The sequence below is a fragment of the Pagrus pagrus genome (assembly GCF_965226575.1).
Source record: "Pagrus pagrus genome assembly, chromosome: 8".
In the NCBI taxonomy this organism is placed as follows: Eukaryota; Metazoa; Chordata; class Actinopteri; order Spariformes; family Sparidae; genus Pagrus; species Pagrus pagrus.
In genome coordinates, this window is record NC_140192.1 from 25,242,821 (window position 1) to 25,299,617 (window position 56,797).

Genomic DNA, 56,797 nt, shown 5'->3' on the forward strand with positions numbered 1-56,797 from the left:
CAGTGTTTGCAGTGTGTCAGGGCACATTGTCCTGCTGGGGGGGCACTGCCATCAGATAGCGTTGTCGTGATGAGGGGGTGTACTTGGTCCACAACAGTGTTTGGATGGGTGGTGCGTCTCAAGTGGCATTCACATGAATGCCAGCACCCAAGGTTTCCCAGTAGAACATCGCATTGTGATGAGATGATCAATGTTATTCACGTCACCTGTCAGTGGTTTTAATGTTGTGGCTGATCGGTGTATACTGTACACATATTTGCATTTGAAGGATTCAGTATAAATACCTGCATGCTGAAACTACGCTGCTGGTCAACTCCATACTTTGTTAAATTAATAAACCAGTATCTCAAAAGACTTTTCAAAAAAAGCACATGAACACAAGGCTACTCAGTATCACTCTGTAATGTTTAATAGCTTTTTTTAAAAATTGCGTACCATACACGAGATACATTGTTTTTATAAGCAAATATATATTATACTTTCAATTTGATAAAAGGTTACAGTCTGTACAATCATCTGTGGCTTCTAATATGATTCTTTTTTACAGTAAAATCATGAATATATCATATATCAAATAAAACTGCAAAATGACTTCATGATGGGGATTTCTAATTCGGCTTAGAAACGCCACATTTGTCAAAGGTTGCATTAAACATACAGCGAGTGGTTCTGGGAATACTGTCAAAGTGTGAGTGTTAGCCCCATAAGCAGAGAAGACATTATTTAAAAGAGAAATGTTATAAAAAGGTTAGATTTGGCACATATAGCATTACTTCAAAAACATTAAAGGATCATTCCACGATTTGCTGTGAGGGAATTCCCAAAAATTTAACTTTTACAGCACAGAACAGAACATGATCACTTCACCAACTTTGGCATCCAACTCCATGGCTTAAGAGGGACAAATGTTATTTAAAAAAAGCCAAATATTCTCTAAAGATCAACTTACATGCAATAATCAGAATTGCTCTCCTGCATAGCGTAGTAAAAGTGCTGTAAACCTGACATGTTTACTTTAAGCACATATCTACAGCTGTTCATGTTGTTTCCTCAAACTTGCCCAGGGTGTTTTCAGAGATCTGTAAGATAATCTGAGGAAGACATGCGAAGGAAACATTAATGCCAGAAAAATGTGCTACCCTCATTAAAAAACTCTCTGCAGTGGTTTGTGATGGCACCGTGGTCACAAAAAGCTGAATGCAGCATCATACTGTATCAGCGCCTCAGAAGGAACTGTTCAGCTGCTCAGAGGGAAGGAATGCAAATTTCCTGCAGCTGCGAATAGCTGTGGAACAAAACAGCCCATTCTCCGCATCTGAAACAGTATCATCAGCATTCATTCTTTCCTCTCAAGTGGCGTGTGTGAAAACACTCCGCACGTCTCAGTGGAACACACACATGCACTCATGCAGGGAGGTGAGGTGAGAAACCACTCAGTGTCCCTGCCTTCACCTCTGTTCTGGGAAACATGCAGGTCTGACTCGACCAGATGAAGGAGTGTGGAGGGTAAATGGGAAAATAATCTCTGGTGTGTCAGAGTGGGATCTGTTGGAAGGAGTGATTGGTGGAGTCCAGGTGGACGTGGGCAAGCAGGAAGTGGGGAGGTCAAACTGGTGCCACGTAATTCCCAGGAAAAGTCCCAAAAGCACGAGTCCGCTCTGACGTACCTACAGAGAACAGAGCACACGCCGTGGTCACACAACAGACACTAAGACATGGATGAGTCTAAAACTAAAACAATTCATTGAGCAAAAACATATGCAATGTTTCATGATGCCCACTAGAGGGGGTGCTGACACTGCAGAATGTTCTGATATTGGTCACTGATGTGTTTTACAATCTTAATGACACTTTGTTTAATAGTTTGTGTTTTTTATTAATACTGTAAACCAGTGATAATTAATGGCCCACTGGCCAAATCTGGTCTGCAGTATGGTGTCAGCCACTTTCTTATTCACAATGAAATTATTTGTTTATTTGTTAATTTTGTTGTTGTTGTTTAAATCAATAAGTAAGTGTTCAATAATGTCCCTTGGCTGATCATTCTGACCTCATAAATGTATATGTCACACTAACAGAGCTAATGAGTCATTCCAACATCTGAGTGATTGCATGATGGAAGAGGTTCTGGCTATTTCTAAAGTAACCAGAACATTTACAACTAAAATGTAATAGCAGCTTTTAAATCAAATACACTGATCAGAGGTGGAAGAAGCACTTGGAACCTGTACTTACATTAATGTGTTCATCACTTTAATGTTGAAGCTGCTGAAGGTTACCTACTTTATACAGTCTTTATATGGGCAGCTTGTAAATGTTTCCTTTGGGTGCTCAATAAAGATGTATCCTAATCTGTAATATTATACAGAAGCCCTAAAGGGCCATGCATTCATATATCTTATTTCTTCTGTTTTCCCGAGATAACGAGTGAATTTCATTTATTTTCTCGAGATCTCGAGTTATTATCTCGAAATAACAACTGCCGTTTTCCAAAGATAACGGGATAATTTTCTCGAGATCTCGAAATAACGAAACTTTGTTTTCCCGAGATAACGATATAATTAATTTGAGATCTCAAGATAATGACTGTGATATGACAGGCCTGAGATTATGGAGATGCCTGGGACCTCGTATCTGGTCAGCTATGTAGTTAACCACGACATCAGGCTCACTTAGATTGCGCCGCCGATATAACTGAAGCCTAGCTAACCTATTTTTAGATTACGCACACTAATGTGTATACTATCTGTAATAGCAAGGCATAATGCTATTTCAGCCTGTGTCAGACACAGAGTGATCGATATGCTCCTGCTCCTCTGACATTGCTACACTGAATGATGTTTCCTGCAATGATTTAATATACTACACTATCGTTTTGCTTTCTCAAGATCGTTATCTTGGGAAAGCAAAGTTGTTATTTCGAGATAATAACTCGAGATCTCGAGAAAACAAATGAAATTAACTTGTTATCATGGTAAAACGGAGGAAATAAAATGTATGAATGCATATTATTATTATATATAATTCCGTAATATTACGTATTTTATAATATATTTCTTTATTATATTTCGCATTATTAAACTAAAACTGCAAAGTAACTAGTAACTAAAGTTGTCAAACAGATGCAGTTGAGTAAAAGTACAGTACTCAGAGCTTTAGATGTCACATCTTAATGAGCAAATATCTTTTTAAACTAATTTTTGAAATAGCATTTTCTTTCCAGTGATAACATACATTGAAGATTTTATTCTTCCTGTCTTACCTACAAACCAGCCGTCGTCACATTTCTCCATCACTTGTACGATGTCTCCTTCTCTGAGCTCCAACTCATCTGAATTCTGTGGTTTGTAGTTGTAAACAGCTTTGTATCTTAAATAGAAAAAACAAATGGTCTGAGCCACACATTTATCATAGCTGCAACACTTGGTCTGTGCTGCAACAATGTCAATAACAAATCTGGATACTTACGGTTGGTGTTGCGCCACAGCAGAACCGGGGTTGTTTTGCACTTGCCTGTGTGGCAGGGAGTTAACATGTGGATTAGGTGGAGCAGCCTGGTTTGGTATTGCACCCTGGAAGAAATAAAAAATCTTGCATCAGACATTATGAACTGAGGACTGATAAACAACACTAACAGCAACACCAGGGCTGGAGGACATGCAGTGACTATCTCAGGGAGGCAGTGAGAGCAGACCTGTGAGGGGTCAGTGTATCTGGGAGTGTTCGCTGTGGTGGCTCCTGCTCTGTGTGCAGACGCTGACGACTGAGTGGACGGTGAAACAGCTCTAACAACGGAGCTCTGGTTAGCTGAGTTTGTCCCAGCCCAGTGGCTGTTCTGGTTGGTGGGTGAAAGGGTTTTGGAGGTGCTCTGGGGCCACCGATTGGTCGTTTCTTTGGGTGTCTGTGTGGGGGAGCGTGACTGTGAAGCTGGGCTGCCGTAAGGTACAGGTGAGGACGGCTTCAGGGGGGAGTGCTCAGGTTTGGGGCTGAGGGAAGTGGGGGTGAAAGGGGATAGCGGTGATCGCGGGCAGGGGGAGTGAAGTGGACGTCCTGGACTCTGAGGTCCAGGAGAGACGGGAGACATGGGGCCAGGTGAGTAGTCATCCGTGGAGTATTTGGTGCGGGGCATCTTGTTGACCTGGACATAATTGGCTGGGAAGATGCCGCTCCGGCTGGTCCCTGAGATCCTCCCCTCTAACCACTTATCGTCAACACGCCGGGTTATATCGATCACCTCACCCTGAGGAAAAAAACACATTGGAATGTTTGATGTTACACAGAGATAAACGTAACATCCAATGACATTCAAATACTAACATTTGTTTCAAGGTAGGGCTGCAACTATTAGTCGACTGAAAGACTGACAACTATTTTGATAAGTGATTAATAATTTCAGTCATTTTTCAAGCAAAGATGTAAAACATCAAATGTGATGATTTGCTGCTTTTTTTTAATCCATTTATAACAGTGAATGTGGAGTCTTTGGGTTTTGGACTATTGGTATGACACAAGAAGCAATGAAGAAGTCACTGGGAAATTGTGATGAGCTTTTGTCACAATTTTAAAGGCAAAACAATGAATTGATTTATTGAATAAAAAAATGAACCGGCAGATTATTAAATAATATTTTTTAAATGTATTATTCTTTTATCATTTTATTTTATTATTTAGTTGTTGTTTTTTTATTTATCCATTTTATTTTTAGTTTTATTATTATTTTTTAAAATCTTTTTACTTTTATTTATTTATTTATTTTATCATTTTTTACCATACCCATTAACATCAGGGGAAGGGACTACTAATGAAAACTAGCCCTTCAGCTAGCTTGAGTGCATCTACATTTGTTTGTTGATTAGTCTACACTGTCCCTTTTCAAAATAATGCATTAAATTAAATAATTAACAGCAGCATCTTATCTTGTTTTATCTGCACTAAGAATCTTTTCTTCTTTTTGGCTGCCAGAAGAAAACTTTTTTTGCTGACATGTTGAAGAACTTCATTTCTCAGGTTTCACACAATATATGAGCGTTAAATCAAAACCAATCAAATGTATTTACAGTGAAGTGTTTTATTTCCCAGGATGGAAAAGGCATCACCCACCTTACTCTGTCTGTGACTGATTTACCCTGATATTCTTACCCTAACCCTGACCAGTCTCGCTCCTCATGCCTAAACCTAACCAAGCCAGCCAATGAAGGCAATGTGTACCAGCCAATGAGAGGCAGAGAAGGCGGGTCATGCCTTTGCCATCCTGAAAAAAGTTAGCAATTACTATTACCAGCAGATGGTTAGCTTAACTTAGCATACAGACTAGAAACACTCAGGCTCAACACGTCATTTTTCCACTTCAGTTTTTGTGCAGATCAAGCAACAACGTAAGACATTTCAAATAGCGTTCTTTACATTATCTGCTTAGTTTGCTTTGTTACAGAGGCAGGCTAGCTGTTTCCACAGTTGCCAGTCTTGATGCTAAGATAATCTAAGCAGCTGTTTTTAGCTTCCCATTTAGTATACCAACATGCCAGTGATATCAAACTTTCCATTTCACTCAGAAAGAATAACAAAATGTACTAAGGTACCTATAATATTTTCAGCCAGAAACTGACTTGTGTGCTCCAGTACAAACAGCTACAGTGGCTCAATGTGGAGCGAGAGCAGCTCCGCCTCAACACTCACCTTACGGAAAGAAAGTTCAACAGGTAGGTCAGCGTTGAAGTTGAACAGAGCCACAGCTTCCCCGTAGTCCAACACCTGCAGAGTGGGAGGCTTTATAGGAGTCGGCTTCTCCGAAGGAGGCAGAATCTATGAAGGACAGCAAAAACAGATTTGTGTCAGAGGAGATTAGACAACGAGCACAAAGATACAGTGGCGAGAAATGACATGAAGAAATTCACCTCCACATAAGTTGTGGGGAAAATGCCAGCTCTCCCGTGATGTTCTCCTTCAAACCAGTTGGCGTCTACCTGCCTGTGGATGTAAACAATGTCGCCTTTCTGCAGCGTGAGCTCCCTGAAGGAAGGAAGGCGTAAAGATCATGAGACACACTGAAGAAAATTCCATTGAATTATAGAATCAAGACGAGTTCAGACATCTAAGAGTGTTTGAAATTAAGAGAGTTTTAGATTTGATCCAGAGCTTTACATCTGATAATGCTATAATGTCATGTTTTCTTTTAGAAATATAAATGACCCTGCACAGGAGGAAATGGCCTTTTTATCATATCAGCTCACACTGTAACTCACTTGGGTGACTGAGCCTGGAAATTGAACTTGGCACGCGCTGCTTTCATCTGGAAAAACAAACAAATCCTTCAGTGCTCTGGGACAATTTGTACGAATGCAGTTATTATGTGAACAATTCAGAATGAGCTCAGATAACAAACACAAAACAACACAACTTAAAACCACATAACAAAGTGGATTTAGGAGACATTTTCCTTGCATTTTAGTTGGCAAAGAAGTCACAGGAATGTACCTTTTTCTCCTCTTTCTTAGGTGGGCGCTCCATGGTCTCATTGGCAGGGGAAAGACGTTCTACTGTAGAACAAAGTCAAGTCACAACAGTGTGAGTGGAGCCTGAAACGTGCACTCCGTCCTTCATTAAGTGTTGTTTTGGAAGGTGTTGCTACGAAAAAGCAATCACAGCTTCCACAACCATAAGCTCAAGAAGGGCTCTGCTCTCATATCCAGGAAGAACAATTGAATAAAGCTAATCTTTAATCAGGACTTCCGAATCCCACTTCCTATTTTTGTTGGCTTCCTCCCCACCCATCTACAGGTCCTTCTGATTCTGCAGGAAGAAACTGCAAAAGCGTTTCATGCTCACACCAGCCTCGTCTGAAATGCCTAACGCCAGAGCAGAATCAGCCGTGGCAATGAAGGAGAGTCATGAGACCTTCGAAATATATTAGATTACGAAACGCTTTCATCAAATACATGCAGCCTGATTGGATGAGCCACCCTCTAGCTTAGAGGGCATGACATTTGGTCGGTTTCAAGTAGAAGAAGAAGAGCAGAGAACGATTAGTTTGTGGACGGCGCTGCTAGAAATATAAACTGCTGCGGTTCTTATCAAAAGTTCATGGGAAAATCCCAATGTGCATGTGTGCTGCTGAGCCAGAAAGGGAAGAAAAAACTCCAAGTTTACCATATGTGGGAGCAGAGGTCGATGATGTTCCAACCGGGCGATGGACAGGCTGCTTTGCTGCTGATGAATTGCTGAAAAAATGAAGAAAATATAAAAATGTTGTGTTTATAATTCTGTCACTGTGTCTCCCGATCAGGGGGGAGGATTTCTGATGACACTGAAGGCCAGTGAAGCACACACACACACACACACACACACGGTCCACGAAACAGTGTGTGGGAGGATTTCCTGCATATAAGTGTACAACACATCTGGTTGCAGCTGCTGGTTTTTCATACACTGGACGGAGATGACACAGATGATCAGACTAGCTAGAAGGGCGTGCAGATGAAACTGTGTGAGTCATGAAGTTTGAAGCTTAAAGGGACAGTCCATCCTCAAATTTAAAATACACAATTTTCCTCTTACCTGTCGCACTATTTATCCATCTGGATTGTTTTGGTGCGAGTTGCCAAGTTTTGGAGATATCAGACACAGAGATGTCACTTTCATTCTGCTGAACTGCACCTGACAACCGCACCACAGCGCAAAAGGAAGCGTGCATCATGATCGAAACAAGCTAAAGTTACAGCTCACCTCAGAAGGACGTCATGTCATCTATTATCCTTCTTCATTTGGAGTTATATAGGTTCTTGTGCATGAAAAAGGTCTTTAAGGTTAAAAAGCCCAAAGTCTGCGCCAACAGAAACTCCTCTCTCCCACAGAAAACACTGCTCCTGAAACGCCTCATCAGTAGTCCCGCCTTTAATTCCATGACTTCTTGACATTAGAAGATGAAAATGAGCATAATATGTCTCCTTTAATGACTACATCCGCCGATCTCACGAGCAAGACCCTTGTCTACGATTGTTTCCATGGGTAAATAGCACTATAGATAAGAGGGAAACTATGTATTTTAGATTCTGGGATGAACTTTACAGCCCTGAAACTCACGATCAAATCCATGAGTCTGGTCGTTTCTGGGCTCAGAATTGATCCAAAAACCCAACGCTTCCAGCCTGGTTTCCTCTGAACTCATTTGCATATTTCCAGACACTGTTGTTTTGTGTTCCAGTATTTGCAGCTGGATGAACACAGCGAAACGACTTGAAAACAGTTTAAACCATGCAATTTCTTGATGCTGTATGGTTTGGTTTCACACGTCCTTGGCAGCAGGCTCTTTAAAAATAAAGGCCCCCTTATCCCACTAAGCCAGAAAAGGTCAAACCCCGTGAACTCAACTTAGCAAACAACAGCGAGAATCCTCCCAGAAAGCATGACACACATGGTGAGAAATGTGGAATGCTGCCTGCTGTTTGAAGTAACAAATACTGTACTTGTGCAGCTTGTTAAAGTTCAACAGCTTCCTAACAGAATCCAGCACAGAGAGTCACCTGATCGACTAACAGAGCAGGTACCCCACGAAGAATTAATGATTGTGCCGTCCAATCACAGTGCTGGGTTGCTTAAAACAGCAGGAAGCGGCAGGCAGTTACTCCCACTCGATGAAGCAATATCAAAGTGGATTAAGGAGGTCTGTTGCGTGTGGATTGACCCAGACATCTCCATAAGCCTGCCCTGTATGAATACAGTCCACACAGGAAAAATAACATCACTATCAACAGCTTTATTTACATTCAGTTATCTTCTCTCAGTGGCATGACACACAGTATTACAGCTTTGTAAAAAGTTTTAAAGAAGTGCCAGAAAAACAGTGAAGGAATGTAACGAAGTACATTTACTCAAGTACTGTACTTGAGTATTTCCATTTTATGCTACTTTATGCTTCCACTCCAATGCAGTTTGGAGGTCAATATTGTACTCTTTACTCCCCTACTAGTTACTTTGCAGACTATGCATCAGATCCAAATATGAAAATATATTTATTTATTTATTAGCAATCAGATTAACAAACACTGATTCCACTAATCAGAAAAATGCTGAACATGATATACTCAATATATGTACTATTTACTTTTAGTAGTACTTTTGATACTTAAGTACATTTAATATTTGATATTTTTAAGACTTTTCCTCAAGTAATACTTGTTTCACTTTTGCCACTGTAATTTTGAGGTACCTGTACTTCAAAGTGAGTATTTCCATTTTCTGCCACAAGATTTATTTCATAACTTTAGTGACTTTGCAGTTTGCACGCTGCAGAAGAGCCAAAGTAGCACATTTTTAAATCAATCCATCTGCAAATGTAAATAACATGTACGTATAGTTTACTTTTACAGGTACTTTTGATGCTTAAGGTCAGATACTTAAAGTCTTTTACTCGAGTATCATTCATATGGGTGAGTTTCACTTTTACCAAAGTCATATTTAACACAATAATTTACTTTTACTCAAGAATGACTTTTGGGTACAACACTGGTCAGAAGCCTTGAATCTACTTTGTCATGTAATGCAACATAGGTTTAAATCAGTAATGTTGTCACTGACCTGTAGTTTGTGGTCCCGGTGTGTGGAGCAGTCACTGGATCCCGGCCTCTGGCCTCCTGAAAGCAGAGTGAACATTAAACACAGTTTGTTCCCTGCAGCCTCTCAGCTCAGAGGAAATCTCACAACAACTCAGACAAAGTAGAGGTGCTGACCACTCCCAGAGGAGCAAGAAATCCCCTGGGTCCTATCCTCCTCAGGCTGAGAAAACAACACCGCTCATGATGTGTCTGAGCTGTCTGTGATTTCAGCCAAATCAGAAGCAGATTAAATCACACAGGAATCGGGGACAGCATGACAATCAATGATCATTTTTGGCAGGCTTACATCCAAGTTTCTCTCTAAAACAAGCACTGTGGGATTGCAGAGGGAAGGTCTAAACAACATGATCAAAAAATGTGATTTAAAAGGAAACTTGATTGCAAAAGTTCTTCGATTTACGGCAGCCAAATTATGAGGACTTGCAGGCAGGTGATTGACAGAGCAGATCAATCCAAGTGCAAGGCAGGCAGGCGATTCAGGAGCTCTCATCCAGGTCACAGAGGAAAAACAACAGACGTGGTCAAAGCTAGCAAGCAGGGAGGGTCTGGCTGCCTTCACTGAGGGGAGGGGGAGTAAGGGTGGGGGTGAGGGTGAGGATTCTGCTAGATTGTGGGGGAGGAGGGATGCTTCAACAGAGAGAGTCAGGAGGGGGGCTCAGTACCTCACCCCGGCCTCGATGCTGCTTCTTCTGGGAAAGTCTCCTCTCCAGGCCCTGGATCTCCGAGTCCAGCTCAGCCTCAAAACGACTCAGCTCAGAGACCAGGCTGGCCTGATCGAGCCGAGCAATGATGGAGTTGGAAGGGCAAAATTAAAACACTAATACAGTCTGCTGAAACAATGTGACTTTTGGGGCTAACGGTGACCCTTGTCAATGATTAATAAGATGAAACCTGGACAGAGTGGATCGCAGAAAAGGCAGAAATCTAAATTCTGTCAAAGCAGCTCACCTCAATAGAAGGAGACTTTGGTTTCTCCAGCTGTTTCTTCGGAGCTAAATGAGCCTGAAGAAAAAGTAGAGAAAGAAACATCATTGAAAACATAACTTGTGAAAAATGTGTTTTCTGACCATAATTATTTTTAGTTTAGTTGTGCTCAAGTAGTGCATCTTCCTAACTGAAGTTGTTTTTATTGAACTGTCTCAAAGTACTTGACACAGAAATCCTGAGGCCAGAAAAAACATTATTCTAAAACAGCTTTAGCTAAGACGGATGGACGCTAGTTCGACGAGAGGGACAACGGTGCCAAGGTGACTTATGGCGGCTCCAACCAGGACAGGAGCGTCAGGAAGTTTTAGAGACGCAAGAGAGAGGTTGTCGGCACCGGTGAGGAAAAACAGCGTCAAGAAATAAGTTAGCAATTAGCATTTAAGTCTGTCTTAGTTTGGTAGAAGAAAGAAACTTGAATTTGGTAGGTGTACGCTTGTATATTTCTCTTTAGTAAGGAAAATAGGTGTAAAAATATTTCCTTTTTTGACATTTAGTGAGTTTATTTTGTTTTCCTATCAGACTAAAAAAGCCAATAGAGTTGGTTAGCAGGCTAACTTCAGTAGACATCTTTGACATGATGCCAATATTTGTATTTTCTTGACATTCTGTTGATACTTTCTTTAATTCTGGAAGGTTTTCAACAAAACTTCTTTCAGAAATATTACATACTTTAACAGTTTGTTGACAGTGTGTTAAGGAATTAAGAGGGATTGTGGAACGACAGTCTTCTGCAAAAAGATTTTCACCAGTTTGTTGGAGGGTTTGGACATGTATCTCTTTGTGGAAACAAATACAAATACATACAGAAATAAAAAACAAGAACTGGATGGTAATCTGGTCAGATCCAATGCGGTGGATGGACAGGTACTTTCAAGTACAGATATTGAAGCAATTAAAAGCTGCAGGTCTTAAAAACATTAATCATCCTGTAACTGAACAGTATTGAAAATGGAGAGAAGCCAATACACTAATAACAGGTTGTCAAACCACATTTGGATACAAGCTGGATGTCAAGATGCCAGCGGACGTATAATGAAACACCCACATATTTCTTTTGTTCACACTGATTTAACGAGCAGCCCAGTACAACTTTCACCTTTTCTTTACAAAGACTTAACACGAAGAGAGCAGCAGATTATATCAAGCATTACTTTAAAAGGCTCTGCTGGCGAGAACTACAGACCCTCTGCTCCATTTTCAGTTTTTTTTTCCTGAAACCTTGGCTGAATGTGTCTCTCTGAACGCCAAGGACTTCCCCTCAGTCGGGAATCATCCTCACTACAATCACAGACTGTAATGTCACTGTGAAGCAGCACAACACCTGATATGGTCTGCGTGCTGGTTTTTCTAACCGCTGTCCAGGGGATAGAACATAGGCCGCTGTCATAAAGAGGAAATTAAATAAGTCTCCATGCTGTGAGCCATTATACACCACAAGAGGTTAACACCATTTAATACGGATCACAAGACACCTCGGCTCTCGTGGGGGAGTGGAAACAAAGATTCCTTTTCTTTACGAGTGCAGACACAAGGGCACAATATGCACCAGATCTGGGACATTGTTGCAAGAGCTCTGGGGTTTAAGCTCATAGACACATACAAACGCCTGCATGTTCAATTACAAAGGCTGCTGGACAGTGCAGATTACACTACACAATAAATGACACCCCCAGAGGTTAATAAAAGTGAGTCAAAGTGTCAGTGACTTTCAGCACAATAGCTGAGAGAAACATCAAAATAAATACTAAGATCATGTCCTTTCTTGTCTGAAAAGCTAAATGAATGAAAGCTGGAGGCCTGTTGGATCCTCTGAATAAAAGAAGAAGTGAGCACATCTGGCGGTTAGCAGCAGGTACACTCTGGAGTGACCACACTAACAAGTTACCTCGCGTGAGAAGATGAAATACGAGGATTAAGGCTATAATCCTTAAAGAAAAGGCGCCCTTCCTCAAACCTGTTCCTGAGCCCCACACAGGGAAAACAGTGCTCGTCTACACAAAGAACTGCAGTGATTACAGCCAACAACAATGCTGGTTAAAATCTACAGGTTAAAGATCTATACAGAAACATTTCTGTGATGCAATCAGAGTGATATCACATCCTATTTCTGCTCTATGACTGCATGTGAGGTCGTACCTGGCTGCGGCTCTCTGAGGCGGCGCTCTTTCCAGGCTCAAAGTCGAATATGCTCTTCGGCTGAGGGTGCTGCTTTCCCGGGTCTGACAGCTTATCTACATCCTCACTCCTGAAACATAACACCGCAACACACACACAGACGCAGACACACACACACCATGGACAGCAACTTAATCATGGCTTCATTGTGAGAGCCTGTAGCAACAAATCCAAACTTGTCTGTCCCACACGTTTCCCTCCACTGCTCTTGGCCTGAGATTTGGTTGGAATTCACACAAGACGTCAGCTGTGTGTTTATCTGATGTCAGGGATAAATTCATATCGGTGTAGTTGAGAAAACCAGTACATACATAAACATCAGTATACTATTAAATCTCCTATGACAAACACATTTAAACATTGTGATGCATGGAAAGGGAACTTTTGTTCCCTAAACCAAATGAAGTGCAGCAGAAATGAGCCCTAAAATGGAAATAAGTTAGCATTTCTGCACTTCCTGTTCCCACGTGCCAAGTCAGGTTGTCTTGAATAAGTTTGGTGGTTAACACGAGCTTTAGAGATTTTCAGGTTTTGTTCTACGACATAAAAAAACCCATCAGTAATTACCCGACTTGTGAATTTTAAAGTGTTTATGCGCCTTAAAAAAGTATTTTTGTTAAGCTAAGCTAACAGGCTGATGGCTACAGTTACATATTTGTTTTACATTTTTAGAGGACAGAGGCAGGAGTGATATCAATCTGCTATCTTCTGGCAAGAAAGTCAGTAAGCATATTTTCCATAAGATCAAGTGTGATACCTGCCTCTGGGCCTTGCTGTGTGCATGTGAAGACCCCGAGGTTAATTATGTTACCTCAGTGGGAAAGATGCAGCTGAGGTTGACTCAAGATTTTATTAAATTGCCCAGTGGTGCGAAAGTGAGTGATTGATAGTCTGTTTATATGTGACGTGATTGACTGGAAGTTTGCCTACTTGCGATTGTCTGTTTTTCCAGTGTGTGTTGCGTGCTATGTTCAGTTACATCGAACCAGTATAAACTCACCAGTCTGGCAGAGCTCCATAAGGTGTTAGTCTGAAGAGATTCTTGTCTGCTTCATTACTTTCTTCGGTGTTGGCAGATAACTGGAGCCCTGCAGATCAGTGGATCAGAGCAGATCAGTCTTAGGTAAAACTGGTTATGTAACTGCACAGGACAGCAACGTGGACTTTGGTGGATTCACTTACGTTCGGCTGACCACCGCTCTGAATCCTCCAGCTCAGGTTCTGACAAACAAGAGCGAAAGAAAGGATTAATTTATACTTAAAACACTGGAGTACTTTATATAGATATATCAAGCAAAATGTGACACTTTTACATTTACAGTGCGACCTAATTGGACATTTTTATTGCACCACTCAAAAGCACTTTACCTCTTCACACACACACTCTGGTGGCAGAGGTTACCGTGCGAGGTGCCGACAATAACAAACAGCCATCATGAGCAATTTGAGGGTCAGTGTCTTGCACGAGGACACTTCAACATGTAGACCTTCTGATTAGTGGTGGACTGCTTTACCTTCTCAACCTCAGGCACCCCACTACCCAGAAAGAGAATTTTAGGTCTGTATTATTTTGGGGAACGATTTACCTAAAGTATAACAGAAAATACTCATTGTACAGACTGTCATGGCTGCATGGCTGCAAGGTTTTAGTGGTTTTATGTAACTGAATGTTATTTCACACTATAACATTTTTGACACATTTTTCGTGACTTTGGCTTTTTATTAGCCTTTACTGTCTTTACTCTCAGAATCAGAATCAGAAATACTTTATTGATCCCCGAGGGGAAATTGCTTGCGTTACAGCTGCTCCCATCCAAAGTCCCAGAAATATGCAGAAAAATAAAAACTATATATAAACAAGCAATAAAAATACAAGAAATGTACATTCTACTAGAATATATCCATATATACAGTGTAACAAATAATGCTATAGTTGAAAAATGGTTTATTGCGTATTGTTTGTCTTAATCATCGCACATTAGAGAGAAACAAAGTGTCCAGAGTGTCTGACACTCAGAGCGAGGAGTTGAACAGTTTGATGGCCACAGGCAGGAATGATTTCCTGTGGCGCTCTGTGGTGTGTCTTGGTGGGATCAGTCTAGTACTGAATGTACTCCTGTGGCTGACCACCATGTCATGGAGTGGATGAGAGCCATTGTCCAAGATGACATGTAACTTGGACAGCATCCTCCTCTCTGACACCCCGTCAGAGAGTCCAGCTCCAATCCCACAACATCACTGGCCTCGCGGATCAGTCTGTTCAGTCTTTTGGCGTCTGCTACCCTTTGTCAGTATTTCTCCTTGTTGTTGTTTTTACTTTACATTGTTTTTTGTCACAGTATAAATTATCTCTTGTTTATAAATAGAGGTTGATTGATTGATTGAGTGTTGTATTATCTTATATAATTTGATTTTTTTCACTGATGTGTTAATTAGAGCCTGACCGATACATTGGTTGGCCAATATTGTCGGCTGATATTAGCTGATATTATGTTGCTGATACGTGTTGGATATGTGCAGATATGAACACTTTTTTTTAGATATTACAAAGCAGAAAATAATGCTTGGGGTAATTTACAATCATATGCAGTTTATTGTTTTAGTGGAATATTGGACAATTAAGTTTATTGTTGAACTGTATGATAACCGTATTTGCAGGATCATTGCAAAAAGTGTGTGTTTCTGTATACATTTTATGTTTACGCGAATATCAGCCGGCATATCGATATCAGATTTTTTTTATTTACTCCCTAATATCGGTATCAACATTGGCCCCTAAAATCCAGTATTGGTCAGGCACTAGTAGTAATGTATGAGTAGTGTTGCAGTTGGACATGGTGGAGCAAATTTTAACTACTTTAGATAGAGTTGGAACGTTTAAAATACATAAAGTCGTCATACTTTATAGGCAAATCATGTGTACATTTAAACTTAATCAGCAAAGTAACTTCAGCTGTCAAATGAATGTAATGAAAAAAATGTGTCTCAGAAATGTAGATTTCCCGTGTTTGCACCAACAGAGATCATCAGTAGCACCTCAGAGAGCTGCATTGTAACAGTGCCCCTCTAGAACAATCTCCTGCAGAGAGTTGAAAATAGTCCTCTGAAACGAAACTGATCCGAAGCAATCCAGTGAAACCACCACAGCACTGCGACGGTGCCATTACCCACACAAATAACAGGGAATGTGATTCTATTACGCAACATGTAATAGAGACAAATGAACAGCTAGGTTTAGGAGGGGCTGAGATAAGAAGCTGGATTGTTGTCAGAGCTAACAAGCAGAAATGACATAAGACTTTAGGGCTCTTTCATCATGTCTTATTTTGCCTCAGCAGCAATCTGTTTGCTGGATCGGCTGTGGAGTACCTGACACTGACAGAGAGGAATTCTCTCTGGTGTGTGTGTGTGTGAGAAGAAGAGGAGGAGGAGTGAACAGTACTTACCCTCTGGCTTCTTGTGGATCTGTCTGAACATGCTCTTGTACCAGTCTCTGGGCTTGTTCACACTCTGGTATAAGAGAAGAAGGGAGGGGGCAAAAGATAAACAACTCTTGGGAATTAGACTATGAGAAGTACGGCACATAGAAAGTACATAAACATGTCAGCTACAGTTGAGTTTGCAGGTGTGGAAATTCTTATCTACACGTGAAATAAATCCACATGTGAAAACATTTCCTTGTGATATTTTTGTAAGGTGTGCATAAAAAAAAGATAAATCAGTACAATTTTGAAAACTACATTCAGTGTTTCGGTCTTACTGATCTGGAGGCGATGGGCATGCCCGTTTCATCCACTGGACCGATTCCTGAGAACTTGATGAGCCTCTCCTCCCTGGTGGGAGTCCAGCTGCGTGGTAAGGTGGAGCAGCTCTGGACGCCATTGGACAGTCCGCCTGAGTTACAGCCGCCACAATAATATTTCAGCGATTATTTTGTTTCGATTAATTATCGATTTCAGGGGAAGCATACAGCCTTTGAACTCCTCACATGAAACCTACTGCAGAGAAGTCCGAACTACTGTGTGCACTGACGCTTCAGCTGACTTTTCAACTGCATTTACCGTTTACGCTTCAACTGCTTCAACAACTCATCTCTTATTCTACAAACTACAGTTGAAACTTGTTTGATTGGTTACATGCAATCTGATATTTTGGCCCCATTCATCTCTTTTAAACTCCTGTCAGTGCTAACACTTCAACTCACACTTCCAATCCTTTCAGAAAACTTGTTTAGCTCTTCTTATTGTTCATACCCAACTTACTGAAACTGCTTTCAGTGCCAACACATCAACGGACACCGTCTTCTTCAGGTGTACGATATTACCAGTGAGCAGTATTGTCCAGTAAAAGCTATAAAATGAAATATTTATGAACATTTATGCCGATATGAACAGCAGATAAGATGACGGTTTACTACTTTTGCCCAGTTAATTTGTACATTTAGAAAAGCACTGCATGTCTGCATCTGACAATGGGCTATCATAAGAATACAGACATAGACATATCTTGATTTGACAACAGGAGAGAATATTTTGGTATCAGTATCATCATCTGCAATTGGCCAAAATAAGTAGCCAAATATGCAAAAATCCATTATTGTGCATTCCTTCTTGATTTCTTTTCTGGACATCCACTTCAACTGATACTTCCAACTCAATTCATCACTTAGAGCTCGAGGGATATTTTTCCTCCTCTCAGCACTTTCAATGCGACTGATGCTGCAGTTTCTCAGCCCTTAAACTTAAATTAACACTTCAGTTTCATTCAGCTTGCACTTAAACTTATACTTTTTCAGCACTTTTGTTCTATTGATTTGTTTTTTGACTGCCACTTCACCTAAAACTTTCAAATATTGCAGCAATTATTTGTTTTTTTCACTTTCACATAAAAAAGAACTTTACACAGCTGTGCTCCTAAACGTCTTCACTTATTTCAACTTCCCCTAAATCAATATTCACTTCTTGAAAACTTATTTTGACTTGTACAGTAAGGCACACGTGTGACACACAGACTCGAAAATAATGACCTTACCATGCGTTTGTGACGGGCCATAATAAGATCCAAAGCTGAGGGATGTCGGGCCACCTCCATTCACTTCTGACACCTTGAGAGAGGCAAAGCTATTGTCAGTAACTGACATCTGCAACAGTGATGGTTTCAAAACATGACCCTGGCTGAATGTATAGCCTGTGATGCATCATTTTTCCACAGGGAGGAGCACTTGTTTACTGAATTCCTCATTGTTATTAACACAGCCTCCAGGACATCACTGTGCATACCTTGAACTCTCCATATGGCTGCCTTGTGGAGCGAAACGGGCTCAGAGGAGGTGTGGGAAGGCCAGGGGAGATGACAACCTCATGGGTCAGCTCTGGAGATGTTAGGATCTGCTGACCTGAGGAACCATCAGGCTCCCCGGAGAAGACGATCCGGGAGCCATTCTGATCCCCGACCACGTCCGCACGTTGCTTTGCACAGAGGAAATGAAAAATATGGATGAACATAACAATGTGTGAACTTTGCTCCTGTCATGTCCTCCTGTTGGCTCTGGGTAAACACCGCTCTCTATGGGAGGTCATGTGAACTTGTTAGTGGCAGAGCTATTCTCCAGAGAATAACTGGCCTCTGTGGGGGAGCCTGTGATGAAAAGGCCCCTAATTTATTTAAAGCAGGACCAGTGGGAAGTGGTGTTCCACCCACTTCATCATCTCTCTTGCCACGACTGCAGAAAGGCCTCATTCAAGGTGCAGAGTGGGGGCACTGAAACAGGAGAGGACCATTATGAGCCCATTAACTCCCTATTCACCCAGCCTTTCTATTCTCCAGCCAGGGGGGAGGAGCCGGGGCCAGAGAGGTTGGGAAGGGGCCGTCGATGTCAACCTCAAAGTCCAGCAGGGCCAGCACCGGTCTTGTGGTCTCCATAGTGATCTCTTTACTCCCCCCCAATAACAACCAGTTTAGCTCTTCTATTGGAGCACTATGTATGTGAGTCAGGTGCTTTGGTCCTCTCTGTGTGGCTGCTGGGGGTCATGGGAAAGCCCCTGTGCCTCGTGGTAACGATAGAACTGTTATCTGCACCAAAGGCATGTTGTCGTGACACTGGACTGACTTGTGAGACACTCATGAGTGTCTCCTGGACTTTTTTTTCTGGATTAAATGTTCTTATTCAGCATAATTAGAAAATGACTTTACCTGAGACTGCATGTGATCTGTTTTGGTCCTTGTGTGACAGATATCAAATTGCGCCCAGCATCAAAAAATATCTGCAAAGACACAAACATGCATTTTTAGATGAAATCACACCTTTTTCACTTCCATTATGTTATTATCCAGATTTGCAAGATCATGAATATAAACTAAGCTGTGCAGCACCTTCATGATAGAGCAAGACAGACCTAGATGTTAATGTTTTATTTATGTTTCAGGCACATTTTTGTGTCTCAACTCATTTCTATTGTTTATTTAATTAAATGTACAATAGAGTCAGATATACATGTCATATTGCTCTACCTCGAGGATATTAGATTATACAACACAAGATTATATGACGAAATTATAGTGGTAGTCCTTCTTTGCCATACTCACACAAGTTATATAAATGAGTGAATAAATAAATTATTAAATTAAAACTATTTTCCTGAAAAGTCTCACAGCATGAGGGAATAAACTGCTCTGTAGTCTGCTGCTCTGGCCGTAGATGCATCTGTATCTCTTGCCAAACAGCAGCAGGGTGAAATCAAAGGCATGAAAGTTTGTTGTATATCTTAAAGGGGCTTTATGTAAATATTTAGAATATGAATTTGTATTAATCACTTTTTTATTGGACATATTTAGGCTGATTTTAACATGACGTAAAAAGTGAGACCATCCCCGTCTCTTCTGGTTGCCCATACAAGCCTGTGGACGATTTGTTTAAGTTTTTTCTATCTAAAATTGAATATTCACGATAAACACATTTTTAATGTATTTAGTTTTAAACACATATTCCCCAGTCATCACATTTTGACTCAAATGCTGCTAAACCCTGATTGTTGTGCCAAAATATGACAACACCTTTTTTTACCTTCCTTAAGGAGAAAAATGTGAGTTTATTAGGACTTTGTTGCTCAAAGTCCAAACTGTGTAAGAACATTCTTTCAGGGCGTAAAAGTTAATAAAATATTTCATTTTTTTTTTAAATTTGACATATCTAATCAATGTTTGTGAACATAATCTGCAGTTTGTATCTCTTTTACTATCAGTCTTGCAGTGTGCCCTTTTTAACCCTTTGAGTCATTTGTTGTCGAAGCCTCTCTGTCATAAATCACATTTTACACACAGGCAGCTTTGACAGCTGTTCCATTAAACCATCCCACTAGTATCCCAAAGAGGGAAAGTTAGCGTCACTGCTTTTCCATGTTACTTAGGAAAATCCCACCCAAAACAATGAAAGTGACTCACATGCCCGCCTCATTTTTCCCAGTCATATAATGCTGTAACAAGCTGGGCTTGGGGGGCTGGATGATGGAAAGGTCGGCTACTGAAAGCAGAGACCGGCTCCTAATCAATTGCACCTCAGAAAAACAGATTAGGCCCGCTGCTGTTTGGACATCAAAGACGGGGGGGAAATGAGGGGGAGGCCGTTTCCGATCCTGCATGAGGCAGGCACCTCTCATCTACAGGGGCTAAATGGCCCATAATAACAGTGTTGGTATAGAAAACAGAGCCACCACACCGGTCCACGTGCAAGTCATCGTGCGGAGAAAACCATCCGATAGCAGTTGTAGAAGTAAACAATAGGGTTAATATAAGGATTGGGCTATTTCGTCTGTTGTGGTGCAAACTATGGCTTTGTAGCTTGGCAAGAAAGTGACCAAGTGAGGGTCAGGCTACTACAGGCTGAGAGCTGCCCAATTCAATTTGCACTGATGAGTTTTCCATGTGGCATTTGCAGCTGAGCATTAGAGTCTATAATCATTGTGGTCAAGACCAAGAAAACTAAACGCACTCTGTGTCTCTGTGCACAAGGTTAGGAGGCTGCAGCAGAGATAGAATCAATGCTCCAGTCTCCAGACGATGTCACTCTATCTGAGTCATCATCTCCCAATAAACCGCGTTACATAACGGGAAAAATATGGGAACCGGAGGATTGTGTCTGCAACAATACCATTACTGCTCAGGCATAACAGATGACCTATCATCGCCCAAAGCAATCACAGCCAGCTGATTATCAGTCTAACAACAGGAAACACTGCAAACAAGCCACATGTACAAATAATGGCTTAACGTAATCCAATTTACAATGTGTTCGACATGCTGGTACTCATTTTCACCAGACCTTTCCTCAGCAGACTGCCATTCAGTTTAAAGGGCACATCACAGTGATGAACAAATAAATAGATGAGTAATTTATTGGCATTTTCAACAAGAACCGTTTCCACAAAGGCTTGTATGATACAGAAATTCTGAAGAGGAAACAATGGAGCTTCTTTTTCACATCCACACTGCTGCCATTCAAGCATCAACAGCCGCTGCTGCAGTTCAACATCACTGTCTTGTGTTTCCATACCCATGTATCTAATCATGGCTGTGGTTACGTAAAATATATGAACAAATTTAAAGGGCACTCCACTGATTAAGCACACTTACATAATGTTGACGGACTCACAAGGCACAGGTTAAAAAAAACCAGAAAGGTTAGAATCAAAGCAGCAGGTGATATCCTCACTTTTAGTCTCGAGTATGAAACAAGAAAACACTGGGATCCTACATTTCCCAGTGCAATATGATGGCACTTCTTAAACCTCCCTCCTAAATATTCACTTCTTTCGAAATTCCTACCGTTTGTATCATATTTAATAGATATTTAACCAGCAGGGGGCCCCTTTAAAAGTGTAATATTCTTTAGTGGCCAGTATTCAAAGGCAGCTCCAGAAATGTATAGTAACCAACAACTGCCCTGCTTGAATGTAGCTACTCTGGCTTACCGAATGTAGGCTGTTGGTATAAAGTATGTCACTGGGTGCCCTATTCACCCCTTCCTTCTGCTATCTGCATGTACTCTTTTCAAAAACCTCCATCGCTACATGAAACAGCATCAACCACCTCCAACTGGCTACATACTCTAACACTAAATGCCAGCAGCCAGAGGGTTTTTCCGTCCTATACCAGAATGAGAACTGGTGCTGACACAGTGCTGTGGATTAAGGTCTGGCTATGAGAGACAAGGCTGTGGTTAGCTACCGTCAGCTAATTAGCTATGTTTGCCCTTAGCCATGGAGCTAGTATCCCTCGAGTTTGCCTGGACCAAGACCGAGGATCACATGGAATTCTCCTGAGCCAACAGGGCTCAGCTAAGCCGAGCTCAGCCCAGTGAACACGGCTGGACAGCAGACTGGGGCTAAATACAGCCTGACCAAAAAAGGTCAGTTTGATGACCGGGGACACAGTATGGAGGCGATTTACAGCGGCTCTGTTCACATCTTCAGGGTGAATTGAGGATTTATTTTGACCAAACCAGAGGTGACCGTGGAAAGACAATCCAAGATGGTTGTGGTGAGTTTTATTTCCTTTATGTCGAGTTTGAATGAAGTATGTTTTACGTCGACGGAACAGTTCAAGTTTATCATAGCATTTGTAAGCACAATTAAATTTGTTTATCAATTAAGACATGATAAGTGTATTAAAAGATAATAATCTTAGATTTTGTGATGTGTAGCCACAACACATTTTGTGTTTCCACCTCTAACAGAAAAACATCTGCAAATCTTTTCCTTAACACCCTATAGCTGTTAGACAGTGATTTAATGCTGTTCATTAAATAGGGACACAAGCAGTGTAACCCTAACCCTAACAAGACCCTGACCCCTATTTTTCCTTGTGGGACAGAAGTGTTGTTCTCATGTAAACATAAACTAAAACAAATCTAATATGATTTATATTATCATTGTTTTCACTACATTAATATTGAGCTGACATTAAAACTGCTTCCACTCAGAGAGGCTCATAAACTGAAAAACTCTGCTTCATCAATGCAGCATCCTGATGAGTAAGCTCATGTCATAACACTGTCTCTGTGTCTCATTTCTTTGGGGAGGATAATCCAACGGAGAAATCCTCCAGCATCGCAAGCATTCCCCCTTTGAGAGCACCAAACACAATCCTACCTAATAAGGAAAAATCAGGGTCGATATCTAGCAAGAAAATCCCTGTCCAGAAGTCTGGCTCTCTCTGGGTTTGCTCTGAACGCCCAGAGCATTCTTATATAATTACTGAGACTCAACAGCGGAGGAAGCGTTAAGTTTAACATGGAGACGGGGATTTTAGAGCTGGTGGTGTGTGAAGGCCTTGATGCTATCTTTCTGAAATACAGTAAATAAACTTTATAGCCCACGTATCTACAATTTAAACCCCTGCTATGTGAGGGTTTCATTATCACCACTAGATCAGTTTCAGGATGGAAGGAAAAACATTGCCGTAAAAGGCCCATTCTTATCATAGCTGAGGATGAGATGATCCGCTTTAGACCTTCAAAACACGCAGCATCTTTTAATGCCTTACTCAAAGCTGGAAGTGTGTCCTACAGGTATGTTGCATTCTACCCATGTTTTACACTTAGTCCATCACAGGGTAACTGAGGACATCGAAAATGAGAATCAGGGGATTTTAGTATGGAAATCTCTGCCTCTGTCCCCAGGAAACTCATCCGGCCTCTCGACCACTGAGCCAGATGTTAAACTCTGGAAACTGATCCATGGAACAGAAGTCTAACAACTCCATCATCACTATCAAATTAAAGGGACAGGTCACCCCAAAATTAAAAATACTTGCTTTTTCTCTTACTTGCAGTGGTATTTATCCATCAAGATTGTCTTGGTGTGAGTTGCCAAGTTTTGGAGATATTGACCATAAGAGGTCTGCCTTTTTTTCCAATCATAATGGATCTAGATTGCGTATGCTGCTCAAAAGCGCCAAAAATACATTTAAGAAAATATCACAGCAATGTCTCTTTCCCAAAATCATGACGAATAACCATAATAATCCACAGAACTTGTTTCACGGGAACTATTTTCTTTCTACCGAACTACACCCACCAACCGCATCACTGCGCAGAAGGAAGAGTGTATCTATAGAACCTTTAAACTCTCCTTTTTGGCAGCTAACATAGCTAAACGCTATCTTTAGCTACCACTCTAATGATGCTATTAGGATCATTGCTAATGTTCGCTTAAACTTTAAGTAAGTTTACACTTTAATGTGTAAACTTATCAGCCATCACGCCAAGTTAATGTTCATTTAAACCATTTTGTCTGTTTTATTGTTGTTTTATAAGAGTTAGTTCCCAGTACAGAGAGAGACAGTTGGCTTAGCTTCCTCAGAGGACAAAGTGCAGAGTGCATGACAATCTAGATGCATAACTAGCAAGACAGGTAAGAGGAAAAAAGTGTATATTTTAAAAGTATCCGGGGTGAACTGTCCCTTTAAATATCTGTTACATTGGTAAAAATAAGGGATTTTCTCTTCTTCTTTTTCACCCATTAGGAGCGGATGAGGAACCAGACTTTTATCTGAAGTTGCTGAGCCCGAGCAGACCTACTCAGCAGCTACAAGGTCAGTGAACTTCACCACACCCCTGTGATTCCTGTGAATCACAATGGGAGGTTTCCACAACCAGGAATAGCAACATAGTCACGCAAAAAGTAACCCATTATTGTCAAACCTTAAAAATGTCTGAAGAGATAAAACCATTCACCCTCCAGTCCTCATTCATACACAGAAGGTCCACTGATGACAAAACTGGCTATGAGTCTGATTCGTCAACACTCATTAGTCATCACATTTCCCTCTTCCATAGAAGGATGCAACCAGGTTTCTCTGAACAGACCCTGACCCACGCTGACCTCCTTCTTCACAGCATGCAGAGCTTCTTGCATTGTTCTCGCTGAGAACAAGGCTGTCAAGGTGACCACACATAACCCTAATGAATAACCGTCAAAGTGTTGACCCATGAACTTCTGTGATCTGTTAGCGCACCGTCAGGAAAGTAAAGATTTGTGGCCGGAGGGAGAATCTTCATCAATAAATCATCTATACAAGAGAGTGACGGCGGAGAATGTGTCGGTAATGAGCAGCGACTGAAGGTCCTGAGACTTAAATAAAACAAATAAAACTGTCACTTGTGAACAGATCGCCATTCATTAGCACAAGTGTTGTTCTCTGCTTCTGTGTGCAGGGTGGTGAGTTAATCATTGACTCCATAAGGTGGAAACTAAACTACTGCTCACAGTCCAGTGAAGGGATCTAAGTCCTTGACACATACATGAAGGAAACTGGACAGAAAATGAGCTCAACATTTGCTTCATTTTGTTTGGGTAAACACTGACCTGCATTACATTTGACCTTAAATACTCTTAGTTACATTGTACAACTGTTATAGGAACTGTTCATATGTAGACTGAATATTTTCACATGTTGACTAAAATGTGTATTTTGACACATCAACTAGAATTTTAAGATAAAATGATGACCTGGACATTTTCAGGAGAGATTAGCTTTTTTCACATATGAATGAAAATGTCAACATAATAAATTTACATTTTCACGTGTGACTTCGTATGTGATTGGCTCTTCATCACATGTTGATAAGAGATTCAACACGTGGAAACACACAGATTCAGTCTGATGAAGTGCGCATTTCCTGGATATTAGCTGACACAACAGACAGAAGGGTAAAGTCTTATCACCAGTTTGCACGTACATGATGTTACTGCCACTCAACAAGTTACATAACGCGGTCGTAAAACCGGAGGAATCCTGCCTTAACAAAGTAGTGAGAGGGTAATTACAAGCACATTTGGTGAATAAATAAAAGGGGCATTTATTTCTAAACACATTGAATGAGTCACTCTGCAGCTATGTGAGAGACGTTAGAGGTCCTGTGAGGTTGATCACACAACCACGCTGCCCTTCTGCAACTTAGCAGATGTGCACATGCAGCCCATACAAGGTCCTGCAGTGGGAAGTTTATGATATGCAGTTATTGGGGGATACACACATTTATCAGGAGGGAAGTATTTCACCTCCTTGTATGGTGCTCCTCCAGTCTGAGCAACAGGAGGAGTCGGCATGCGTGTTTCTTGTCAATGGAGATGTGTTCCCAGGAGGAGCAGCAGGGTCATAAATCAGAGCCTCTCTTTTCAAGAAGAGCTGGATTGCTGTGCAGTTTTATCAGATTTGTTCTTATAACAAACACACTTTACATCATTTAAGATTTGTAGACGTTGAACTGTAATACGATGTGTCAGGCAAAGCATGAGAAAATGCACACTGAGATCACAGGAACTACAGACACATCACACGAATCCTCATGCCTGTCATTTTGCATCTCCAAAGCTGAGTGTAGCCTGTGGATATGAGGACTGGCAGCTCAGACCCTCAGTAATATCACAAAGGGAATCAGAGCCGGCTGTAGAAATCACCCTGACAGTAAAGGGGAGCCACCGGTGATGACTGCACCGTCCTGATTTCAGGTCATTACCGCCTGGAATCTGCAGCAAAAGGATGGGAAAGCTCTCTGACAGAACACCTGATTTCCTCTGACTCTCTGCAGCTCTGTTGTTAGTGCACACATGGCAGCTGGGCAGAGCAATGAAGGATGACATGTTAGGAAACACTGCCTACTGTACCCCTTCTCTGTCTCTCTCTCTCTCTCTCCAGCTGTAGCTCACAGCTGCTCCTGCCTACACTTGCCCAAAAGCGCAACAGGTCTGTTACAACATCCAAACTGCACCTATCAAATGGGTGAACCTGTTTAAAAACATCCCACCTTTAACACAATGCAAGTCTGCAGCACTAATCCTGTGGAGCAGGCGGACAGGTTGCTCCACCTTAGAGAGAAGTCGAGCAGGCACAAGTTTCTACAGTTACAAAGTTAAGATCACTCCCTGTGCTTTTAATCCCATGGGAAAGAGTGTACTCACCTTAACAGAGGCAGCAACAAGGGAACTCACACCTCCTCCCGTCTGCCTGCACGTAACCACGCTGCACTCGACCCTGCTCTTTCTCTCAAACTAACCAGGACACACAATCTCTCTGTCTCCCTCCCTCCCTCTCTCTCTCTCTCTCTCTCTCTCTCTTTCCCAGCCCTCGCTCTGCCTGCCTCCGCGGACAACTTCCCGGTTGACAGGCATCGCCATAGCAACCCCACTTCGGCCCCCTGCTCTTGGCCTGTCAGTTCAGGGCACCTCCTTCAGTGGAGCAGCCCTATTGTTGTGATAAGGTGATATTTCACAGCGCAGGGTTAACCAAAGGGGAATGCAAATAGTTCATCACCTCCACCTCCTCAGACAGTGCCCAGTGACTCCATGACACCCCCTCCTAACTTTATCTCTCCCATGCCTCCCTCTGCTTTTGTGTGTGTGTGTGTGTGTGTGTGTGTGTGTGTATGTGTGTGTTATGTTCGAGTGCAAAGGCCTGCAAAGGATCTTTCTGTTCCAGTAGCTCTGGAAGTGTTTCAGAGTCATTACTCGACACCCTACAGGACAAGCCCTGCTGATGTTTCTGATGTATTTAAGTATAAAAATTACAAGTACAAGTGTAATATAAATAAATATACTAAGATTATATTTAATTTTTTTTTTTATTATCAGAAACCATGTTTATCTGATTGCCAATAACAAAACATTATTTTAAAATGCACGTCTGGCTCTGATGCAGAGTGTAATCTGCAAAGTAACTAGTAATCTTAGTTATCAAATAAATGTAGTGAAGTAAAAAATGCCTTCAAAATGTAGCAGAGCGGAAGGATATAGTAGCAGGAAATGGAAATACTCATGTACCTAAAATTGTATTTAAGTATAGTATTTGAGTAAATGTACTTAGTTACATTCCATCACTTCACACACACACACACACCAACCTTAACCCAAGTCCTTACCCTAAAATTTACAGGGTCAGCATTTTGGTCCCCACACAGTTGTCGGACCCCACAATGTGAGTTGCCAGTCCCCACTAATATATAAAAACAAGACACACACAGACACAGACGCACACACACACCAATACTGCTGGATGACAAGGCTGTGACTGGATGATGGTCAAATTATTCAAACTAGGAGATGTGGTATGAGCACAGATAAGTCGGTCAACATTCAAATTCTGGTCGGATGACTCTTCAAACCACAGAGTTGAAAACATTCAAAGAGGAATGAGGCACAATTCTTAAATCCCACCGCTGCTCTTGCATACAAAACTCGCCCAAATAAAACCAGGATTTCCTGTTTGCCTGCGGTTCTCGCCAGCGATGACAAACAACGCACAACCTGAAATCTAACGTGCTGACATGCTTGTTTTGGCACTGAAGTGTGCAGCAGGTAGGCCAGTTACAAGGTGGGAGATCCAGTCACCTGTAGCCATGCATGTGTACTGTTGGTTGTCGCAGTCAACAGAAGACAGGACAAATAATAACATCTAACAGTCAATGATTTAAACGTGTGTGCGTTAGCGTGTGTGTGTTGGCCACTTCCAACATGAAATTGAAGGACTCAGCTCTTTTTTTTAATAATTTAGTGGTCTGGCTTGGTGAAGCGTAACTCGGGGTAGATATCCATTTACTGAGCCTGTACTCCTAACAGGCTTGTTTTTGCCAAACAGTTGAGCCGCTGAACCTGAGGGGCATGCTGGGCAGTGCAGCTTCAGGCTTCAGGCTTCAGGCGGAGGCTCCTCTCATAATAATCTGTGTCCCGCTGGAGCAGACTGTCACCCCGCTGTGACCACATCTGACACCCCGTCACTCTGCAACAAAATGAGGTAATCACGCAAGAGGCGATTGCAGCTTTGGCCCGGGACCTGACACCTCTCGCTCACACTGGATCCTTGTTCACTTTGTCCCAGCTAAACAAACACTAGGCTTCACCAACTCCAGCTCCCTTTTTTTTTTTATTACAGTGAAACATTGTCAGAGGAGGAGGAAAGACACATGATGTTTTACCTCAGTCCCTCAGACCTTTACCACGCTGTTAACTGTCCTTTCACACTGAGTGGTATGTGCCAGTTCGTCACTACAGAGGCTCATTAAAACAAAGCCTGACAGCCAAAGATTCCAGCCAGCGCATAAACTATGACATAAATCTGTTACATAATCAACAACTACATTACATGATGACTTTTTTTTTTTTTTTATAACCAAGCTGGTGATTATCTCGAATGAAACAAGAGACAGCAAGTCTGCAAAAATCACAAGGTAAAGAGGATATAACTGAAGAGTTACAGGCAGGTAAAGCATAACAAGGAGCTCAGTGCAGTGTGTGTCATTCAGACCACAGGTTGTACTCTGACGGAGCACATGTGGAATTTCTCCGGGAACACACACAAAAGCATCTGGGTTTATTTTAGCGGTAAACAACATTTTTCTCAGCTGCGAGTGTCCCAGGATGAGAGGATGAGAAATACAGTAAATCCTCGTGGGACATTCCGCTCTGAGGATGCTTATTTAAAAAAAACAAACAAACAAATGATTGAGTGCTCTTCTGACAGCGAAACATTCACACGATTAAATGTTTTACACCAAAACAACAACTAGAGACACAACAGGAGGCAGCTTTTGGGACAAAGGTCTGATGATAACCATCTTCTGAAGCACAGACAGTAAAAGATTGGCATCTACTGTAGCAAAGTCCTCCTCATATCCGCCCTTTTCCATATAACTGTTGCTCAATGGCTCTCTGAGAGAAAAATGAGGAAAAATGACAACAGTGACAGATCTGGTTTGTCTGCGTGGTTTTCAGTGATAAACCGGTTGATGAAGGAAAACAACGTGATGCTCGAACTTGTGTTTCCTTTCAAATAAAAGCAGGAATCACTAAGTCAAGCTCATTAAAGTGACAGAAAACTCTGAAACTTGAACTGTCAGTATCTACTTCTATACCTTCTCTAGTTATGGTGTAAAGTGGCAGCAGTGTACAGTACTTACAGGCAGTGTGAGTTCAGGCTGAGCAGTGAGGTCTCCTCAGTGCAGACGGACAGAGAGGAAGTGAATGAAAAGGAAGGAGGGAACCACGACTGCTCTTCTCTCCCTCTCCCTCCCTCTTTCTCTTTCTCTTTCTCAGGCCAACAGGGTGTCTTTTATCTTTGGTGAATGATTCAGCGAGGGTCTGGATGTTTGACCGAGCGTCCGTAGGCGTGTGAATGCATGTGTGTGTGTGTGTGAGCGCGCGCTCTACAGCTCATCAGGGAGAAGGCACTCAGTAATAGTTTCCATCCACAGCTGGAAATAATAGAGATTCTCATACAGGCAGAGGCTCAGTGGCACCGCCCTCCAGTGTTTTACGTGGAAGGGAGGAGGAGGCGATTTTCATCTCCATCCCAATAAATAGTGACACACATATTATAATAGCGTGGTCTGTTCACTGTGTGATGCAGTCTGGAGCCCTTCCTATGATTTCTATGCTGTTTTGCTCACCTGTTAGTTCATCCTCACTCAGTCTTTCATTCAGAAGAGTTCCTTTAAATGAATTTCTAAAGCATGCACACAGTAACAGTTGAGTGCCTCAGGCAAGTGTCAGTATTTCCATGTTGTGTTCCAGCACCAGGCCTCACTTTACTCACCCAGTATGAGGAAACCCTTGCAGCAAAGCCAACAGAGTTCCACATCGGATCAGCTGTACTCCTGTAACTACAGACTCTGTTCAGCTTCTGTTAAGCTTCCCAAGAGGTTTATCTGTCTGTTCCCACTCCCATGCTTCCTCATCATGACACATTAGTCTGCAGACGCCCGCTGGATTCCTGCACTCTGTGTCCAGAAGCGGCTCTCAGCTCCCCCATCCAAGATAAATATTTAACAGGTTGGCTGTGAGATCAGCAACCAAAGGTCACGTCTCTCTGTTTCTTTGGAGTCCGTCCTCTTGTTAGACAGCAGGGGACGACGACCAGCAGCTCCACAGTGACACCGTGAGTCGGAGGAACCACAGTCCAGAGGAGAAACCAGCTCCAGCACATGTTTAAAGAAACATCAGGTCATGACACTTCAGCTTCATGTCTGGACAAACAGCAGTTGTTATTTTTGTTCCATCTCTGTCTGTAATGTTAATAAATGGCAGTGATGGAATGTTACTAAGTACATTTACTCAAATACTGTACTTAAGTACATTTTTGAGATATTTAAAATTTTACTGGAGTATTTCCATTTTCTGCTAATTCATACTTCTACTTAACTACATACTGGAGGCGAATATTGTAGTTTTTACGCCACTACACTTATTTGATAACTTTAGTTACTAGTTACTTTGCAGATTACATGCCGTATGTATATGACTTCATGCCAGAATAGCATATTTTGAAATGTATTAATTCGCAATTGCATTAAAAATCACAAATTCTGATCATCAGGCAAATATAAATGTAAACATGTAAATATATTCATAATTTTTTACTTGTAAGTCCATTTAATATCAGATACTTGTAGACTTTTACTCAAGTACTTTTTCTATGTGTAACTTCCAGTTACATATACCCAGGTACTATACTTAAATACAACTTTCCACTCCACTACATTACTGAGGCAAATATTGGATTTTTTACTCTCCTACATTTAGATTACTTTAGTTACTAGTTACTTTGCAGATTACATGCTGCATCAGAGCCACAGTAGCACATTTTAAAATTATTTTATTCGCAATCGGATAAAAACACTGATTTTGATAATCAGAAAAATAGAGAATACTGGATCCAATAATCAGTTGATCGATAGCATACAGTGTATACATACATGTAAATATAGGTATGACTTACTTTTACTTGTACTTTTGATACTTGAATACATTTAATATCAGTTACTTTGAGACTTTTACTCAAGTTGTATTCGTATTCATGACTTTTAATGTATAACATTTAACAGCATGAGTTGTCACTGTAGGGGCATTTTTTACAACAGAATTTGCAATCTATAAAGCACCATTTGCCTAAAATGATGACACATTTTATGACATAAGTTTTTTTTTCAAGAGTTTATAATTCACATATTAGACGTGAATGTAATGCATTTCAAATTAGTTATTATGTCTCCTGTAATAAGTCACATATCTAGCTATTTCATTTGTACATATTGAGTCATCATGATAGAAAAACGTTGCAATAAATGACATCCTTTAATTTGAACGTATGTAATAGAATTAGATGAAGTGTATAGCCTTTTTCCAAAAATCAGGGAACAAGATGTACTTTGCCAAAAACATCTCATCCTCTTGTCTCACTTTGACAGACTTTGTTCTGCAGTGGTTTGTCACATGATAAGCTGTAGCACACTGCCTCTTAGTGGCCCTGAGGAGAACTGTGTGGGATAAATGTTTTACCATGAATAATACAGACAGATGTCGCCAGAGTCACAAACAGGCCACCATCAGTGTGCAGAAATAGTTTCAAACACATATTCATTCATACATCATTTTTCTCTTATTCAACTTTAACATTGATGTGTAACTGAGGTTTATCATACACACTGTCAATGCATTTAATAATACATACATACATACATATTTACACACAACAGTGTAAGACATTGTTATAGTGGCTGAAATGAGAAGAAGCAGAAGAAGAAGAAGAAGAAGAAGAAGAAGAAGAAGAAGAAGAAGAAAGAGCCTCTACATGATACAGGAAATTAACCTCTTTACCTAAACATATGCTGTAAACAAGTCCTGTCTGTGCATGGATATTGTCGAAGCTCTGCCCACTCAGGACAGAAACTTAAAATAGTCCACAAAACATTTCTGGAGCTTCACAGCAAAACAGTGCTGCAGCATTCTCTTAAACAACTGAAGTAGATGGAGACTTGTTTTAAAATGTAAAAGAAAAAAAACTGTGGGGAAAAAAACATTAATTGGTTGCATGCAGCCAGTAGCAGCATAATCCAAGGGTTCGGGAGCCCGAGATCCCAAATTGATTTGATAAGACGTTATTTCCACAATTTTAATGAGGAGAATTATTGATTATTTTTATTCTGCCTCACTGCATTGAATTGTTAGTGTCTTGTGTCTGCAGTCACCCTGCAGCCCTCTGCCTGGATTTTCTTTCTCAGTTTGTTGCTGCTCAGGACGCTTTACCAACCAAAATGTTGCTATTTGACGTCCTGGGACTGAGACTCAACAATCATCTATCTTTCTGGTGCTTTTAAGAAACAGCTCAAACAAATCCTACTGATTCTACCTTTAAGTTTAATAGTCTTTGAATTATATTAATATGACATGAGCTTCAGTTAGCTTTACACAGAAACAGCTGATAGAAATGTCCTTCAGTGGGATACTTTTGACTTTTATACTCTGAGTACATTTCAGAGACTGTACTTTATTACTTTTACTTGAGTAAAGAAGTTGAATCAGAACTTCTACTTTTATCAGTCCTTCTTTTCTTTCTTTTTTTACACAAGTACCAGTACTTTGAGATGTTTTTCCAGTCGTACAGTATCGGGAAGATTAAATCTGAGAAACAATCTGCATGTCAACATCAGTGTCTTGTAACCTATATATGAAGCAAATCAAGCTACTTTCTGGATTAAAAAAAAGTAGTGAAAATGTGAATAAGTGATTAACACATTTGGTGCTGATGATGCTAATTTCTTGCACTATCAGCCACATTTGATCACAAACAATGATCAATCTTATAAGTCATTGATTTTCTTCACCAAAGTAATTTGTTAGCCTTCATCCTAAAGCGAGAGTCACAGTGAAAGTGCAATTTTTTAAAGCAGCAAAGATTCACACATTCTTTTACATGATCAGAAAACAATCCAGCTCAGTATCTTCAATCAGCTCATTGTCTTAAAATCTTACTGTACATGTGCTGTACAGCCACTGACTGGCCATCAATCAGAACACTGTGGTGACGCTGCAAACATTGAGCCGGTGCTACACGTGGTGTTTTTTGTTGTTTGTTTCAGACACTGAGAGGCTTGGAGCAGCCCGGCGGAGAGACGCCTCCCCTCCACTGATGGCGCTCTGATCTCACATCGACATAGCGGACAACTGCCGAACTGCTGGATGAATCTGGAGCCGCAGGGACGACACAGACACCGGTGGCCACAAGGCAGAGTGACTCTGGCCTCTCTTCCCATGCACAACACACAGTCCATTGTACTGCCTCTATCTGTGGTCAAAACAGAGAAGACACAGTTAGAAGATAATCCAACACAAACTGATTCCTCTGATTACAAATGTGCACATCAGATAGTATTTGGTTGGACGGACTCTTTCTTACCTGCTGGGACTTCCATGTCAAGACAGGACATGCTGTCATCACCGTCTCCATCAGGAATCAGCCTGTAGCTGTAGTCAACATCAGGTGAGGTGAGGCCTTCAGGTGCAGGACACGAGTGTCTGGTGTATAAAAACTCCTTTTTCTCAGAGCCTGCAGGAAAGAGTAGAAGAATTTAATCATTTCATCTTTCATAATCGTCATTCCAACAATAACTTGGCAGCGTCAGTGGATGTGAAACGTCCTGCCCACAAACCAAGGAGAAGAAAAACAGGCAGCGTTTTTCAACATCGCTGCTGTTGACAAGAAAACTAACCAAGGAGGGAGATGGAGCACGTCTGTCCATAGATGTCTATCATGGCCCACAGCGGCTGGCTCAGATCCACACCTGTTAGCAGCTTGTGCTGGCCGGTGTTTGTACTTGTGATGTAGTATATGCTGCCACTATAAGACACCCAGAACTCCAGCTCTGTGCCGGCTTGGCAGCAGGATTTATGCACAGGAGCAGCCCAGTGCCCAGGTGTGTCAGTGAGGTTTGGGATGGCCATGGTGGGCAGAGGCCGAGATCTGGCTGAGGGCGAGACGTTGGTGAAGCCCACACGCAGAGCTCCATGCCAGTTAGACACATCTTTCTCCACCCTCAGACGCATCCTCTCCTGGATCTTCAGCGGGCGGCTGCTGAACACCAGGCCGTTCTTGAACGTGGGGCCCGTCCTCTCTGCCAGTCGATCCCCCCGGCTCAGCCTGACCTTGTCTCCCACGGCCTGACAGTGGAACGTCAGAGGGCCGAGGCAGGACAGGCTGCACCTGTGTGTCTCCTCTGACTCAGCAACTGCAACAGAACAAAATCACAACTATGAATCTTGATTACAGACAACAACAACAAGCTGGGAGGTTTTGCCTCTACTTCCTGAATGAAGCGTAGTAACCAACCACATCAGCTGAACATTTCTGCAGAATTGTGCTGAATTTTGACAATAAGAAGTGAATCATTTTTAAAATGATGATATTTAAATGATATGAAATCACTGATAACTAATTTTAATAATAAGATCAAGGATTCAAAACAATCTAGTCAGCACACATTTCTCCTCAAGGTCACAAAGTCTTATTCAAACCGGATGATAGTTAATCTTTTGCTTTACTACGGTGATAAAGTTGACTCTAACTGATCTTTTATAAGAATAAAAGCAGATATGATTGTAAAACATAATAATGAAAGTGGTACACCTGTGCTTTCACTTCTGAGCGACAGGTGAAGGTGTGTCAGTCATGCAAAAGATGAATAATTAAAGTGAACAGCACATCCAACTATAATGTGTGTTGCAAATAGATAAACTGTGACTCACATTACATGGCTGCTCTGATATATTTAAGAGAATTTGCAAACCATGTATGGATTATATTAAAGTTCAACTTTAAATTCCCACTTTACTGAATCTAACTCCACATGAAGTTAGTCACACTCATTTATAGTCTTTGATTTTTTTGCAGCCTGTTTCTTTAAAGTCTCTGTATGTGTTCACATGTTGTCTTTTTTCTTTCCTGCTTTTTCTCTTTCATTGTTTTCTTTCTGTATTGCTGTGTGTCCATTTCAAATGTTCTTTAAAAGCTAATAACAATACAATGTAAAAAACAAAAAGAAAAGTGGCAGTGAATGATGATAACCCACCTGGTGGCCTGCGAACACAAACATTTATCTTCCAGGTTTGACTCTGACACATGTCTTCTGGTTTATCTTAACCAGCTTCACTAAAAATGTGCTTTTCTGCAACGATCATGTTTTATTACATTCAAGCTATAAATAACCTTTATAGCTGTCAACAAGTCATAATGAAATTAAAAGTAAATGTTGCACATTTGACAAACCTGCTACATAATACACGCAAATATTAATAATAACAACCACTGTATTTATGTTTATTATAGGGAACAGTGCTGTTGTTGATTAATTTACACATATTTCAATCTTTGTTAAGGCTCCTGCTGCAATGATTAAAGACTGCAGATTCATGGGCTATCTGCTGTGTGTCTATGGCCTGTGCTTCTGTATGACAGATTTAGGATTTCTGCCATGTGCTGGCATGGATGGACTCTTTCTTACCTGCTGGGACTTCCATGTAAAGACAGGTCATGCAGTCATCACTGTCTCCATCAGGAATCAGCCTGTTGCTGTAGTCAACATCAGGTGAGGTGAGGCGTTCAGGTGCAAGACACGAGCGTTTGGTGTATAAAAGCTCCTTTTTCACAGAGCCTGCAGGAAAGAGTAGAATAATTTAATAATTCCATGTTTTATAATCATCATTCCATCGTCAACTTGGCAGCCCATATTGCCTATATGAGCAACCACCACTAGTTGAAATATAGAAATATAGAGTGACGGACAACTGCCCTGCTTGGCTGTAGCTACTATGATGTACCAAATGTAGGCTGTTGGTATAAAGTATGTCACTGGGTGCCCTATTCACCCCTTCCTTCTGGTATCTGCATGTACTCTTTTCAAAAAACCCCATTGCTACATGAAACAGAATGAGAATTGGTGCTGACACAGTGCTGTGGATTAAGGTCTGGCTATGAGAGACAAGGCTGTGGTTAGCTACCGTCAGCTAATTAGCTATGTTTGCTCTTAGCCATGGAGCTAGTATCCCTCGAGTTTGCCTGGACCAAGACCTAGGATCACACAGGAATTCTCTGAGGCCAACAGGGCTCAGCTAAGCCGAGCTCAGCCCAGTGAACACGGCTGGACAGCAGACTGGGGATGAATACAGCCTGACCAAAAAAGGTCAGTTTGACGATAGGGGACACTGTATGGAGGCGATTTACAGCGGCTCTGTTCACATCTTCAGGGTGAATTGAGGATTTATTTTGACCAAACCAGAGGTGACCATGGAAAGACAATTCACGATGGTTTGGGTGAGTTTTATTTCCTTTATGTCGACTTTGAATAAAGTGTGTTTTACGTCGAGTTAAGAGGACATTTGAGCTCATCTTGACATCAGAACTTGACATTTTACGCCAAAACAATCTAGATGGATAACTAGCAAGACAGGTAAGCAGAAAAAAGAGCATATTTAAAAGTTATTCTGGGGTGAACTGTCCCTTTAAATATTTGTTACATTGGTAAAAAATATTATAATCAAATATAAATCCTTTTTCAGGATGAGGAACCAGACTTTTATCTGAAGTTGCTGAGCCCGAGCAGACCTACTCGGCAGCTACAAGGTCAGTGAACTTCACCACACCCCTGTGATTCCTGTGAATCACAATGGGAGGTTTCCACAACCAGGAATAGCAACATAGTCACGCAAAAAGTAACCCATTATTGTCAAACCTTAAAAATATATTAAGAGATAAAACCATTCACCCTCCAGTTCTCATTCATACACAGAACGTCAACTGATGACAAAACTGGCTATGAATCTCAACACTCATTAGTCATCACATTTCCCTCTTCTATAGAAGGATGCAACCAGGTTTCTCTGAACAGACCCTGACCCATGCTGACCTCCGTCTTCACAGCATGCAGAGATTCTTGCATTGTGTGAGAGTGTTGACCCATGAACTTCTGCGCACCGTCAGGAAAGTAAAGATTTGTGGCCGGAGGGAGAATCTTCATCAATAAATCATCTATACAAGAGAGTGACGGCGGAGAATGTGTCGGTAATGAGCAGCGACTGAAGGTCCTGAGACTTAAATAAAACAAATAAAACTGTCACTTGTGAACAGATCGCCTTTCATTAGCACAAGTGTTGTTCTCTGCTTCTGTGTGCAGGGTGGTGAGTTAATCATTGACTCCATAAGGTGGAAACTAAACTACTGCTCACAGTCCAGTGAAGGGATCTAAGTCCTTGCAACATACATGAAGGAAACTGGACAGAATATGAGCTCAACATTTGCTTAAGGCGGTCATTTTGTTTGGGTAAACAACTTAAACACTCTTAGTTACATTGTACAACTGTTATAGGAACTTTGCCTTTTCATATGTAAAGTTAATATTTTCACATGTTGACTAAAATCTGAAAAATGTGAAAAGAAAATTATGACCTGGATATTTTCAGGAGTGATTTGCTTTTTTCACATATGAATGAAAATGTCAACATAATAACTTACATAACATAATAATTTGTATGTGATTGGCTCTTCATCACATGTAGATAAGAGATCCAACACGTGGAAACAAACAGATTCAGTCCGTCTGATGAAGTGCGCATTTCCTGGATATTAGCTGACACGACAGACAGAAGGTTAAAGTCTTATCACCAGTTTGCACGTACATGATGTTACTGCCACTCAACATAACACGGTCATAAAACCGGAGGAATCCTGCCTTAAAAAAGTAGTGAGAGGGTAATTATAAGCACATTTGGTGAATAAATAAAAGGGGCATTTATTTCCACCTCCCTGGCCTGCAAAGGACATTTCTGTTCCAGTAGCTCTGGAAGTGTTTCAGAGTCATTACTCGACACCCTACAGGACAAGTCCTGCTGATGTTTCTCACATGATCACACACACAGGATTGTAAAGGAGTACTTAAACGGCATACTTAAGTAAAAGTAACAATATCATGTTAAAATATTACTTTGGTAAAGTCAAAGTAACCCATATGAAGGGTACTTAAGTTAGTGTATCTACTATTAAATGTACTTAAGTATCAAAGTCAGAGTAAAACACACAAATACAATATTTACATGTACACTATGGGTCGATTACAGGCCTGGCCAATTACCAAATCTGATAATCAACATTTTTCTGGTTACTAGAATCAGTGTTTTTTGGTCTGTTTTTTTGTTAATCTGATTGCAGATAAATTACATTTATTTATATATTTGCTAGTCTCAAGTCTCAATTTTTTATTTATTTATTTATTTATTTTACAATAAATGTGCTTAGTATTTAGTATCAAAACTACATGTAAATTACAGATATATTGACATGTCATTTCCTCAGCTCCAATGCAGCATGCAATCTGCAAAGTAATTAGTAATTAAAGTTGTGGTGAAGTAAGAAGTAACTCTTAAGTAAAGAAATTAAAAGTTACAAAGTTCATTAAAATATATATGTACAAGTAAATTATAACTATATTGACATGTTATTTACTCTCTCTAAATACTCAAGGTAAGTACCTCAGTACTTGAATAAATATAATGTAAATATAATGGATGAGAAAAAAGTAACTATCATTTTGAAATATTACTTTCGTAAAAGTAAAGAAAATCGTGATTAAAAGTCTAAAAGTCTCTGATATTTAACAACTTAAGTATCAAAAGCAAGAAATGTATTTAATTTTCAAAATTGTATTGCAAAAGTGTATTACAAGTATTGTTATATTATTAATGTAAAAATGCACTACTTTGGCTCTGATGCAGCGTGTAATCTGCAAAGTAATTACTAATCTAAGTTATCGAATAAATGCAGTGAAGTAAAAAAATGCCTTCAGAATGTAGCGTGAATCACTAAGTCAAGCTCATTAAAGTGACAGAAAACTCTGAAACTGAACTGTCAGTATCTACTTCTATACCTTCTCTAGTTATGGTGTAAAGTGGCAGCAGTGTACAGTACTTACAGGCAGTGTGAGTTCAGGCTGAGCAGTGAGGTCTCCTCAGTGCAGACAGACAGAGAGGAAGTGAATGAAAAGGAAGGAGGGAACCACGGCTGCTCTTCTCTCCCTCTCCCTCCCTCTTTCTCTTTCTCTTTCTCAGGCCAACAGGGTGTCTTTTATCAGAACCAAAATCAGAAATCCTTTATTTGTCCCGCAAATGGGGACATTTCTTTGTTACAGCAGCCAAAGGTCAGGAATATTACAATAAATAATAATACAAATAAAAAATAAACAACATAATAAAATAAAAAGATAAGAAATAGAATAGACTCGTATAAACATAATGTCTACAATATGAACAGTGTAATTATTCACAGTGTGGGCAGTGTATTTATATTTACAAATAATAAATATGGGTATTAAAAATTGTCCAGTTAGTGCAAACCAAAGTGAGAATGAGAATATGTGTAGAGTTTGAGTACACATGTGAGGTCTACTGGGAGCAGTGCTGGTTGTACAGTCTAACAGCAGCAGGAAGGACCTGCGATACCTCTCCTTCATACACTTGGGGTGTATCAGTCTATCACTGAAGGAGCTGCCCAGTGCGGTGATAGTGCCCTGCAGGGGGTGGGACTCCTTCACCAGCAGCGATGACAGCTTGTCCATCATCCTGCTCTCTCCCACCACCTGCACTGGGTCAAGAGGGCATCCCAGGACAGAGCTGGCCTTCTTGATAAGTTTATCAAGTCTCTTCCTACCTGCTGCCGAGATGCTGCTGCTCCAGCAGACTACCCCATAGAAAATGGCTGATGCCACCACAGAGTCATAGACAGTTGTCAGGAGTGCCCTCTGCACTCCAAAGGCCCTGAGCTTCCTCAGCAGATGGAGTCTGCTCTGACCTGTCTTATATGTGCTGCAGTGTGATCAGTCCAGTCCAGTTAATTGTTCAGGTGAACTCCGAAGTACTTGTAAGATGTCACCATCTCAATGTCCGTTCCCTGGATGTTCACCTGTTTGCAGGGTTGTCTGTGCCTGCTGAAATCCACCACCAGCTCTTTGTAGTCTCCAGTCTACGAAGTCCTTAATAAGTTCTCTGTAGGCTCTGTCGTCCCCGTCCCTGATGAGGCCGACGATAGCAGAGTCGTCAGAGAAATTTTGTAGATGGCGGTGGGGTGACTGGTGGGAGAAGTCTGCAGTGTACAGGGTGAACAGGAAAGGGGCCAGGACTGTTCCCTGTGGGGCCCCCGTACTACAGACGACTGTGTCCGACACACATTCCCGAGTCCTCACATACTGTGGCCGGTTGGTGAGGTAGTCGAGGATCCAGGACGTGAGTTGTTGGTCCACCCTCGTGAGCTCCAGCTTGTACCCAAAAAGTGCAGGCTGTATGGTGTTGAAAGCACTGGAGAAATCAAAGAACATGATCCTCACAGTGCTTCCAGGCTTTTCCAGGTGAGACAGTGATCTGTCCAGGAGGAAGATGATGGCGTCGTCCACTCTGATGCCAGGCTGGTGGGCAAACTGGAGTGGGTCCATAAAAGGACAAGGAGATGGACAAGGACCAGCCGCTCCAGGGTCTTCATCAGGTGTGGAGTGAGAGCAACTGGTCTGTAGTTGTTGAAGTCCTTTGGGTGAGGGATCTTTGGTACTGGTACCACGCAGGAGGTTTTCCAGTAGCACTTTTCCCAGCTTCAGGCTCATGTTGAAGAGGTACTCTACAATCCTGCACAGCTGGTCTGCACAGGACTTGAGGAGCCTGGAGCTGATCCCATCTGGACCCGTAGCCTTCTTTGCCTTCATCTTCCTCAGTTCGTTTCTCACCTGGATAGTGGAGAGGGACAGATTGGAGCAGGGGGGCTGAGTGTTTGCTGTTTGAAAAACACCGTGCAGTCCTGGTGGGTAGAGTGTTATCCACACAGAAGTTTATGTAGTCCGCTATGTAGCCTGTTAAACTTTCGACGTCCTCCCCAAAAGCGCAGTTCTTCCCACATAGTTGAGTCAAAACAGTCCCTCAGAGCCTCTTCAGACTCCTCAGTCCATGCCTTAACTGTGAGGTTTCTGCTGGCTGCCTGTTAACCAGGGGCTTGTACACAGGCAGGAGATGCACCAGGTTGTGGTCAGATCTTCCCAGGGGAGGGAGGGGGGATTAGATATATGCCTCCTTGCTGTTGGCATAAAATAAGTCCAGTGTTTTATTGTCTCTGGTGTGGCAGGCGACATACTGCGTAAATGTAGGCAGGGTGGAGGACAGAGAGGCATGATTGAAATCCCCAGAGATCAGGAAGAGGGCCTGTGGGTGTGTCTGCAGTGAGCTTGTGACTGAGTGAAGAGTATCACAAGCTGCATCAGTGGCACCGCCCTCCAGTGTTTTACGTGGAAGGGAGGAGGAGGCGATTTTCATCTCCATCCCAATAAATAGTGAGACACATATTATAATGGCATGGTCTGTTCACTGTGTGATGTTGTGTCTGTCCAGTCAGATCAGAAACAAAAGGCAGTCCGGAGCCCTTCCTATGATTTCTATGCTGTTTCGCTCACCTGTCAGTTTATCCTCACTCAGTCTTTCATTCAGAAGAGTCCTTTTAAATTAATTTCTAATGCATGCACACAGTAACAGTTGCTTCCTCATCATGACACATTAGTCTGCAGACGCCTGCTGGATTCCTGCACTCTAAGTCCAGAAGCGGCTCTCAGCTCCGCCATCCAAGATAAATATTTAACAGGTTGGCTGTGAGATCAGCAACCAAAGGTCACGTCTCTCTGTTTCTCTGGAGTCCGTCCTCTTGTTAGACAGCAGGGGACGACGACCAGCAGCTCCACAGTGACACCGTGAGTCGGAGGAACCACAGTCCAGAGGAGAAACCAGCTCCAGCACATGTTTAACGAAACATCAGGTCATGACACTTCAGCTTCATGTCTGGACAAACAGCAGTTGTCATTTTTGTTCCATCTCTGTCTGTAATGTTAATAAATGGCAGTGATGGAATGTTACTAAGTACATTTACTCAAATACTGTACTTAAGTACATTAAATATCAGTTGTACTATTGTATTATTTGCATTTTCTGGTACTTTATACTTCTACTCCACTACATTTCTGAGGCAAATATTGGACTTTTTACTCTCCTACATTTATTTGATTACTTTAGTTACTTTGCAGATTGCATGTTACATCAGAGCCACAGTAGCACATTTTAAAATTATTTTATTGGCAATCGGATAAAAAAACAAAACACTGATTTTGATAATCAGAAAAATAAGAGAATACTGGATCCAATAATCAGTTGATCGATAGCATACAGTGTATACATACATGTAAATATAGGTATGACTTACTTTTACTTGTACTTTTGATACTTAAATACATTTAATATCAGTTACTTTGAGACTTTTACTCAAGTAGTATTCGTATTGGTGACTTTTAACACCTAACATTTAACAGTATGAGTTTGACTGTAGGGGCATTTCTTACAACAGAATCTACAATCTATAAAGCACCATTTGCCTAAAACGATGACACATTTTTTGACATAAGTTCAATGTAAAGTGTAACATTTAATCTAAATTTTTTTGATGATGTTGACTCGGTGTTAATTTATCTAACTTTAATAAAGGCATTATGTGTTATGACCTGAACATTTATTATTACATATAAAGTTCAGGGAAAACATGATCTATTTATCAAGAGATGATTATTCACATATTAGACGTGAATGTAATGTATTTCAAATGAGTTATTATGTCTCCTGTAATAAATCACATATCTAGTTATTTCATTTGTACATATTGAGTCACTCTTCAGTTCTGCATTCAATACAATAAACCCGGCCAAACTGTTCACTAAATTACTGGATATGAACATTGACCCATGCATTTGTCACTGGATTTACAGCCTTCTCTGGAACAGGCAACAGAAGGTCAAGATCAACAATAACACATCCTCCCCTCTGACCCTCAGTACGGGTGCACCCCAGGGCTGTGTTCTTTCGCCCTGGCTATTCTCCCTCTACACAAACCAGCTCCCATCACACCATAGTTCTGTCAACCTGTACAAGTACGCGGATGATTCTACCATTGTAGGATTCATCACCAACAACCAAGAAACAGAATACCGTGCACAGATCAACCAAGCAGTGACCTGGTGCACAGACAATAACCTCCTACTCAACACATCAAAAACAAAAAAGAACTCATCATCGACCTAAGACGTCAGCCATCCCCCAAAACCCCTGTGCTCATTAAAGGTGAACCCATCTCTATCACTGACACATTCAAACTGCTCAGAACCCACATCACCAATAACCTAAAATGGAAAATCAACAAAAAAGCTCAGCAAAGACTCTTCCATCTCCGACAGCTCAAAAAGTTCAGAGTCAGGTCTCATTTCCTGCTCCGCTTTTACACAGCCATCATCGAAAGCATCCTCACCTCATCCATTACAGTCTGGTTCAGCAGTCTTGATACACTTTCAAGGAAGAAATTACAGCGTATCATTAACAGAGCATCCAGAATCACTGGCTCCCCCCTACCATCACTTGAATCACTTCACCACAAATGGACACTGCACAGAGCTCGTAAAATTGTTTCCGATCCCACTCACCCTGCACATTATGCCTTCCAGCTGATGCCCTCTGGGAGACGCTATAGGACAATTGTCTCCAAAACAACACGCTTCAGAAACAGTTTCATTCCCACCGCAGTAAATATCTTGAACTCTGTACGCTGAGGAACAAGCATGGCCCTATATGAATTGAAATTGTATGTTTGTCTATATATGTTATATGTCTGGAACCTGTACCAATGAGCTGTACTGGAAGCAAATTCCACCAGCCTGGCTGTGTGGTCATTAAAAGAATCAATCAATCAATCAAACTGATACCTTGAATGTATGTAATAGAATTAGATGGAAATTTTACATGTAATTAAAATACTTAAAGTCAGAGTGTAGAGTCTTTTTCCAAAAATCAGGGAACAAGATGCACTTTGCCAAAAACATCTCATCCTCTTGTCTCACTTTGACAGACTTTGTTCTGCAGTGGTCCGTCACATGATAAGCTGTAGCACACTGCCTCTTAGTGGCCCTGAGGAGAACTGTGTGGGATAAATGTTTTACCATGAATAATACGGACAGATGTCACCAGAGTCACAAACATGCCACCATCAGTGTTCAGAAATAGTTTCAAGCGCCTTATCGAAGTATCATTTTTCTCTTATTCAACTTCAACATTGATGTGTAACTGAGGTTTATCATACACACTGTCAATACATTTAATAATACATATGTAATATTTACACACAACAGTGTAAGACATTGTTATAGTGGCTGAAATGAGAAGAAGAAGAAAAAAAGCCTCTACAGTATACAGGAAATTAACCTCTAAACCCAAACCTATGCTGTGAACAGGTCCTGTCTGTGCATGGATATTGTCAAAGCTCTGCCCACTCAGGACAGAAACTTAAAATATAAGTTCACCCAAAAAATGAACTTGAATAAGTCAACAAAACGTTTCTGGAGCTTCACAGCAAAACAGTGTTGCAGCATTCTAACAACTGAAGTAGATGGAGTTTTGTTTTAAAATGTAAAAACATTAAAAAAAATTAAAAAAAATTTAAAAAAGGTTGCATACAGTTAGTACAGCATAATCCAAGAGTTCGGGAGCCCGAGATCCCAAATTGATTTTGATAAGACATTATTTCCATGATTTAAACAAGGAGAATTATTGATTATTTTTATTCTGCCTCATTGCATTGAAGTGTCTCATGTCTGCAGTCACCCTGCAGCCCTCTGCCTGGATTCTCTGATTTTATCAGTTTGTTGCTGCTCAGGACGCGTTACCAACCAAAATGTTGCTATTTGACGTCCTGGGAATGAGATTCAACAATCATCTATCTTTCTGGTGCATTTAAGAAACAGCGCGAACAAATCCTACTGATTCTACCTTTAAGTTTAATGGTCTTTGAATTATATTAATATGACGTGAGGTTCAGTTAGCCTTGCACAGAAACGGCCAGTAGAAATGTCCTTCAGTGGGATACTTTTGACTTTTATACTTTGAGTACATTTCAGAGCCTGTACTTTATTACTTTTACTTGAGTAAAAAAGTTGAATCAGTACTTCCACCTGAGTAGAGCAGTTTTAGCTGTAAAATATGTTGACTATTGTCATAAACTATCTTGTTACCATCTATTTAGGTCTCTCGTGTAAAATGTAATCATTCAATAATATGTCATTTAGCTCTGGCAATAATGTAACTTAAACATTCATGCCAATAAAGCTTAATCAAACTTTATTTATGCCCCAGAATGGGTGGCTGAGATCCACCCCTGTGATTAGTTCGATCTGCCGTCCATAATGCATCGTCTATGCTACTGGAATGCATATCCTCGTTATGTAACATGAGGGTTGGATATAAAAGACAAAACGTTTGTTTGCATGTGAGATGTTTTTCCAGTCTTACAGTATCGGGAAGATTAAATCTGAGGAACAATCTGCATGTCAACATCAGTGTCTTGTAATCTATATATGAAGCAAATCAAGCTACTTTCTGGATTAAAAAAAGTAGTGAAAATGTGAATAAGTGATCAACACATTTGTTGCTGATTATGCTAATTTCTTGCACCATCAGCCACATTTGATCCTCAATGTCACACCTCGCCTGTCTCTTGGTTTATCTTAACCAGCTTTGCTAATCATTTGCTTTGCTGCAGTGATGAAGGTTATTCTGATTACTGCTATAAAACCTTATAACTGTAAACAGGTAATAACGAAACTAGCTAAATGTTGCACGTACACGTACACAACAACAACCCTCTCTAGACACGCTACATGTTTAATAAACGCATAAAAACGCCACTGTCTTTATAGTTGGTTTATGGGACAGTGGTATTGTTGATTGACCTTGCCTTGTCTTTGTTTTATAGCAGGTATCTTTGTGAATCATTTGCTTTGCTGCAAAAAAATATGTTAGTTTTAATGGTCATTTTACAGCTATGATAAAAGTTATAATTGTAAACAAGTAATAACGAAACTAGATTTCTTTTTATATACTTTCACATTTAAGAACTCACACACACAAAATAAGCATGACAGAAAGAGAGCATCTTGATAGAATCATGTAGATTACCTCTGCAGGACAATCTGCACACGTCACAGAAAATCTAACAACAGTAGGTCACTAAATGTAAATGTTGTCCACCTGCGTGCAAGATGCAAAACAATAAGTTGTGCTACAACAGAATTATAGATCATGTTCACACAGCTGCCATCAAGCTCAGGATAGTAAGCTCAAATGTAGTAGGTACTGCTCCGTTCCAGGTTGCATGTCCTATAAATGTCCAGGTAAAAGTGCTAGACAACAGCTAACATTAGCATTCAACCGCTTCCTCATTAACATTGATATTGTTTCAAGATACCATAGGAAAGGCATGAATTAGTTATATTATTCTATTCTAATGTGGACACATTTATTTAAGCCTGGAAGTGAAACGTACTGGATGTAATCCAATGGTAGAGTTAGCTAGGGAGTGGTTGAATGCTAACGTTAGCTAATGAGTTATCAAATACATTGTGTTACCTTTATATATGGCCCGGGTCTCTCCGGATTTTTCCTATCCATCATCGAGAAGCAATGATAAAGATTTTTCAGACTCCCGATGTTAATACGACACAGCAGCATAACTTAATCCCAGCTTTCGAGCATCCCACCCTGGACAGAGGAAAATGGCCGCCCTGTGAATGTGGCCGGAGAACCATCATGTGTGAGGATCCCATTGAAATGCAAGGAAAGTCAGCCACTTAACCCTGATCTATTGCCATTGTTGTAACTCAACCCAAACTTCACGGGTTTGATATGAGTCCCACCTTAAAGACACCTACATGCTAATATTCAGTTATAGTCAAAGCGCCACCTGCTGGCCACAGGAAATGACAGCTTCTATACTTTGATGTGTACACACTCCTCCTGGCTGGTTGGCCAGATCTACTTCAAATTCGGTCAGAAAGCCTTTTGACTTTAATAATGGTATACGGTGAAGATTGTGAGTTTTCATCGCACCCTGTAGCCATGGCAAAGTTTTATTCACCATGAACAGGAAGTTGCTATAACTTCAGCATAAATGATCAACTCTTCCCCAAATCTCACGTTTGATAACAGTCCCAGCCTGAAAACATCTACATACATCTACATACAAAAATGCGTGAGTTATAGTCATTGCGCCACCTACTGGCATCAGGAAGTAAGCCTTGGCTGTCACATGGCGGGGTGTGAGAGCCTGTTCAACACTGACACTGACTGTGGTCTGCTGGGATTTCCAGGTCCAGACAGGGCAGGTTTATGTTGTGTCTCATAAATAACTTGATAACTTGATTGCAAACTGTAATCATTTATCATATACTATTTTTAGGTTTGGTAATGCATTTGAAATATCAGGCTGATAAATGAGAAGAACAAGAAAAAGAACCTCTAACTTGGTCCTCTCTAGATATCTGTCATGGCCTTTAAGTGTGTGTCTGAGGTCCACCTCGTTTATTACTGTAGTTTGATCTGCTGGTGTTTGTCATATATTGTTTATGTTACCAGAACACAAATTCTCATGGTCCTACCAAGAAGATGAAATCTGCAAAACAGTCTGCATATGTCAGACCAAAGGTGAGATCCAGCATCAGTGTCTTCTAACCAGCACAGAGCAAATCTGCAGCAACAAATGAACTATTAACAAATGAAGCTCTCTCAGTTGAAAAATGTGAATAAGTGACAAACACCTTTGTTGCTGATGAAGCTTATTTCTTGCACCGTCAGCTACATTTGATCTTCAGTGTCACACTATGATAACACCTTGCCTGTCTTTTGGTTTATCCTAACCAGCTGTGCTAATCATTTCCTTGCTGCAATGATCCCATTTATTTTGACTAGGTGGATCAAGTGGAGCTGGAATGCATTTTGTTTTGTGAAATTCTTGAAAGAGTTTTAGGAATTTGCATCACAGACACAAAAGAGTGTAGTAATTTGACGTGTAAAATAAAATGTATTTAAACAGATGCATTTGCAATCAAATTATATAAAAACATTATCTTCAGTAAACAACAACATATTTACAAAATATAGAATTATTTAAGAATTACAACATCAAGGAGACAAAATAAACTGCACAGCAGAAAAATAAATATCATTTTAAATTACGTCCAATAAATATCACAATCTATTCTTATAAGTCATTGATTTTCTTCACCAAAGTAATTTGTTAGCCTTCATCCTAAAGCGAGAGTCACAGTGAAAGTGCAATTTTTTAAAGCAGCAAAGTTTCACACATTCTTTTACATGATCAGAAAACAATCCAGCTCAGTATCTTCACATCAGCTCAGTATCTTCACATCTTACTGTACACGTGCTGTACAACATCTACACATTGTACAATACTTTGTCCAACATGTCACAAAGTTTCCTGACCAACCATCAATCAGATCACTGTGGTGACGTACTGTAGCAAACTGCCCCAACCAATGAGCTGCAGGTCACATTGAGCCGGTGCTACACGTGGTGTTTTTTGTTGTTTGTTGCAGTCACTGAGAAGCTCAGTATCTTCACATCTTACTGTACACGTGCTGTACAACATCTATACATTATGCAATAATTTGTCAAACATGTCACAAAGTTTAGAGAGGCTTGGAGCAGCCCGTAGAGACGCCTCCCCTCCACTGATGGCGCTCTGATCTCATGTCGACAAAGCGGGCAACTGCTGAACTGCTGGATGACTCTGGAGCTGCAGGGACGACACAGACGGCCGCAAGGCAGAGTGACTGTGGCCTCTCTTCCCATGCACACCACACAGTCCATTGTACTGCCTCTATCTGTGGTCAAAACAGAGAAGACACAGTTAGAAGATAATCCAACACAAACTGATTCCTCTGATTACAAATGTGCACATCAGATAGTATTTGGTTGGACGGACTCTTTCTTACCTGCTGGGACTTCCATGTCAAAACAGGACATGCTGTCATCACCGTCTCCATCAGGAATCAGCCTGTTGCTTTAGTCAACATCAGGTGAGGTGAGGCCTTCAGGTGCAGGACACGAGCGTCTGGTGTATAAAAACTCCTTTTTCTCAGAGCCTGCAGGAAAGAGTAGAAGAATTTAATAATTTCATCTTTTATAATCGTCATTCCAAAACTATGAATCTTGATTACATCTGCACAACAATGTGCACGTTTACAGACAAAAACAACAAGCTGGGAGGTTTTGCCTCTACTTCCTGAATGAAGCGTAGTAAACAACCACATCAGCTGAACATTTCTGCAAGAATTGTGCTGAATTTTGACAATAAGAAGTGAATCATTTTTAAAATGATGATATTTAAATCATATATGAAATCACTGATAACTCATTTTAATAATAAGATCAAGGTGTTGTAAGAGACAACATGTAAAACAATCTAGTCAGCACAATTACTGCATACATTTCTCCTCAAGGTCACAAAGTCTTATTCAAACCGGATGATAGTTAATCTCTTGCTTTACTACAGTGATAAAGTTGACTCTAACTGGTCTTTTATAAGAATAAAAGCAGATATGATTGTAAAACATAATAATGAAAGTGGTACACCTGTGCTTTCACTTCTGAGCGACAGGTGAAGGTGTGTCAGTCATGCAAAAGATGAATAATTAAAGTGAACAGCACATCCAACTATAATATGTGTTGCAAATAGATAAACTGTGACTCACATTACATGGCTGCTCTGATACATTTAAGAGAATTTGCAAACCATGTATGGATTATATTAAAGTTCAACTTTAAACACCCACTTTACTGAATCTAACTCCACATGAAGTTAGTCACACTCATTTATAGTCTTAGTTTTTTTTGCAGCCTGTTTCTTTAAAGTCTCTGTATGTGTTTACATGTTGTCTTTTTTCTTCCCTGCTTTTTCTCTTTCACTGTTTTCTTTCTGTATTGCTGTGTGTCCATTTTAAATGTTCTTTAAAAGCTACTAAAAATACAATGTAAGAAACAAAGAGAAAAGTGGCAGTGAATGATGATAACCCACCTGGTGGCCTGCGAACACAAACATTTATCTTCCAGGTTTGACTCTGACACGTCTTTTGGTTTATCTTAACCAGCTTTGATAATCATTTGCTTCACTGCAATGATCACGTTTATTTTGATTACAGCTATAAAAAACCTTTATAGCTGTCAACAAGTCATAATGAAACTAAAAGTAAATGTTGCACATTTGACGAACCTGCTACATAATACACGCAAATATTAATAATAACAACCACTGTATTTATGTTTATTATAGGGAACAGTGCTGTTGTTGATTAATTTACACATATTTCAATCTTTGTTAAGGCTCCTGCTGCAGCGATTAAAGACTGCAGATTTATGGGCTATCTGCTGTGTGTCTATGGTCTGTGCTTCTGTATGACAGATTGTGCTGGTGTTATATCTATTTAAAAGAAATACAAGTCATTCTTTGCAACAGGTTTCCATTTCCAAAATCCATGGATAACAGGCGGCTTATTTTAAAAAGTTGACAGTTGTTTAATGAGCTTGTATGGAGCAGTTGACAAAATCTCTACTCAAGGAAGGAACAAGTAAGAGGAGCTTGAATGCATTTTGTCTTGTGAAGTTCTTGAAAGCTGATCAGGCTCAGGCCTTTTAGGAATTTGTATCACACACACAAAAGAGTGTAGTAATTTGACATGTAAAATAACATTTATTTAAACAGACACATGTTCACAATCAAATGATATAAAAACATTATCTTCAGTAAACAACAACATATTTACAAAATATAGAATAATTTAAGATTTACAACATCAAGGAGACAAAATAAACTGCACAGCAGAAAAATAAATATCATTTTAAATTACGTCCAATAAATATCACAATCTTTTCTTATAAGTCATTGATTTTCTTCACCAAAGTAATTTGTTAGCCTTCATCCTAAAGCGAGAGTCACAGTGAAAGTGCAATTTTTTAAAGCAGCAAAGTTTCACACATTCTTTTACATGATCAGAAAACAATCCAGCTCAGTATCTTCACATCAGCTCAGTATCTTCACATCTTACTGTACACGTGCTGTACAACATCTACACATTGTACAATACTTTGTCCAACATGTCACAAAGTTTCCTGACCAACCATCAATCAGATCACTGTGGTGACGTACTGTAGCAAACTGCCCCAACCAATGAGCTGCAGGTCACATTGAGCCGGTGCTACACGTGGTGTTTTTGGTTGTTTGTTTCAGACACTGAGAGGCTTGGAGCGGCCCGGAGAGACGCCTCCCCTCCACTGATGGCGCTGTGATCTCATGTCGACATAGCGGACAACTGCCGAACTGCTGGATGACTCTGGAGCCGCAGGGACGACACAGACACCGGTGGCCGCAAGGCAGAGTGACTGTGGCCTCTCTTCCCATGCACACCACACAGTCCATTGTACTGCCTCTATCTGTGGTCAAAACAGAGAAGACACAGTTAGAAGATAATCCAACACAAACTGATTCCTCTGATTACAAATGTGCACATCAGATAGTATTTGGTTGGACGGACTCTTTCTTACCTGCTGAGACTTCCATGTCAAGACAGGACATGCTGTCATCACCGTCTCCATCAGGAATCAGCCTGTAGCTGTAGTCAACATCAGGTGAGGTGAGGCCTTCAGGTGCAGGACACGAGTGTCTGGTGTATAAAAACTCCTTTTTCTCAGAGCCTGCAGGAAAGAGTAGAAGAATTTAATCATTTCATCTTTCATAATCGTCATTCCAACAGTAACTTGGCAGCGTCAGTGCATGTGAAACGTCCTGCCCACAAACCAAGGAGAAGAAAAACAGGCAGCGTTTTTCAACATCGCTGCTGTTCACAAGAAAACTAACCAAGGAGGGAGATGGAGCACGTCTGTCCGTAGACGTCTATCATGGCCCACAGCGGCTGGCTCAGATCCACTCCTGTAAGCAGCTTGTGCTGGCGGATGTTTGTACTTGTGACGTATACGGTGCCTCCATGAGACACCCAGAACTCCAGCTCTGTGCCGGCTTGGCAGCAGGATTCATGCACAGGAGCAGCCCAGTGCCCAGGTGTGTCAGTGAGGTTTGGGATGGCCATGGTGGGCAGAGGCCGAGATCTGGCTGAGGGCGAGACGTTGGTGAAGCCCACACGCAGAGCTCCATGCCAGTTAGACACATCTTTCTCCACCCTCAGACGCATCCTCTCCTGGATCTTCAGCGGGCGGCTGCTGAACACCAGGCCGTTCTTGAACGTGGGGCCCGTCCTCTCTGCCAGTCGATCCCCCCGGCTCAGCCTGACCTTGTCTCCCACGGCCTGACAGTGGAACGTCAGAGGGCCGAGGCAGGACAGGCTGCACCTGTGTGTCTCCTCTGACTCAGCAACTGCAACAGAACAAAATCACAGCTATAAATCTTGATTACATCTGCACAACAATGTGCACGTTTACAGACAACAACAACAAGCTGGGAGGTTTTGCCTCTACTTGAATGAAGCGTAGTAAATGACCACATCAGCTGAACATTTCTGGAGAATTGTTCTGAATTTTGACAATAAGAAGTGAATCATTTTTAAAATGATGATATTTAAATGATATGAAATCACTGATAGCTCATTTTAATAATAAGATCAAGGTGTTGTAAGAGACAACGTTTAAAACAATCTAGTCAGCACAATTACTGCATACATTTCTCCTCAAGGTCACAAAGTCTTATTCAAACCGGATGATAGTTAATCTCTTGCTTTACTACAGTGATAAAGTTGACTCTAACTGGTCTTTTATAAAAATAAAAGCAGATATGATTGTAAAACATAATAATGAAAGTGGTACACCTGTGCTTTCACTTCTGAGCGACAGGTGAAAGTGTGTCAGTCATGAAAAAGATGAATAATTAAAGTGAACAGCACATCCAACTATAATATGTGTTGCAAATAGATAAACTGTGACTCACATTACATGGCTGCTCTGATACATTTAAGAGAATTTGCAAACCATGTATGGATTATATTAAAGTTCAACTTTAAACACCCACTTTACTGAATCTAACTCCACATGAAGTTAGTCACACTCATTTATAGTCTTAGTTTTTTTTGCAGCCTGTTTCTTTAAAGTCTCTGTATGTGTTTACATGTTGTCTTTTTTCTTTCCTGCTTTTTCTCTTTCACTGTTTTCTTTCTGTATTGCTGTGTGTCCATTTTAAACGTTCTTTAAAAGCTAATAACAATACAATGTAAAAAACAAAAAGAAAAGTGGCAGTGAATGATGATAACCCACCTGGTGGCCTGCGAACACAAACATTTATCTTCCAGGTTTGACTCTGACACGTCTTCTGGTTTATCTTAACCAGCTTTGATAATCATTTGCTTCACTGCAATGATCACGTTTATTTTGATTACAGCTATAAAAAACGTTTATAGCTGTCAACAAGTCATAATGAAACTAAAGTAAACGTTTACAATCAAACGATATAAAAACATTATCTTCAGTAAACAACAACATATTTACAAAATATAGAATAATTTAAGATTTACAACATCAAGGAGACAAAATAAACTCACAGCAGAAAAATAAATATCATTTTAAATTACGTCCAATAAATATCACAATCTTTTCTTATAAGTCATTGATTTTCTTCACCAAAGTAATTTGTTAGCCTTCATCCTAAAGCGAGAGTCACAGTGAAAGTTTAATTTTCTAAAGCAGCAAAGTTTCACACATTCTTTTACATGATCAGAAAACAATCCAGCTCAGTATCTTCACATCAGCTCAGTATCTTCACATCTTACTGTACACGTGCTGTACAAAATCTACACATTATACAATCATTTGTGCAACATGTCACAAAGTTTCCTGACCAACCATCAATCAGATCACTGTGGTGACGTAGCAAACTGCCCCAACCAATGAGCTGCAGGTCACATTGAGCCGGTGCTACACGTGGTGTTTTTTGTTGTTTGTTTCAGTCACTGAGAGGCTTGGAGCGGCCCGGAGAGACGCCTCCCCTCCACTGATGGCGCTGTGATCTCATGTCGACATAGCGGACAACTGCTGAACTGCTGGATGACTCTGGAGCTGCAGGGACGACACAGACACCGGTGGCCGCAAGGCAGAGTGACTGTGGCCTCTCTTCCCATGCACACCACGCAGTCCATTGTACTGCCTCTATCTGTGGTCAAAACAGAGAAGACAGTTAGAAGATAATCCAACACAAACTGATTCCTCTGATTGCAAATGTGCACATCAGATAGTATTTGGTTGGACGGACTCTTTTTTACCTGCTGGGCCTTCCATGTCAAAACAGGACATGCTGTCATCACCGTCTCCATCAGGAATCAGCCTGTAGCTGTAGTCAACATCAGGTGAGGTGAGGCCTTCAGGTGCAGGACACGAGCGTCTGGTGTATAAAAACTCCTTTTTCTCAGAGCCTGCAGGAAAGAGTAGAAGAATTTAATAATTTCATCTTTTATAATCGTCATTCCAAAACTAAGAATCTTGATTACATCTGCACAACAATGTGCACGTTTACAGACAAAAACAACAAGCTGGGAGGTTTTGCCTCTACTTGAATGAAGCGTAGTAAACAACCACATCAGCTGAACATTTCTGGAGAATTGTTCTGAATTTTGACAATAAGAAGTGAATCATTTTTAAAATTATGATATTTAAATGATATGAAATCACTGATAACTCATTTTAATAATAAGATCAAGGTGTTGTAAGAGACAACATGTAAAACAATCTAGTCAGCACAATTACTGCATACATTTCTCCTCAAGGTCACAAAGTCTTATTCAAACCGGATGATAGTTAATCTCTTGCTTTACTACAGTGATAAAGTTGACTCTAACTGGTCTTTTATAAGAATAAAAGCAGATATGATTGTAAAACATAATAATGAAAGTGGTACACCTGTGCTTTCACTTCTGAGCGACAGGTGAAGGTGTGTCAGTCATGCAAAAGATGAATAATTAAAGTGAACAGCACATCCAACTATAATATGTGTTGCAAATAGATAAACTGTGACTCACATAAAATGGCTGCTCTGATACATTTAAGAGAATTTGCAAACCAGTCAAGTTCAACTTTAAACTCCCACTTTACTGAATCTAACTCCACATGAAGTTAGTCACACTCATTTATAGTCTTAGTTTTTTTTGCAGCCTGTTTCTTTAAAGTCTCTGTATGTGTTTACATGTTGTCTTTTTTCTTTCCTGCTTTTTCTCTTTCACTGTTTTCTTTCTGTATTGCTGTGTGTCCATTTTAAATGTTCTTCAAAAGCTAATAACAATACAATGTAAAAAACAAAGAGAAAAGTGGCAGTGAATGATGATAACCCACCTGGTGGCCTGCGAACACAAACATTTATCTTCCAGGTTTGACTCTGACACGTCTTCTGGTTTATCTTAACCAGCTTTGATAATCATTTGCTTCACTGCAATGATCATGTTTATTTTGATTACAGCTATAAAAAACCTTTATAGCTGTCAACAAGTCATAATGAAACTAAAAGTAAATGTTGCACATTTGACAAACCTGCTACATAATACACGCAAATATTAATAATAACAACCACTGTATTTATGTTTAATATAGTGGACAGTGCTGTTTTTGATTGATTAACTCATATTTCAATCTTTGTTAAGGCTCCTGCTGCCACGATTAAAGACTGCAGATTCATGGGCTATCTGCTGTGTGTCTATGGTCTGTGCTTCTGTATGACAGATTGTGCTGGTGTTATATCTATTTAAAAGAAATACAAGTCATTCTTTGCAACAGGTTTCCATTTCCAAAATCCATGGATAACAGGCGGCTTATTTTAAAAAGTTGACAGTTGTTTAATGAGCTTGTATGGAGCAGTTGACAAAATCTCTACTCAAGGAAGGAACAAGTAAGTGGAGCTTGAATGCATTTTGTCTTGTGAAGTTCTTGAAAGCTGATCAGGCTCAGGCCTTTTAGGAATTTGTATCACACACACAAAAGAGTGTAGTAATTTGACATGTAAAATAACATTTATTTAAACAGACACATGTTCACAATCAAATGATATAAAAACATTATCTTCAGTAAACAACAACATATTTACAAAATATAGAATAATTTAAGATTTACAACATCGAGGAGACAAAATAAACTGCACAGCAGAGAAATAAATATCATTTTAAATTACGTCCAATAAATATCACAATCTTTTCTTATAAGTCATTGATTTTCTTCACCAAAGTAATTTGTTAGCCTTCATCCTAAAGCGAGAGTCACAGTGAA

The 56,797-nt window shown here is 40.6% G+C and overlaps 4 protein-coding genes across 9 annotated transcripts in view; all 4 read right to left on the reverse strand.

Moving 5' to 3' along the window:
* Positions 1–384: 384 nt before the first annotated feature.
* On the reverse strand, positions 385–29,853 carry sorbs3 (sorbin and SH3 domain containing 3). Of its 6 annotated transcripts, none has more exons than XM_084359039.1 (21): positions 29,722–29,853; positions 18,966–19,036; positions 18,053–18,241; positions 17,805–17,877; positions 16,534–16,667; positions 16,220–16,283; positions 13,956–13,994; positions 13,774–13,861; positions 12,735–12,843; positions 10,560–10,613; positions 10,274–10,381; positions 9,574–9,629; positions 7,147–7,217; positions 6,475–6,536; positions 6,243–6,289; positions 5,895–6,009; positions 5,677–5,802; positions 3,695–4,240; positions 3,469–3,572; positions 3,263–3,369; positions 385–1,667 (listed from the first exon to the last, which is right to left on the reverse strand). In XM_084359039.1, exons 2-21 carry the CDS (start codon positions 18,975–18,977, stop codon positions 1,606–1,608), a joined length of 2,166 nt encoding a protein of 721 aa, XP_084215165.1. In that variant the 5' UTR covers positions 18,978–19,036; positions 29,722–29,853; the 3' UTR covers positions 385–1,605. The 6 variants fall into 6 exon arrangements, with proteins under 6 accessions (XP_084215165.1, XP_084215166.1, XP_084215169.1 ...); XM_084359040.1 differs by lacking the exon at positions 29,722–29,853 and adding an exon at positions 26,732–26,840 and having other exon boundaries at positions 6,475–6,533; XM_084359043.1 differs by lacking the exon at positions 29,722–29,853 and adding an exon at positions 26,732–26,840 and having other exon boundaries at positions 4,139–4,240.
* Positions 29,854–33,674: 3,821 nt separating this feature from the next.
* On the reverse strand, positions 33,675–38,187 carry LOC311261912 (E3 ubiquitin-protein ligase NEURL3-like; the record flags this gene model as incomplete). The annotated part of the gene is made up of 5 exons (XM_084360926.1): positions 38,103–38,187; positions 36,097–36,246; positions 34,309–34,824; positions 33,996–34,145; positions 33,675–33,784 (listed from the first exon to the last, which is right to left on the reverse strand). Exons 1-5 carry the CDS (start codon positions 38,107–38,109, stop codon positions 33,675–33,677), a joined length of 933 nt encoding a protein of 310 aa, XP_084217052.1. The 5' UTR covers positions 38,110–38,187.
* A 13,544-nt stretch (positions 38,188–51,731) lies between these two features.
* LOC311261913 (E3 ubiquitin-protein ligase NEURL3-like) lies at positions 51,732–55,671 on the reverse strand (the record flags this gene model as incomplete). The annotated part of the gene is made up of 6 exons (XM_084360927.1): positions 51,732–51,982; positions 52,094–52,243; positions 52,407–52,919; positions 54,579–54,701; positions 54,811–54,960; positions 55,647–55,671. 6 exons carry the CDS (start codon positions 55,669–55,671, stop codon positions 51,732–51,734), a joined length of 1,212 nt encoding a protein of 403 aa, XP_084217053.1.
* An 894-nt stretch (positions 55,672–56,565) lies between these two features.
* The window catches only part of LOC311260770 (E3 ubiquitin-protein ligase NEURL3-like), a 3,209-nt gene continuing 2,977 nt past the window's right edge, over positions 56,566–56,797 (reverse strand). The window contains exon 4 of the mRNA XM_084358977.1: positions 56,566–56,797. This exon is cut by the window's right edge and continues 464 nt beyond it. The gene's annotated coding sequence lies outside the window, so the exon portion shown is untranslated.

What these genes read in the sequence shown, in the direction of transcription:
- sorbs3 (XM_084359039.1), bottom strand. An exon ending in CCTCAGAGAGCCGCAGCCAG is followed by an intron (nt 10,614 to 12,734) that starts GTACGACCTCAC and finishes CTTTTTCTTCAG; the next exon opens with GCTCATTTAGCTCCGAAGAA. An exon ending in TCCCCACAACTTATGTGGAG is followed by an intron (nt 5,803 to 5,894) that starts GTGAATTTCTTC and finishes TGTCCTTCATAG; the next exon opens with ATTCTGCCTCCTTCGGAGAA.